General features: G+C 42.6%; 2 pseudogenes; one reads left to right on the top strand and one right to left on the bottom strand.

The window, feature by feature from the left end:
- Nucleotides 1-8,207: 8,207 nt before the first annotated feature.
- On the top strand, nt 8,208-9,263 carry LOC115169635 (uncharacterized; annotated as a pseudogene).
- Nucleotides 9,264-33,084: 23,821 nt separating this feature from the next.
- LOC115169181 (uncharacterized) lies at nt 33,085-69,806 on the bottom strand (annotated as a pseudogene).
- Between the last annotated feature and the right edge of the window lie 2,283 nt (nt 69,807-72,089).

Genomic DNA, 72,089 nt, shown 5'->3' with positions numbered 1-72,089 from the left:
CTCTGGGCTAAAATAAAAGGTTATTTATTTCACATTTGAACTAGACTTTCTTGTAGAATTACCCAGATATATGACCTTACATGAACCACAGCCATTTGACTCATGTAGACTCATATTGTTCTTGTAAAAGCCACAGTGTTTGGGTCTGACCCCCAGTCAGTGTGTGTGTGTGTGTGTGTGTGTGTGTGTGTGTGTGTGTGTGTGTGTGTGTGTGTGTGTGTGTGTGTGTGTGTGTGTGTGTGTTTGCGTGTGTGTGGGGGGCACCACTAGCACGACTCTAAGGGCTTGACATTTGAGGAGACAGGAGAACACGTGACTCCCCCACCTACACGCTCTGTAATAACCCGGTTACGTCAGTGACTCATACACACACGGACAAAAGGTCTGACTCCTCATACATACACACACTAATTAATTTACTGTAAACCGATTCCATTTGGAACATCCCCAAAAACATCCCCAAAAGCAGTATTACTGACTCAAAAAGAAAAAGTTAGACTCTCCAAAAATAACTGAATGTCTTCAAGAAGAAGAAAAAACTATCGATCTATGATGATGGAGCATGAGAGGATTTAACTGAAATTCGAACATACTTGACATAAAAACACCTTATCTAATATTTAGTTTTTATTTTCCACATTATCTAATGATATCCAAAGCTAGTCTACATTGCAGAGCATGAGTGAAGTCAAAATAGCATTTAGCAGATTATTAAACAAAGAGAAAGGGGCTTGAAATACAACAACAGCAATTCACAAGTTTTGCCATGGTACTCCCCTTCGCAGGAAGCAGAGTCTAAGGTTTCAGTATTTCCATCTATGAGCTGTTATTCAGCTCTCACCTCACCAAAGGCTTCTGAGCAGTGGAGAAAGACAGGGTACACAGTATTAGCATGAGAGACCAGAGAGCAGCTCCACCATCACCCATTAGTCCTTACACCGAAACGAAACTGTCATGAAGGCGTGGGCTCTAACCAATGACTGTTAATAATGCCAATTACTCAAGGAGAAACATATCATAATAACATAATAACGATTGCTTTAGAAAAAGTTTGCTAAGGCAATGACAAATGACCTGATACTATGAAATGATGTGATAAAATGCCTGGGTATTCTTTGGTACAACATGTTTTCTTGATTCATAAAATCCCAATGTAATAAAACGGTGAATTATGTAAGCTACTAAATTTAGTTAATATGTAATTGCCATTCTTCAATGTAATTTATTAGAAACTATCAGATAAATCGCTGACCTAAATAACATAACCAAAAATAGATGAGTTTTTTATTTACTGAAAATAGTGACCTTATGGTTTTACTGATAAAAACAAGGATTGCAAACAAAAGAAAATGAAGGTGGTACAGATAAATCAGATTGTGTTCAAATATGGATTTAGTTTGTATCTTACTGACCTCTGCTGGACATGACAAACGATCTCTGCTGGAGATCAAAGCGGTCAAAGCTGAGAAACTCATGTTTTTTTATTTTAAGAAATACTTCCGTAAGTGTTTATAAAAATGACTTGAACATCCAAAACTGTATTCTAGGGGAACAACTGTGTGTGTACATCATGTATGTGTAGGAAGAAAGGCATCTTACTGGGTGGCTTGCGTATAATTTTAATACCTCCATGGGTGGTCAAAACAGCAGTAAAACACTTGGCAAATTAAAGAGCTGCATGGGGACATGCTTTTTACCCTGTGGTATCCGCCATCTGGACTAGACTGGACTCTCAGTTTAACCACATGAATGATAGGTGAGAGAGAGAGAGAGAGAGAGAGAGAGAGAGAGAGAGAGAGAGAGAGAGATGGGGGGGGCTGTCATTAAGTGAGATTATCCTTCAGTTACAGGAACTGTAGGTAAAACAATAAACAAAACTTCCAGATCTGTTATAGCTGACAACCAAGTAGCCAAGTGCCTGAACTGTAGGCGTAGGCTACACCAGCCACACATACACACGCACAATGGACCTACAGCAAAAGAAGAGGGAGGTCTGGACCTCATCATGTTGGATAACTAGACACTCAAGCTCAAGGTACAGCTGGAAGTCCTCTCAGTGTCTATAATAGATTATCAGTGTTTCAGGAAAGTCAGGACAACCAAACCAAAACAACCCCTGGGACCATGAATCTGTCTCTGTCACATGTAGGATGTACCTTCTTCCAAGCACACTCCCTAACACACTCATGTACACAAATATAAAAGTACACATACACACAAATGTTCACCATAACTTTCGGGCTCAGTCTAGCCAACTGGATCTCCATTTAGGATGTTTGATCCTGGATTACCATTTAGCTGTGTTGATCCCAGATTATCATTATGGCTGGGATTTGAATTTCAAATCTTACACATGTTGATGATGTCACAAGGCAGACTATTGTTTGACTGGTTGATGGACATGTTGATCCAGGGATGACATAATACATACCTACATGTACCCCTTGGATGAATGAGAATGTGTGTGTCTGAACACTTGTGTCACTAACCTCTGTCTGTTTAGGATCGATGAAAAGCGAGACACTTCTCACTGTTTCGTGTCCAGGGTGTTGAGAAAATGGCCAATTCCCTCTAACCCCAGAACAGTCTGTTTGACCCCCATCTGACATTACATACCCCCCTGTCAACACCTACCAGCAAATCACAGATGTCCTGCTCCCAGGAGGCAGTGGCTGATGGGTAACGTCATTCTATTGTAATTATACTATATTGTAATTACTTCGCCACCATGGCCTATTTATTGCCTTACCTCCCTTATCTTACCTCATTTGTACACACTGTATATATACTTTTTCTAATGTATTATTGACTGTATGTTTGTTTATTCCATGTGTAACCCTGTGTTGTTGTATGTGTCGAACTGCTTTGTTTTATCTTGGCCAGGTCGCAGTTGTAAATGAGAACTTGTTCTCAACTAGCATACATGGTTAAATAAAGGTGAAATAAAAAATAATAATAATAAAATGTGAGCTGTTTGACATCACTGCAGTGGTTATCAAATTGATAGTTAACTTAAAGTTCCTGTAAAAGTACCTTTTTTGCCTGTAAGTCAAGCTCTGAGTGGCATGAGAATAGTCTCTGCCACTTTATTATGAAGTCACTAAAAATGGGTAAAAAACGTTATCGCCACAATTAATCAGTTGCATTGTTATGTAGACTCTGATTATTTATCTGACCCTCCTCAGATAACAATGAAAGCAACCACTACACTGCAATAGCAGGAAAGCAGTAACAGTTGTCGGATGATAATAAGAAACAGTAAAGTAATGGGAAACATGACCACAGGCCTGCATGTATACAGATGTAATGATAGTCAACCAGAACAATACTGTAGACCAGTCTACCTGGCAGTGAGAGGTGCAGACTGGGGCTGGCTCCTGCCTGTTTAGGGCTTGGAAGGGAATGTATGGGGGTTTTGGAGGAGGAGAAGGATGTTTCTCTAAACACTATGGGAGAAATATGTGGGTCGATTGAGGCCAGTGGAGAGCTTGGAGAGAGTTACTGGGTGATATCAGATATTAATTCATTTACATCAATTAACCAATAAATCAATGAATCAAATGTATTTATAAAGCCCTTTTTACATCAGCAGATGTCACAAAGTGCTATACAGAAACCCCCCTCTTTGGACAGTAGGAACATTGACGGAATATTGCTTCAAACTCCAGATGCAGTACTGTAGAATTCAGACAGACACAGAGAAAATGATTGTCGGAACAATGAATAATGAAATCAATACCTGGACCCTACATTGACTCTACCTTTTATTTGGTCAGAAAGTATTTCATCCTGCTTTTGTTTAACTCAGGAGTATTACAGAAGAAGAATGGTGCAGTACACATTATCGCCAGCAGGGAGTGATACAGTATGTCATTAGTCAGTTGTAGTAAAAGAGACAGCTGGAGAGAAAATAAACAAGCAGTGGTATAAAGTACTTAAGTAAAAAAATACTTTGAAGTACTACTTAAGTTTTTTGGGGGGGTATCTGTACTTTACTTTACTATTGATATTTTTGACTACTTTTACTTTTACTTTACTACATTCCTAAAGAAAATAATGTACTTTTAACTTTTAACAAATTTTCCCTGATACCCAAAAGTACTTGTTACATTTTGAATGCTTAGCAGGACAGGAAAATTGGCCAATTCACGCTCTTAAAGAGAACATCCCTGGTCATCCCTACTGCATCTGATCTGGCAGACTCACTAAACACAAATGCTTAATTTGTGAATGATGTCTGAGTGTTGAAGTGTGCCCCTGGCTATCCGTAAATACATTTAAAAAAAGAAAAATGTGTCGTCTGGTTTGCTTAATATAAGGAATGTGAAATGATTTATACTTTTACTTTTGATACTTAAGTATATTTTAGAAATTACATTTACTTTTGATACTTAAGTATATTTAAAACCAAATACTTTTAGACTTTTCCTCAAGTAGTATTTTACTGGGTGACTTTGACTTTTACTTGAGTCATTTTCTATTAATTAAGGTATCTTTACTTTTACTCAAGTATGACAATTGGGTACTTTTTCCACCACTGGAAACAAGGACCCCTGGAGCAGAATGACCACCATGAGTGCCTACGCTGCGACCGACAGAGCCCCATGATAAATGCATTTACACAGCCTCTGATCTCTGCTAATGACCCATAGCCCTGCCTCTACTAACACCCTGACCTCCAACACACACAAGTGCACAAGTACGTACACACAGTACTGTAGTTACGATAGTAATATAACTAACACCTCCAATAAAATCATATTGTAACATTTATATTCAAATGTCTAATTTCTAATCTAATTTCTTAAATTAATCATAAGCTGTCCACTTATGTATAAACACATCACAGACATCAGCATCTGACACTTTAAATACATTTTTGGCCAATGGTTGTTTATTTGTTCTTGGTCCACGAGTCAAGTAAAACCACTCACGTGACCATGAAGCATCGAGAGAAAGAAAGGACCAAGAAATCAATCAAGAGAAGAAGTTCTCCTGTCAACACTACAGCTCTGTTCAGGGCCATATTTGACATACTTGACATTTTGCGAGGAGAAAATCCCAACCCAACAACTTCACGGGACTGATTAATTAATTTTTTTAATGTGTAATAACCACAGATATACATATACGTACGACTTCTACCTTTCTGTTCCTCTGTGTTTAAGAGTGTGTTTTAGAGTATGTGTGTGTGTGTGGTAGGGGGGTCAGAGGGACAGCTTGCGGACTGTGTTGCGTGAGAGGGCCCTGGGCCGAGCTCAGACTCTGTGTGGTCTGGCTGTGTGGTCTCCAGCTGACGGGCAGGCTGGGGAGGAGGATGGGAGAGGGGAAGAACCCCAGTGTGTGTGTGTGTGTGTGTGTGTGTGTGTGTGTGTGTGTGTGTGTGTGTGTGTGTGTGTGTGTGTGTGTGTGTGTGTGTGTGTGTGTGTGTGTGTGTGTGTGTGTGTGTGTGTTTACTTTATCCAGAACCCGGCCCAGGCACTCGGCAGCCTCAGCCCCAGTGGAGAGCCCTGCTCTCAGCCACTCAGCAGCAGCAGCAGCCCCTGGTCCTGGCACTGCTCTAGTACAGAGGATAAATATACACAGAGTCCTACACACATACTACCGCCTCTCTCACATGGCTCTTCTCAACATAGCTTTTAGTCCTGGACCTATGGGGCCTATTGGCCGAGGCTTTGGAGGGAGCATGTACACTACAGTATAATACCGTGGACCTCTGGTTATAAAAGAGATATATGGGGTAGAATCTGAAGAAGTTAGTTTGCTGTGTTACAGTAATGCACTGTATACTAAACAAGGCCAGTCAATGACCCAATATAGAACCCCTCATTTCCTTCCTCTTTTAAAAAAAAATGGCCAGTCTGTGACCCAATATAGAACCCCTCATTTCCTTCCTCTTTTAAAAAAAAAATGTTCCTTCTAAATGTTGTTAGTGAAAAACACTCGTTCCTATTAGGGCTGTGGAGGTCATGAAATTTCATCAGCCGGTGATTGTCAAGCAAGTAACTGTCAGTCTCACAGTAACTGACCGTTAACTAACATAAAAACATTTAGCATCCCCTGGCTTCCACACATAGCCTACAAGCCACTGATGCAGACCTTTGGAACATCTACATTTTAAAAAGTCTAGTAAATCAATTTAATATAGCCTACACTATCACAATAAATCCATGATTTGTTTTACAGGTCTAAAGAAACATGATATCAAGAAAATGTAGTCTATTTCAGAAGAACAGAATAGCACACTCTGAGTTGTCCTTATGTTAGGCCCTGACCTTTATATGTCATATGTCTGTGGGCTACACTAGTTAATTTAGCAAGATTTGATTAGGATTCTGTGGCATTATTGAATAATATTTTATAGTATGAAGAATACAATACAAATAAAATAGAAAGGATATTTTCTCCAAACAATTTCTGAGTGATAGCATACAGTTGAACTCAGAAGTTTACATACACCATAGCCAAATACATTTAAACTCAGTTTTTCACAATTCCTGACATTCAATCCGAGTAAAAATTCCTTGTTTTAGGTCAGTTAGGATCACCACTTTATTTTAAGAAGTGAAATGTCAGAATAATAGCAGAGAAAATGATTTATTTCAGCTTTTATTTCTTCCATCACATTCCCAGTGGGTCAGAAGTTTACATACACTCAATTAGTATTTGGTAGCATTGCCTTTAAATTGTTTAACTTGGGACAAACGTTTTGGGTAGCCTTCCACAAGATTCCCACAATATGTTGGGTGAATTTTGGCCTGTTCCTCCTGACAGAGCTGGTGTAACTGAGTCAGGTTTGTAGGCCTCCATGCTCGCTCACACTTTTTCAATTCTGCCCTCAAATTTTCTATAGGATTGAGGTCAGGGCTTTGTGATGGCCACTCCAATACCTTGACTTTGTTGTCCTTAAACCATTTTGCCACAACTTTGGAAGTATGCTTGGGGTCATTGTCCATTTGGAAGACCCATTTGCGACCAAGCTTCAACTTCCTGACTGATGTTTTGAGATGTTGCTTCAATAGATCCACATAATTTTACTTCCTCACGATGCCATCTATTTTGGGAAGTGCACCAGTCCCTCCTGCAGCAAAACATCCCCACAACATGATGCTGCCCCCCCTTGCTTCACGGTTGGGATGGTGTTCTTCAGCTTGCAAGCCTCCCCCTTTTTCCTCCAAACATAATGACGGTCATCATGGCCAAACAGTTATATTTTTGTTTCATCAGACCAGAGGACATTTCTCCAAAAAGTACGATATTTGTCCCCATGTGCAGTTGCAAACCATAGTCTGTCTTTTTTATGGCGGTTTTGGAGCGGTGGCTTCTTCCTTGCTGAGCGGTCTTTCAGGTTATGTGGATATAGGACTCGTTTTACTGTGGATATAGATACTTTTGTACCTGTTTCCTCCAGCATCTTCACAAGGTCCTTTGCTGTTGTTCTGGAATTGATTTGCACTTTTCGCACCAAAGAGCGTTCATCTCTAGGAGACAGAACACGTCTCCTTCCTGAGCGGTATGACGGCTGCTTGGTCCCATGGTGTTTATACTTGCGTACTATTGTTTGTGCAGATGAATGTGGTACCTTCAGGCATTTGGAAATTGCTCCCAAGGATGTACCAGACTTGTGGAGGTCTTGGCTGATTTCTTTTGATTTTCCCATGATGTCAAGCAAAGAGGCACTGAGTTTGAAGGTAGGCCTTGAAATACATCCACAGGTAAACCTCCAATTGACTCAAATGTTATCAATTAGCCTATCAGAAGTTTCTAAAGCCATGACATCATTTTCTGGAATTTTCCAAGCTGTTTAAAGGCACAAAGAACTTAATGTACGTAAACTTCTGACCCACTGGAATTGTGATGCAGTGTATTATAAGTGAAATAATCTGTCTGTTAACATTTGTTGGCAAAATTACTTGTGTCATGCACAAAGTAGATGTCCTAGCCGACTTGCCAAAACTATAGTTTGTTAACAAGAAATTTGTGGAGTGGTTGAAAAACGAGTTTTAATGACTCCAACCTAAGTGTATGTAAACTTTCGACTTCAACTGTACATGCTGCTATTCTGTGTTGAGCCATTAACAAAGTAACAGGTCTTCCTATATACTTAATGTAGAGTTATTTATGCAACTTTAGTTGCTATACAAACGCTAACTCTCTCTGCTAAAGCTAACTCTCTCTCCTCTGCTCTCATCCTTCTAGACCTATCTGCTGCCTTTGATACTGTGAACCACCAGATCCTCCTCTCCACCCTCTCCGAGTTGAGCATCTCCGGCGCAGCCCACGCTTGGATTGCGTCCTACCTGACAGGTCGCTCCTACCAGGTGGCGTCCCAGGGCTCTGGTGTCCCCCAGGGCTCTGTTCTAGGCCCTCTCCTATCTGTCTCCTCGCTATACACTCTGTCATATCCTCACATGGTCTCTCCTATCATTGCTATGCAGACGACACACAATTAATCTTCTCTCTGATAACCAGGTGGCGAATCGCATCTCTGCATGTCTGGCAGACATATCAGTATGGATGACGGATCACCACCTCAAGCTGAACCTCGGCAAGACGGAGCTGCTTTTACTCCCGGGGAAGGACTGCCCGTTCCATGATCTCACCATCACGGTTGACAACTCCATTGTGTCCTCCTCCCAGAGTGCTAAGAACCTTGGCGTGACCCTGGACAACACCCTGTCGTTCTCCACTAACATCAAGGCGGTGACCCGATCCTGTAGGTTCATGCTCTACAACATTCGCAGAGTATGACCCTGCCTCACACAGGAAGCGGCGCAGGTCCTAGTCCAGGCACTTGTCATCTCCCGTCTGGATTACTGCAACTCGCTGTTGGCTGGGCTCCCTGCCTGTGCCATTAAACCCCTACAACTCATCCAGAACGCCGCAGCCCGTCTGGTGTTCAACCTTCCCAAGTTCTCTCACGTCGCCCGCTCCTCCGCTCTCTACACTGGCTTCCAGCTGAAGCTCGCATCCGCTACAAGACCATGGTGCTTGCCTACGGAGCCGTGAGGGGAACGGCACCTCCGTACCTTCAGGCTCTGATCAGTCCCTACACCCAAACGAGGGCACTGCGCTCATCCACCTCTGGCCTGCTGGCCCCCCTACCTCTGAGGAAGCACAGTTTCCGCTCAGCCCAGTCAAAACTGTTCGCTGCTCAGGCACCCCAATGGTGGAACAAGCTCCCTCACGACACCAGGACAGCGGAGTCAATCACCACCTTCCGGAGACACCTGAAACCCCACCTCTTTAAGGAATACCTATGATAGGATAAAGTAATCCTTCTAACCCCCCCCCCCTAAAAGATTTAGATGCACTATTGTAAAGTGGTTGTTCCACTGGATATCATAAGGTGAATGCACCAATTTGTAAGTCGCTCTGGATAAGAGCGTCTGCTAAATGACTTAAATGTATGTAAATGTAAATGTAAATGAGTAACGGAAGGGATAACAAAAAATGGTAACTGTAATCCGTTACTGTCACGATTGCTAGGAGTGGTGGTAGGAGTCAGGCGCAGAGAGCAGAGGTAAGAAAAATTAGTTTTATTTTTCTCTGGTTCGACAACGGTCGACGCCAACACAACTGGCATGAGAACTAAGTGCCCAACCCATACACAACGGGTCCACAGTTCGGAAAGAAAATAACTCAAGCAGATCGCCAGCACATCCAAAAAAAGCACACTGACGAAAATAATCCCGCACAAACCTGGGCGGGCTAAACAGGCTTAAATAACCACAAATCAAGATACACAAATAAGGAACAGGTGCAAACAATAAGACATACCAACCGAAAATGAAAAATGGATCTGCGGCGGCTAGTAGGCCGGCAACGACGACCGCTGAGCGCCGCCCGAGCAGACAGGGGAGCCACCTTCGGTGGGATTCGTGACAGTACCCCCCTCCTGACGCGCGGCTCCCGCAGCGCGCCGCCACCGGCCTCTAGGGCGACCCGGAGGACGAGGCGCAGGGCGATCCCCATGAAGGAGGTGGAAATCCCTCAGTAGTGAGGGGTCCAAAATGTCCTTCCTTGGTACCCAGCACCTCTCCTCTGCGCCGTACCCCTCCCAGTCGACGAGGTACTGTAGGCCCCCCACCCGACATCTGGAGTCCAGAATGGCGCGTATCGTATACGCCGGGGACCCCCCAATGTCCAGAGGGGGTGGAGGGACCTCCGGCACTTCACCTTCCTGCATGGGACCAGCCACCACCGGCCTGAGGAGAGACACATGAAACGAGGGGTTAATACGGTAGTAAGATGGAAATTGTTACCGGTAACACACCTCGTTTATCCTCCTCAGGACTTTAAACGGCCCTACACACTGCGGGCCCAGCTTCCGGCAGGGCAAGCGGAGTGATAGGTTTCGAGCCGAGAGCCAGACTCGATCCCCTGGTGCAAACACAGGGGTCTCACTGCGGTGCTTGTCAGCGCTCTTCTTCTGCCGTCCACTCGCCTTAGTGAGTGCGTCTTGGATGGCTCTCCAAGTGTCCTTCGAGCGCTGCACCCACTCCTCTACAGCAGGAGCCTCGGTCTGGCTCTGGTGCCATGGAGCCAGGACCTGCTGGTAGCCCAACACGCACTGAAACGGTGACATATTGGTTGATGAGTGACGGAGGGAGTTTTGGGCTACCTCTGCCCATGGGACGTATCTCGCCCACTCCCTGGGCCGGTCCCGGCAATACGTCCTTAGAAACCTACCCACCTCTTGGTTCACTCTCTCCACCTGCCCATTACTTTCGGGGTGGAAACCCGAGGTCAGGCTGACCGAGACCCCGAACCGTTCCTCCAAACTCTGGACGTGAACTGGGGACCCCGATCAGAAACGATGTCCTCGGGCACCCCGTAGTGCCGGAAGACATGGGTAAACAGGGCCTCCGCAGTCTGCAGAGCCGTAGGGAGACCGGGCAACGGGATGAGACGGCAGGACTTCGAGAACCGATCCACAACGACCAGGATTGTAGTGTTCCCCTGAGATAAGGGAAGGTCGGTGAGGAAGTCCACTGACAAGTGCAACCACGGCCGCTGTGGAACGGGGAGGGGCTGTAATTTCCCTCTAGGCAGGTGTCGAGGAGCCTTGCTCTGAGCGCACACCGAGCAGGAGGAAACATAAAATCGCACGTCCTTTTCCAAGGTGGGCCACCAGTACTTTCCCCTCAGGTTCCGCACTGTCCTCTCGATCCCAGGGTGACCCGAAGACGGGAGATTATGGGCCCATCGAATCAATCGATTACGGACACCAAGCGGCACGTACTGAACACCTGCTGGACACTGAGATGGTGCAGGTTCCAACCGTAACGCCCGCTCGATCTCCGCGTCCACCTCCCATACCACCGGTGCTACCAAGCACGACGCTGGGAGGATGGGAGTTGGATCGATGGCCCTCTCCTCGGTGTCATATAGGCGGGACAGTGCATTGGCCTTCGTGTTAAGTGAACCTGGCCGATAGGAGATTGTGAACCGGAAACGGGTAAAGAACATGGCCCACCTGGCCTGACGTGGATTCAGTCTCCTAGCTGCCCGGATGTACTCGAGATTACGGTGGTCAGTCCAGATGAGGAAAGGGTGCTTAGCCCCCTCAAGCCAATGTCTCCACGCCTTCAAATCCTTGATGACAGCCAACAACTCCCGGTCCCCCACATCATAGTTTCGCTCTGCCGGGCTGAGCTTCCTCGAGAAGAAGGCACAGGTGCGGAGCTTCGGTGGCGTACCCGAGTGCTGAGAAAGGACAGCTCCTTTCCCAGCCTCGGACGCGTCCACCTCCACTATGAACGCCAAAGAGGGATACGGATGGGCCAGCACGGGAGCCGAGGTAAACAGAGACCTCAGGTGACTAAAAGCCCTGTCCGCCTCAGCTGTCCACTGCAAGCGCACCGGGACCCCCTTCAGCAGTGAGGTAATGGGAGCCGCTACCTGACCAAAACTTTGGATAAACCTCCGGTAGTAGTTGGCAAATCCTAAGAACCTTTGCACCTCCTTTACCGTGGTGGGAGTCGGCCGATTACACACGGCTGCAATGCGGTCACTCTCCATCTCGACCCCTGAGGTGGAAATGTGGTACCCTAGGAAGGAGACGGACTGTTGAACGAACAGGCATTTCTCAGCCTTGCGTACAGGTCATGCTCCAACAGTCCACCAAGCACCTTGCGCACCAGGGACACATGCTCAGTGCGTGTGGCGGAGTATATCAGAATGTCATCAATATACACCACTACACCCTACCCATGCAGGTCCCTGAAAATCAAATCTACAAAGGCTTGGAAGACTGATGGAGCATTGATCAACCCGTACGGCATGACGACGTACTCATAGTGCCCAGAGGTGGTACTGAAAGCCATCTTCCACTCATCTCCCTCCCGGATACGCACCAGGTTATAAGCGCTCCTTAGATCTAGTTTGGTGAAGAAGCACGCCCCGTGCATTGACTCTATCGCTGTGGCTATGAGCGGTAGCAGGTAACTATACCTCACAGTGATCTGATTCAGACCCTGATAGTCAATACACGGGTGCAGACCTCCCTCCTTCTTCTTCACAAAAAAGAAACTCGAGGAAGCGGGTGAAGTGGAGGACCGAATGAACCCCTGATGCAGGGATACGGAGACATATGTTTCCATTGCCTCCGTCTCCGCCTGTGAGAGGGGATACACGTGACTCCTGGGAAGTGCAGCATCTACCAGGAGATCTATCGCACAATCGCCCCATCGATGAAGTGGTAATTGAGTTGCCTTCTTTTTAGAGAAGGCGAGAGCCAAATTGGCATATTCAGGGGGAATGCGCACGGTGGAGATCTGGTCTGGACTCTCCACCGTAGTAGCACCAACGGAAACCCCTAAACACCTACCTGAGCACTCTCGCGACCACCCTGTGAGAGCCCTCTGTGGCCAAGAAACAGTGGGGTTATGTCAAGCTAACCAGGATAGGCCCAGCACCACGGGAAACGCAGGAGAGTCAATAAGGAAGAGACAAATTCTCTCTGTATGTCCTCCCTGCGTCACCATGCCCAAAGGAGCGGTGACCTCCCTAATCAACCCTGACCCTAATGGTCGACTATCTAAGGTGTGAACGGGGAAGGGCACATCCACGGGAACGATGGGGATCCCTAAACTATGGGCAAATGATCTGTCAATAAAATTCCCAATCGCGCCTGAATCGACGAGCGCCATATGCTGGGAATGTGGGGAAAACTCAGGAAAAGTATCAAACAAAAACATGTGTGCAACAGAGGGCTCTGGGTGAGAATGGTGCCTTCTCACCTGGGGTGAAGCCAGAGTGCCCTGCCTGCTGCCTCGAACCCTAGATGAACCAACACGGCACCGACCAGCAGTGTGTTCTCTGCGACCACAGATTGTACACCTGAAAGCCCCTCCTCCGGTCTCCCTGTGCGCAGCACCTCCCAGCTCCATAGTCACCGGAGCGGTGGTGCTGGGAACGGGAATCGACAGAGCCCTCTCTGGACATTCGCAGGTGACCAGCAGGTTATCACACCGAATGGACATGTCCACCAGCTGGTCGAAGGTAAGAGTGGTATACCTGCAGGCCAATTCCCAACGGACATCCTTGCGCAGGCTGCAACGGTAGTGGTCGATGAGGGCCTTGTCGTTCCATCCCGCTCCGGCGGCCAAGGTCCGAAATTCCAGTGCGAACTCCTGGGTGCTCCTCGTCCCCTGACTCAGGTGGAACAGACGTTCACCCGCCGCTCTAAGTCCTCCAACACCGCATCTCCTTCTCATCACACGGCGTTGGCCAAATCCAGAGCTCTCCCTGAGAGGCACGAGACGAGGGCGGACACCCTCTCCCTTCCCGAAGGAGCTGTATAAACGGTGCCCAGGTAGAGGTCCAGCTATAGCAGGAAGAAGATCTGGCACCGTGCCCCCGACCCATCATACTCCCCGGGAAGGGCAAGACGCATCCCACTGGAACCGGGTACAGGAGGGACGGGTAGTGAGGACCCCTGTTGTGCTGGGGGAGGTACTAGAGGACCTCCCTGTCTCGCCCAGCGATCCATCGTCTGGACGACACGGTCCATGGCGGTGCCGAGATGGTGAATCAACGCCGTGTGCTCCTGGACGCGCTCCTTGACTCCGCTATCATAGGTGCCTGCTCTTGCTGACTACATAATGTTGTGGTATTCTGTCAAGGTATGCGTGAAGGGCTGTAGGAAGTCAGGCGCAGGAGAGCAGATATTTGGTAACAAAACGGAGCCTTTTATTTGGCGAGCCAAAAGCACACGGCACAAACGAACACGAAATATAAATACGGGTTGAACATAACCCAGCGCAACCAGCCTAACGTGCGCATATATGAAAACAGATTAACAATACCACACAAAGACATGGGGGAAACAGACGGTTAAATACACAACACATAATGAGGGAAATGAGAACCAGGTGTGTGGGAAAATGAGACAAAACATATGGAAGATGAAAAATGGATCAGCGATGGCTAGAATACCGGTGACGTCGACTGCCGAACACCGCCCGAACAAGGAGAGGCATCGACTTCGGCAGAAGTCGTGACAAGCTTAAAATGTCAATAAACTATTAGGCTATTATTTCTTCACATTATAAGCGCAGCAATGCGCACATGGCAGTAGGCTATAAGCGCGGGTAAACACCATTCTCAAAAGTGATCGTTAATGCGATTATGCATGTAGTGCTTTATTATCAAGCTGAATTTTTATGGTAACAATGATCTTTCCCAAACATGAAAGTCACGCACTACCTATTTATGCCAGTTAGGCTCTACACCGGATGTAAAGCGGATTAAAACTTCTTCGGGATCGGTCTCCCTTCCATGGAACGGTTGAGCTAACGTAGGCTAATACGATTAACATGAGGTTGTAAGTAACAAGAACATTTCCCAGGACATAGACATATCTGATATTGGCAGAAAGCTTAAATTCTTGTTAATGTAACTGCACTGTCCAATTTAGCTGTCCAGTAGCTATTACAGTGAAAGAATACCATGCTATTGTTTGAGGAGAGGATACAATTTTGAACATGAAAAGTTATTAATTAACATATTAGGCACATTTGGGCAGTCTTGATACAACATTTTTAACAGAAATGCAATGGTTCATTGGATCAGTATAAAACTTTTCACATACACTGCTGCCATCTAGTGGACAAAATCTAAATTGCACCTGGGCTGGAATAATACAATATGGCCTTTCTCTTGCATTTTCAAAGATGATGGTACAAAAAAATACAAAAGAATGGTTGTTTTTTTCTTTGTATTATCTTTTACCAGATCTATTCTGTTATATTCTCCTACATTCCTTTCACATTTCCATAAAGATCAAAGTGTTTCCATTCAAATGGTACCAAGAATATGCATATCCTTGCTTCAGGGCCTGAGCTACAGGCAGTTAGATTTGGGTATGTCATTTTAGGCGAAAATTGAAAAAAAGGTGCGTATCCTTAAGAGTATCCTTCGAAAAAGTTATTTGGCCACTTTAGTTGTGATACAAACCTTATCAGAACATATAGGCCTATGGGCTAGGCTACATGAGGTGTGCGACTGTGATAAGAAAAAGTATACAAAAAAAAGGCATGCATTGTTTCTTCCCTTAATAACTGCACACAAGCTAGGCATCATTCACAAGTGATAATATATCATTCACAAGTGACAGGCTGATATTGTCACCAATCAGACTATTCTTGATCTAATCTTGTCTTTACATATGCTAAATAATATATGCGTGAAATTAGTTTTGATTTAGAATGGAACATTATCATTCACCTCAGAGCAAGGGGAAAAGAATGTCATCTATGCACTTAAACAGCAATTGGAGGACGCTTTTCCCCATGGTTCATTTTCATGCCAGCCAGGTAGGCTATACTCCTGCTGTAAAGTAAACCAATGTGCTTAATATTAGGAAAGTTGAGAAATAAATATACTAGGCCTAGCCTATAGAAAGCTGATGGGATCCTCCTTTTTTAATAGAGGCCATCAACTCAGTTTTCTCAAGCAATTGCCTAGCCTATAGAAATGGGCTCATGGGCTCTCATGAAGTGTTTGATTTGATTTTCGATTTGCAGTGATATCAGAGTGAGGGACAATAGAGTGCTGAGTACCAGGCAGTTAGAAAGTTTGGTAGGCTACTAATGACCATCAGCAGCATCAGGAGCGTGGAGAAGCCTAGTTACCGTGACTGCGGTCATGACCGCCTGTGTGGCGGTAATTACGGTCATTATAACAGCCCTAGTTCCTATGCTCTCTGAAAATGCTTAGTCATGTAGAGTCATCTGGATTATTTTTGGAGGTGTCCCACGATATACCCTGTTCTGGTTGCGGTCTCACTTCTCACAAAACCAAATATTAGTATTCACCACAACCATTCCGGGAATCAGTCTGGCTATACAGGTGACAATGATCAGACATTATTACAACGTCATTACAATCATTATAACCCCCCCCCCCACACACACACACACATCCTCCTACTCTCTGACAGACACACATCGACCTAATCGAACCTAGTCCTCCCCCTCCCTCCGCTGTGACATCCCTGGGGAAGGCTCTGTAATGCTGCACTGCTGAGAACGCGCCATGAAAATATAAATACAACCTCGCCTTTCGCATTTATACCGAGTAAATAAACAGGGCCACCCGTATTTCTAATTAGAGCCAGTGGACGGCAGGAAATGGGGTAGGGAACAACGAACAACCCACACCCCCTTTTCTTCTCGATCCCGCCCCCCAAACAGTGTCCTGGGTTAGGGTCAGGGACATGGGACTGTAACAGGAAAGATGCTGAGCAGGAACGAGTAATCCCCGTCCCTAAACTCCCCACCCCCCGTCCCCCCCTGCAATCCTCCCCCCTCCCTATTACATGACCCCGTACCTGACCCTGGTGCTCCCCGTAGCTAGCTGCTCCTGGGTGATGATAGCTGGGCTCTCCAGACTTAGCAGGGCGCTCCAGAAAGTCAACACTAGCTTCCTGTGACATGGTCTACATTGTCACTCCACCACAGTCACCTCCCTGAGATATGCAGTGTTTAGGCCTTTCACATCCCTCTCTTGCATCCCTTTCTCCGCCAGTTCATTTCAAAGAACAAGCCCGACCCTTGCCTTATCAATCCCATCAGATTTATCAGGTTATCCCTCTCGGTTTTAAATGAGCCATATTCACTGCATTTCCACTTGTTCTGGGAACAACTCCCCTCCACCACCATTACAGAGGTTAAGCCTGGGACCACCCAAGCACTGAGACTTAGGTCCAGCTGAGCGATGCAGAGATAGAGTCAGTCGACAGAGTGCTTATTGCTTTGATAAGAAAGACAACCACTCTCCTGGGAGTATAGAGAGAGTTCTCTAATGCTGTTGACTGCGCTTGTCTGATAGGCTGACGGATCAAAGTCAGAATCAGATAGACTTGCATGGCATGGCATTCTCCCTGTGTTAATGTAATGTGTCCCTGACCCCAGGCCCCGACCATGGCTGGGTACGAATAGTATTTTAAATCTTTCAAATACTTTTAGCGTTTGCTTTAACATACCTGGAGTGCCAGATGGGCGGGGTTTTCACTTTTGTAGACTATTCTATTGGCTCAATTACACCAGGCAAACTCAATCAAGCACAGCTATAGTATTCGAAAGTAAACAAATATTATTTGAACCCAGGTCTGCTGTGGTTAGTGGAAAGGCATCATAGGGCCAGTTAGCGAACATAAACACACAACTTAGCATAATGACCCTAGAGAGTCATGGAGTTCCGTCATTAAAGGCACATTCACACCAAACACAGCCACAAAATACCAACAGGGATATTACCACCATATTGCTTAATGACCCAGACTCACACAGGAGGCAGTTAGGAATAATTTGTTAGTTTTGGTTCCCTTTCACCGATGCTAGGGAGGGATAACTGGGAAATTTGATTTTCACATGTATCTAGATTCTATAAGGAAACGCAAGATTCTAGAGTGATTCTAGGAGCTCTCTAGAGTTCTGACACGGAAATCACTCTGGTGATCACAAAAAGGTACAGTAAGGCCTTCAGTCCAGTTGCTGGATCCTAACAGAATTAGCTGAGGCATCATGGAGGCATGGCGTCCATCCAGCCGTCCTTGCATGGCACTGTCACAGATACACCCCAGTGGATGGGTCGGATCAGGGGTGGGGAGTGGGCAGTGTAGCCTAATCTCTTCATTCCTGAGCCCATTGTTCAGTGTTTATGTTTGATTGGTTTGTGTCTGCTGTGTCTTCCCCCCATAGGCTCCTGTTCCTGACTAGGCAGCTACACAGGAAACAGGCAGTATAAACAGTGGACCAGTAGGGAGCCCTCCTTACCCTTTACTCAGAGCTACAGGAACAGAATGTAAACAGAGAGCGAGAGACGTTTGCTGCGGTTCATTTGGAGCTTGCCCTGTAGAAGTACGGTTTGTCAGTCAAAGTAAGAGGTGCCATTTTCATTGCTTGGATAGGTTGTCATGGGTATAATCAATTTTTAAGTGCTGTTACTTTTCAGTACTATTAATAGGACTTTCAGTACTACTACAGTGCCTTCAGAAGGTATTTATACCGCTTGACTTATTCCACATTTTTATGTGTTACAGCCTGAAATCAAAATGGATTAAATCATTTTTTAGAGTAAATTACATATTTTTCTCACCCATCTACACACAATACCCCATAAAGACAGAGAGAAAATATGTTTTTGGACATTTTTGCAAATGTATTGAAAATGAAATTCAGAAATATCTAATTTACAAAAGTATTCAAACCCCTGAGTCAATACTTTGTAGAAGCACCTTTGGCAGCAATTACAGCTGTGAGTCTTTCTGGGTAAGTCTCTAAGAGCTTTCCACACCTGGATTGTGCAACATTTGTCCATTATTCTTTTCAACATTCTTCAAGCTCTGTGAAATTGGTTGTTGATCACTGGTAGACAGCAATTTTCAGTTTTTGCCATAGATTTTCAAGCAGATTTAAGTCAAAACTGTAACTCTGCCGCTCAGGAACATTCACTGTCTGCTTGGTAAACAACTCCAGTGTATATGTTGCAAAGTGAGTTAGGTTATTGTCCTGCTTAAAGGTGAATTCATCTCCCAGTGTCTGGTGGAAAGCAGACTGAAGCAGGTTTTCCTCTAGGATTTTGCCTGTGCTTAGCTCCACTCCATTGTTTTCATCCTGACAAAGTCCTGAACGATTACTAGCATACCCATAACATTAGGCAGCCACCACTACGCTTGAAAATATGGTGTCAGTCAGTATTGTGCTGTATTGGATTTGCCCCAAACATTATACTTTGTATTGGGGACAAAAAGTGAATTGCTTTGCCACATTTTTTGCAGTATTACTTTAGTACCTTGTTGCAAACAAGATGCATGTTTTTAAATATTTTTATTCTGTACAGGCTTCCTTCTTTTCACTCTGTCATTTTGTTTGGTATTGTGAAGTAACTACATTGTTTTTGATCCATCCTCAGTTTTCTCCTATCACAGCTGTTAAACTGTAACTCAATAGCGGTGCCTGGATAAAATCAGGGGGGAAGCCAAGCCTGGGAAAAAAATCCATATTACAACCTATATGTTATGATAATTGCGTTGTTTTCTTTATAACTTGTTAGTTTATATGCCTTGACACTGCAATATATAGGCATAAGGCCAAGTAAATAAGAAGACAGTAACAGAATAAATTCAACCACACTTTTGTTTCATCACAAAACCGGAGAGCAATATCTGTCCTGTGAAGTCGACAAAGCATATTGCATGTAACAAACAGTTACGTGACCTACAGCATGACCAAGCAAGTTAAGGTTTCTGCCATTTTCGGACTACTAAACAACTATTGATTTAGGATCACAGAGTTACCACAAGTCGCAAAGAAAACAGGAGCTTTCTTCACTCTTCCAGCACCATTTCAACATCAACAAATGACCTATTCTTAGTCTAACACAGTGACTACTAAAAGATATCAAAACAATTTAGTCCAATCATTGTAAGGTAAATATGATGTGGCTTTCCATGCTACTGATTTATGTGTGTGGGTACACGCGTGCGTGCAAGTAGAATAAAACATGTTGACTCATCCTACTTGTAGAGAAACGCCAATCCTCTCTTTCATATTGTTGAAATGCTATGACTATGTCATACAGTACACACTTTTAGTTTTTGTTGTCCTAGGCTACCTGGCTAAAATACTTGCTTGCTAGCCTAACTTCCTTTCATGGGAAAGGATGAGCTAGTGAGTTAACATTAGCCTACTAGCTACATATTGAACTTCCATCCTCTCAGGCCAGGGGCAGAATGTTTGAATTTATGGTTTGATCAGGATCGCCATTATAATCATTGGCCAATATGGATAAAGTAAAACCATGTGTGCAAATCTCTATCTCCGTCCATAGCTAATTTAGGAAAGGGACACTTTTAGCTAGCTAGCTAGCCACCGGAAGACAACGACACAACGAGATGCAACAATTTAACTTTTTTTCAATCAATGACGTTTGGCTTTTGATGTGATTGTTGTGAATCCAAATCCTAACCGTCTTCCCTTGACACTTTTTTTCACAGTTGAGCTAGCTCAGTTTTTCTCAATGCTGATTAGCTATTATTTTATTTAAAAAAAATACTCACTGGCTTCCCTTGCATTCAATGCTATGGGCGGCAACAATGTTATACTCTTTTTGACCAGACAGCATCAGATAGATGGGCTACACATACCAAGACAGAGAGGTGCTGTTTCGCTCGCTTGTTGAGTTACATTCAGCCTCTTGCGAATTGAAGTAAAATTATGAAACGCAGATAGACTAAAGATAAATTATTTTTCCTTTGGCATTCATGAATACACACCACTTCTGTAACAGTTTTAAAGTCACCATTGGACTCATGGGGAAATCCTTGAGTGGTTTCTTTCCTCTCCGGCAACTGAGTTAGGAAGGACGCCTGTATCTTTGTAGTGACTGCATGTATTGATTCACATCCAAAGTGTAATTAATAACTTCACCATGCTCAAAGGAATATTCAAAGTCTACTTAAAAAAATAAAAAAATAATGTTTAATCTCCCTGGTCTTTGTGGTTGAAAACCTCCCTGGTCTTTGTGGTTGAAATTCCGTTTGACTTAATAATATCCTGTTTGGGATAGGGGGCAGTATTTTCACGGCCGGATAAAAAACATACCCGATTTAATCTGGTAACTACTCCTGCCCAGAAACTAGAATATGCATATAATTAGTAGATTTGGATAGAAAACACTCAAAAGTTTCTAAAACTGTTTGAATGGTGTCTGTGAGTATAACAGAACTCATATGGCAGGCCAAAACCTGAGAAGATTCCATACAGGAAGTGCCCTGTCTGACAATTTGTTCTCCTTCTAGGGCATCTCTATCAAAAATACAGCATCTTTGCTGTAACGTGACATTTTCTAAGGCTTCTGTTGGCTCTCAGAAGGCGCCAGAAAGCGTAATGACGTCTCTGCAGTCTCTGGGCGAAAAAAAGCAAGAGTTTTTGTGAGTGGTCAGGCAGGGAACAATGACAATGGAGTGTGCGTGCACGAGACGACTCCATGTTTTTCTTTCAGTCTATGAATGAATATAACGTCGCCCGGTTGGAATATTATCGCTATTTTACGAGAAAAATAACATAAAAATTGATTTTAAACAGCTTTTGACATGCTTCGAAGTACGGTAATGGAATATTTTGAATGTTTTGTCACGAAATGCGCCCGCGCGTCACCCTTCGGATACTGACATGAACGCACGAACAAAACGGAGCTATTTGGATATAACTATGGATTATTTCGAACCAAAACAACATTTGTTGTTGAAGTAGAAGTCCTGGGAGTGCATTCTGACGAAGAACAGCAGAGGTAATCCAATTGTTCTTATAGTAAATCTGAGTTTGGTGAGCACCAAACTTGGTGGGTGTCAAATTAGCTAGCCTGTGATGGCCGAGCTATCTACTCAGAATATAGCAAAATGTGCTTTCGCCGAAAAGCTATTTTAAAATCTGACACCGCGATTGCATAAAGGAGTTCTGTATCTATAATTCTTAAAATAATTGTTTTGTTTTTTTGTCAACGTTTATCATGAGTAATTTAGTAAATTCACCGGAAGTTTTCGGTGGGTATGCTAGTTCTGAACATCACATGCTAATGTAAAAAGCTGTTTTTTTATATAAATATGAACTTAATTGAACAAAACATGCATGTATTGTATAACATAATGTCCTAGGAGTGTCATCTGATGAAGATCATCAAAGGTTAGTGCTGCATTTAGCTGTGGTTTTGGGTTTTGTGACATATATGTTTGCTTTGAAAATGGCTGTGTGATTTATTTTTGTCAGGGTACTCTTCTGACATAATCTAATGTTTTGCTTTCGCTGTAAAGCCTTTTTGGAATCAGACAATATGGTTAGATTAACGAGAGTCTTGTCTTTAAAATGGTGTAAAATAGTCATATGTTTGAGAAATTGAAGTTATAGCATTTTTAAGGTATTTGTATTTCGCGCCGTGCTCTACCATTGGATATTGGTGGTCCCTAACAGGTTGGACCTTACAGATAAGTCTATGTGTGGGGTACAGAGATGAGGAAGTCATTAAAAATCATTTTAAATGTTGTTATTGCACACAGAGGGAGTTCATGCAACTTATTATGTGACTTAGGCAATTTTTTACACCTAAAGTTATTTAGGCTTTCCATAATAAAGTGGTTGAATACATATTGACTAAAGACATTTCAGCTTTTCTAAAACAAATTCTAAACATAATTCCACTTTGACATTATGGGGTATTGTGTGTAAACCAGTGACATATACATCTCAATTTAATCAATTTAATCTCAGGCGATAACACAACGAAATGTGTAAAAAGTCAAGGGGTGTGAATACATGCTGAAGGCACTGTATAACCCATGGAATAAAATATATACTCTTAGTCTCTTGGGACATTCATTGGGACCTTTCTCTTCATCTGAAAACAGGCTTTCACAGCTTTCCATATCTGAGGACAGTAAACATCACAACAGGCTTCACTATACTCATATTAGACAGCACTCACTGAATATTATGTTGCTAGTATCTCTCTGTCCTCAAACCTTTCCCCTCTAAGGACTGGTACTGGTGAACATTTTCATAATGTCCTTGCACAAAGTGACCTGCCCTATCCAGTACAGTAGCCTACACTATCCCTTTACCGACAGTAGGAACTGCAATTTCATCATCTGCTATGTTCCAATCAAAGTCTATCTTTATGTGTTTTTTGGACAGATTACACTGAGCAATTAAGTTAAAGGAAGATGATTTCAGAGCTCTGCATCAAAATGTGGAATTCAGTCTGTCTGAAGCCTGGATCAAATCTGTACCCGAAGACTAGCCACATAGATAGATGAGAGGAACCGTGCCAACATGTTGTTGGAAGTCCTCAAAGATGGAAATGGAAAACCTATGTGGACAGCTCTGACTGAGAGAGCCCTTCACCACTGAGCCTGTTACATCACCTAGAGATGCTATAACAGACAGACCAATCAGAAAGAGCTATAGTCCATCTGGTCTTACACCTCATACCACATCAGACAGCTGTGTGTGTGTGTGTGTGTGTGTGTGTGTGTGTGTGTGTGTGTGTGTGTGTGTGTGTGTGTGTGTGTGTGTGTGTGTGTGTGTCTCAGACAGCTCTGCACACAGACTCTGAGTCCAATACGAACTTAGAACACAGCAAAAACATAATAAGGCAGTGTTAATACTTAACAGCACCGGGGGGAGATTCGCTCTCTTCGACGTGCAATAATGAAAAGGACACATTGCTGGCTCTTTCCACTAATATTGACCTTCCATTAAGCGAGACTTACAGCCTCTGTCCGGCTTAGCATTAAGACCACCTCTAGCCCTCTGGGAAACGTATTTTTCACAGAAACATGGAGGTTTAACAACCCTGGTTAGAACAATATATATGCTGGGGCCTGGGCCCCGGGTGTGGTACTGGAAAGACCTGGTCCTGTCCCGAAGGTTTATATGTCCCTGCTGAAACATTGTTGGGAACTAACCTTACACTCCCCACTGACATATGGTAATGGTTAGGTGGACATTGAGTGTGTTTGCTTACTTACAGTAGATTCATTTGCAGTGTGACAACCAGCTAGAGAGCCCGGCTCTTACTTGATGTGAATGGAGCAATTGTGTTGGAAGGAATTTGTATTATTTATATCAATTTGTTCTCAATCATAATTTTTGCTGGTAATATTTTGGCAATTTTCTATAAGTGGAAACTTGGTGAATAGCAATAATGTGATATGCGTTTAAATCAAATCAAATCAAATTGTATTAGTCACATGCGCTGAATACAACAGGTATTTCACCTTACAGTGAAATGCTTACTTACGAGCCCTTAACCAACAATGCAGTTAAAAAAAATATGGATAAGAATAAGAAATAAAAGTAACAAGTAATTAAAGAGCAGCAGTAAAATAACAATAGCGAGACTATATACAGGGGGGTACCAGTACAGAGTCAATGTGCGGGGGCACCGGTTAGTTGAGGTAACATGTACATGTAGGTAAAGTTATTAAAGTGACTATGCATAGATGATAACAGTCTGGGTAGCCATTTGATCAGGTGTTCAGGAGTCATCGCTTGGGGGTAGAAACTGTTTAGAAGCCTCTTGGACCTAGACTTGGCGCTCCGGTACCGCTTGCCGTGCGGTAGCAGAGAGAACAGTCTATGACTAGGGTGGCTGGAGTCTTTGACAATTTTTAGGGCCTTCCTCTGACACCACCTGGTATAGAGGTCCTGGCTGGCAGGAAGCTTGGCCCTAGTGATGTACTGGGCTGTTAACACTACCCCCTGTAGTGCCTTGCGGTCGGAGGCCGAACAGTTGCCATACCAGGTAGTGATGCAACCAGTCAGGATGTTCTCAAAGGTGCAGCTGTAGAACCTTTTGAGGATCTAAGGACGCATGACACATCTTTTCAGTCTCCTGAGGGGTAATAAGCATGCTCGGTCCTCTTTTTCCTGTGGTCCACAATCATCTCCTTTGGCTTGATCACGTTGAGGGAGAGGTTGTTGTCCTGGCACCACTCGGCCATGTCTCTGACCTCCTCCCTATAGGCTGTCTCGTCGTTTGTCGGTGATCAGGCTACCACTGTTGTGTCATCAGCAAAGTTAATGATGGTGTTGGAGTCGTGCCTGGCCGCACAGTCATGAGTGAACAGGGAGTACAGGAGGGGACTGAGCACGCACCCCTGAGTGGCCCCTGTGTTGAGGATTAGCGTTACCGACCCTTACCACCTGGGGGGTGGCCCGTCAGGAAGTCCAGGATCCAGGATCCAGTTGCACAGGGAGGTGTTTAGTCCCAGGGTCCTTAGCTTATTGATGAGCTTTGAGAGCACTATGGTGTTGAACGCTGAGCTGTAGTCAATGAATAGCATTCTGTTATATCACAATGATAAATTAAACAAATGTTGAATAAATAAAAGTTCACAATTCCGTATGAAACTTGACACTGTTGTATAGAACAAATATTTGTGAAAACATTTCTGCTACACCTAAAATAGTGCCTCGTGACACTTGGCTAGCGAAGCACTTATGCACAGTATTCATCTACTAATCTTGCTTGTAATGTCCAGTAGAGGGCGTGTATGAACACTGTTATAAGACCACAGTGAGAGAACGAATCACTACATACACAGATCACAGTATTGAGGCTCACACAGACGTTTTATGGTACAATAGTGTATACTGTGAAAAGTTTTATGGCTGTGCCACTCACTGACATTTGACATGACTAGATCAATGGCCTTAGGCTGGGAGAGATTGCTCATCCCCACCCACACTAGTATACACACTACAATCACACATGTCACCAGAGGACAATCTCTGTGGTTGATTTAGATCAGCTCTCTCTCCCACACACCCTGCAACTCACCCACTTTTGCCATATAACTCCTGACTCTGTGTGTGTGTGTGTGTGTGTGTGTGTGTGTGTGTGTGTGTGTGTGTGTGTGTGTGTGTGTGTGTGTGTGTGTGTGTGTGTGTGTGTGTGTGTGTGTGTGTGTGTGTGTGTGTGTGTGTGTGTGTGTGTGTTTTTATCATTATCAGTTAAATGGCCCCACAGTGACACTTTGATCCACCCACGGCCTGTCTCGCCCTGCTGCCAGCATCCTCCCTCTCTTCTTTAGCGGCACTACTGTACCTCTCTCCCTGGGAACAGCAAAGCCATATTCATTAATTTACATGGATTAGTCTAGACAATCAGAACATGACCTGGCAGCCTGTTTCCATCATAGCAGAGTGAAATCACACTAGGCTGGGTTGATCCATTGAAGTAGTGAAGGGGTGGATAAACTATAATGGATCTGTCATTATTATTAGAGGTGGATAATTATATTGTATCAGAACACCTGTGGGTGGATGCAAATGGTAGGCTACTTCTTTTATACTAAACACAATAAACAGAAATGTGACCTTGAGAGCTTCTATTGTAACACATCTTTTAACATATCATCAATTGTTCAACATTTATTGGCAAAGTTTTGGCGAGACAGTACTCATACCGTCTTTAACCCCTTCCAGGCAGAGTGGAATGTTCCATTTCATGACCTCTGTGTGCATTCGTGAGTGTTATTTTCTGGTGTAAAACCATATATGAAAACATGATACATATTTTGAAGGCTGAGACAAAGCCGTTTCAAGTAATATGACATACAATAGCACCCCATCAAACAAATTGTAATCAGTCAAGAAATAACACCTGTATCTTATCCAAAAACCAATCCTTTTTTCAAAACAACTGCCATTTATCCAACTTTCTAATGAAGATAGAGAAATACTTAGAGCATATTGAGTCTCCCTTGTTTTGTAAGGATTGAACATCTGAAATCAGAAGAGAAATACATTTTACTGTGAAGAAGTTAGAGATGTTTAAGTGACTGGTGGTATTTTTTTTAAATGTTATAGAATGTTCCTTGATCAGACACTTTCTTATCTGGATAGTATATTAAACACAAATCTGCTTCAAAACAAACTACACATTGCCTTTAGTCTTACATTTGATAAGGAAATACATAAACACGTAACATAATATTAATAAAACAAGAAACTTTATTGAAAAAAATAAGGTTAGGGGAATATTTTGTCTCATTCAAATCTGTAAAAAAGTGCAAGTTATAACTATCATAGCCATAATATGTTATACAACATTCATCTCAGGGATATTGTCATTAACATTTATCTGGAATTACATACAGTAATATAATAAGAATAAGGCATATAATAACAATAATTGGCTTTTACAACTTCAATTTCTTCCATATATCCATTACACTAGGGCTATAGCTTATCATGTGAAGAGTAAGAACGGGAACAATTTAAAAGCCCCACATTTGTTTTACAGTCTTTACAAGTCCTTTACATCTCCAAGACCATGAGAGTCATGAATCAAACATGCAAGCAGGCTGGTATGCAGGATGTATGGGATAAAGAATGGAAAACCTACAAGGGTGAGGAGCGTGCAGGAGAGGGTTACATTTTCCTAATGTTTCGGTTTTGTCCTTATCAGTGGTGTTTTCTGTTTTTCTCTATCATAATGTGTACTGACTCATCTAACCTTTGTTAACGGCCAACAGTCAAGCTCACCTGATGTTTCAACAACTTACAGCCCCCCCCCTCCCCTAGTTAAGCCATGCCTCTCTGCCTCCAGAGCACAGCTCAGTAAAGGCTCAGCTCTGCTCTTGTCCAGTGATATGGAGCCTCAAGCCATCGTTTATTTGCCCAGCGCTCAGAGCAGTAGTTAGACACTGTGTGGTCCCATGCTATTAGTTTGTTTACAAAAGTTAACACTGAACCCTATGCAGGGCCTGGGGCCCACATTCCATCTGCCTCTCTCTCCTCTACATCTGGAGAAGAGGAGAGACAGAAAAAGAGAAAGCGAGAATGAGAGCAAGAGAGAAAAACAGTGGAGGAGGGAGAGGGAGAAAAAGAAATAGAGAAAGAGAGAGAGAGAGAGAGAATATAGATATCATGGGAGAATAAAGCACTTTCCAGATAGACAGTGATGGGAGGAGCGGAGGTTTGCTGAGTACCCGCTTGTCTCTCTAGTTAAAGCGGCTAGTGCCTTCACACACAAGGGCGATAGCCACCAGTGACCATAGCAACGAAGTAAACAAACATTATTGATGTGCGAAAAGTCATCGCTATAACACCATGAGCATGCATAAAAAAGTATTTACATGCAACAGAAATTATTAACCCCAAAATAGATAAGAGAGCAATGACTGTGTTGTTAGACATGAATCTGTAAACCAATAATGCTAGCCAAGTTAGTTGGTCTGCTGAGTACCCGCTTGTCTCTCTAGTTAAAGCGGCTAGTGCCTTCACACACAAGGGCGATAGCCACCAGTGACCATAGCAACGAAGTAAACAAACATTATTGATGTGCGAAAAGTCATCGCTATAACACCATGAGCATGCATAAAAAAGTATTTACATGCAACAGAAATTATTAACCCCAAAATAGATAAGAGAGCAATGACTGTGTTGTTAGACATGAATCTGTAAACCAATAATGCTAGCCAAGTTAGTTGGTCCTGTAACTTGATCTGTAGTTGCACGTGCTGACTCATCACCACGCAGCCTACATTTTCTTCTACAATTGGTCAACAATGATGGTGGTGCTTCAGAAATGAATGGGTCACACCGCCTGCCGCTGTCTGTCTGGAAAGCCCTTAAAGGTCAGTCCACACACAACATTTGCAGTCACCTATCTCTTAATTGCTGATACCTGTTTTATGCAATGTCATATCCATTGTCACGTTTTAGAGATTATTCTAGAATGACTGCAGTTTTTGCTCCCGATACAGTCCTCATTTTCACTTTTCCCCATCCCAACTGCAGAGCATCAGACAGAGTGGTCTGTAATTGCCACTTTGGGTATTGTTGTTATGAGACAGCCAGGGCACAGCCAGGGCACTCTGGTAACCAGGCACAGTGAAATGTGGGTGAAGAACTGCCAGGTGTCAAGTGTGTCAGGTACATCAGAGGTGAGCGAGTAGCTGGTGGAACTGGACAGGAATGGGCAAGGATGTGGACATCCTGTGTGTGTGGGTGTGTCCATGTACGTGCATATGTGTGAAGAGCTGCCCTCCAAGTTTAGTTTTAGAAAACAAGCACACATAAAACTTGAAAAAGCCATACGTGCACATGAGTAAAATAATGGAGGATAACACACAATAAAGTCTGGGACTTATTTCCATTGTGGGACTTATTTCCATTGTGGTCCTCTTGAGACAAGATGGCAATGCAAGATTGAACACGGTTGAACACAGTATGGCAGCGAGATAATAAAACATAAAAACAAAGAAGAAGAACATCTATTGTCTGAAGGTGGCCACCAATGAAGAAGTCCAAACTTTTCCTTCCTATACTTTTGAAGGCATACACACATCTCAAACTGCTTTCTCTAATCCCAACCCACTCCTACAGTATCCCCTCTATTTGATCTGCGTTCGTTTCATGGCTGTCTGTCTCAGTGGCTTCCTGTACTGCTCTCTTGGCACGGTTATACAGATCTCAGTCAACACTTCCTCGCCTCGGAGTCGTTCAAATAGTGTTCCAGGAAGACCCTGCAGCTCTTATATCCATGTGGTTAAGTTCAATGGCACACCTTGCATCTTATCTAGTCCAGCCTCCTTTTGATAAGCAGGAGCAACCCTGTCACAACAAACTTATGTGGCTGGTAGAAGACACCCACCCGTTGAGGATTTTCGTGACAGAACATACATTCTAAAGAATGGTGTTGTTTTAGCTGATAATAAGCTGTAAGCCACAGCTAAGTTTGCAGTGAAACAAAGTTGAATGGGGTACAATGAAAATGTATGTGATGACCAGAAAAAAGTACCACTGTCTACAAAATTCTGATTTAACTCCTTGCTCTATGGCAACAACAAAAAATGTAGAATTTATTCCACATAGGGAGCTGACATAATCAGTTACAAACAAATTATTTTCCAGATACTACCTTGAAATGTGTCTTGACAAGTTGATAATTGATATACATGAGATAACACCTTTTTCTCTTTTCACTGACGGACATTGACAGTTGAACTTTACTATTAGCAGTAATCACTCAGTAATTTCAACCAATTAGTCATTCCACTGAAAGCCATCACTTGTGAAGGGCTATTGTTCCACCCATATAATATAAGACTGTTATTTAAATCTGGAATGCATCTATAAAACAGCACTTAGTCTCTATCAAGTGTACTGTGTGTCACTATCAACTGTATACTGTGCTTAGAGTGTGGGAACACCCAAACGAATTGCCCTGATAGACCTATCGCTCTTAGAAATCATTCAGTTCTATGCCCAAAAGGACACACAGGGGCATTTCTTTATTTTTCATTTTTGTGAGTACACTGTGACCTCCTCTAAATTAGGCTTGGGAACAAGTACCAAATAGATAAATAACTAAATACATAAAGACAGGGAGCAGAATACACAGGAAGACAAAGGAGGAGGATGAGGACAAACAGGTGGAGGAGACGATGATGATGATAATGAAGACAGAGGGCCAAAAAGTAGAAATGGAAGGGGAGGAATATAGATGTAGGTGGTGGAGGACAGTGCAGCAGGGGAACAGTGTTAGGGCCATCCTCCATAGCGTGACAGAGCAGAACACAGCTGTCAGGAGGTGTGGAAAGGCCTCGCTGGTGTTCTCAGCTGTGAAAACAGTTAACAAGCCCCTCACACACACACTCATGACATACTAGCTAACTCACAAACAGCAACACACACAAACATACAGTCATCACATACTAGCTCTCACTCTCTCAAAACACACACACACACACACACCATAATAGTTTTATTGTTGGTTTTATTGCACTTCATAGAATACCGGATGATAGATGAGAAAATTACTTCAGAAATTCTCGTTGGCACAAATTGTAAACAATGTAGTGTGACGTAAATGCAGTTGAGAAATTAAGTGTCGCCTGATATAGTTTTTTATCAATGTACAATGACCCTGTTTTATCTCAAGTTAAGGTTCCGATTATCTCTCGCTTTAAGTGACCTTGATATACATACAGTTGAAGTCGGAAGTTTACATATACCTTAGCCAAATACATTTAAAACCAGTTTTTCACAATTCCTGACATTTAATTCTAGTAGAAATTCCCTGTCTTAGGTCAGTTAGGATCACCACTTTATTTTAAGAATGTGAAATGTCAGAATAATACTAGAAAGTTATTTATTTCAGCTTTTATTTCTTTCATCACATTCCCAGTGGGTCAGAAGTTTACATACACTCAATTAGTATTTGGTCGCATTGCCTTTAAATTGTTTAACGTGGGTCAAACGTCTCGGGTAGCCTTTCATAAGCTCCCCCAATAAGTTGGGTGAATTTTGGCCCATTCCTCCTGACAAAGCTGGTGTAACTGAGTCAGGTTTGTAGGCCTCCTTGCTCGCACATGCTTTTTCAGTTCTGCCCACAAATTTTCTACAGGATTCAGGTCATACAGGATTCAGGATTCAGATCTACAGGATTCAGATCGTACTCCAAAAAGTACAATCTTAGTCCCCATGTGCAGTTGCAAAACCGTAGTCTGGCTTTTTTATGGCGGTTTTGGAGCAGTGGCTTCTTCCTTGCTGAGCCGCCTTTCAGGTTATGTTAATATAGGATTCATTTTACTGTGGATATAGATACTTTTGTACCTGTTTCCTCCAGCATCTTCACAAGGTTCTTTGCTGTTTTTCTGGGATTGATTTGCACTTTTCGCACCAAAGTACGTTAATCTCTAGGAGACAGAACGCATCTGTCATGTCCTGACCAGTGAAAAGGGTCATTTGCCATAATAGAATGGTCAGGGCGTGGCAGGAGGGTTGTTTTGTGTGTTTTGGGGTTTTTTGGTTCTAGGGGAATTTGTTCAAGTTTTCTATTTCTATGTTTCGTTTTCCTTGTTTGGCCGAGTATGGTTTCCAATCAGAGGCAGGTGTCTTTCGTTGTCTCTGATTGGAAGCCATACTTAGGCAGCCTGTTTTCCTTTGGGTTTTCTGGGTGGTTATTTTCCGTTTAGTTATTGTACCTAACGGAACTGTTGGTCGTGTTTGTTATTTTGTAAGTGTTACTCATTAAAGATTAAAGGTGAGCACTCAACACGCTGCGCCTTGGTCTGTTCAATACCACACCTGTGACAGCGTCTCCTTCCTGAGCGGTATGACGGCTGCGTGGTCCCACGGTATTTATACTTGTGTACTATAGTTTGTACAGATGAACGTGGTACCTTCAGGCGTTTGGAAATTGCTCCCAAGGATAAACCAGACTTGTGGAGGTCTACAATTTTTTTTCTGAGGTCTTGGCTGATTTCTTTTGATTTTCCCATGATGTCAAGCAAAGAGGCACTGAGTTTGAAGGTAGGCCTTGAAATATATCCACAGGTACACCTCCAATTGACTCAAAGATGTCAATTAGCCTATCAGAAGCTCCTAAAGCCATGACATAATTTCTGGAATTTTCCAAGCTGTTTAAAGGCACAGTCAACTTAGTGTATGTAAACTTCAGACCCACTGGAATTGTGATACAGTGAATTATAAGTTAAATAATCTGTCTGTAAACAATTGTTGGAAAAATGACTTGTGTCATGCACAAAGTAGATGTCCTAGCCGACTTGCCAAAACTATAGTTTGTTAACAAGAAATTTGTGGGGTGGTTGAAAAACGAGTATTAATGACTCCAACCTAAGTGTATGTAAACTGTAAATCATCATACAACATGTAAACTGTAAATCATCATACAGTATGATTCCATTAGAATCAGAATGTTCAGTCATTGTCCTGATTGAACATTCAAAACTCTATCCAGACATCATCTTTAATTGATTACATTTCAAAATGTTGTAATTTAGCAGATGCTCTTATCGAGACTTACAAATAGTGCATTCATCGCAAGATAGCTAGGTGAGACAACTACAGTCCTAGTAAGTACATTTTCCCTCAATAAAGTAGTTATCAGTGAAGTATGGGGAAGCTTGTTCCACCATTTGGGTTCCAGGACAGAGAAGAGTTTTGACTGGGCTGAGCGGGAGCTGACCCCCTGTAGAGGTGGGAGGGGCAAGAGACCAGAGGTGGTAGAACAGAGTCCTCAGGTTGGGGTGTAGGGTTTGAGCATAGCCTGAAGGTAGGGAGGGGCAGTTTCAGTTGCAGCTCCATAGTCAAGCACCAGGGTCTTGAAGCGGTACTGAGCTTCGACTGGAAGTCAGTGGAGTACTGTATGCGGGGGATTGGAGTGACATGGGAGAACTTGGGGAGGTTGAACACCAGGCAGGCTGTGGCGTTGTAGATAAGTTGCAGGGGTTTGATGGATGGCACATGCAGGGAGAACGGCTAACAGAGAGTTGCAGTAGTCCAGTCGGGAGATGACAAGTGCCTGGATTAGGACCTGTGCCGCTTCCTATGTGAGGAAAGGTCGTACTCTATGGACTTTGTAGAGTATGAACCTGCAGGAACGAGTCACTGCTTTGATGTAAGTACAGAACGACAGGGTGTCATCCATGGTCACACCAAGGTTCTTTCCTCTCTTGGAAGGGGACAGCGTGGAGTTGTCAACCATGATGGAGAAGCTTTAGCGCAGGCAGGCCTTACACGGGAGGAAGAGCAGCTCAGTTTTGTCGAGGTTGAGCTTAAGGTGGTAGACCGACATCCAAGCTGAGATGTCTTCCAGGCATGCAGAGATGCGTGATGCCACCTGGGTGTTAGAAGGGGGAAAAGACAAAAGTACTTGAGTGTCATCCGCATAGCAGTGATAGGAGAGATCATCAGGATATGATGGTGCCGAGTGACTTGGTGTATAGAGAGAAGAGAAGACGGCCTGGACCTGATCCCTGGGGACACCAGTAGTAAGAGCACGTGGTGCAGACACAGATCCTCTCGACACCACTTGGTAGGAGCAACCTGCCAGGTAGGATGCAATCCAGGATTGTGCAGATCCTGAGATGCACAGCCCTGAGAGGGTGGGGAGGAGGATCTGATAGTTTGCAATATCGAAGGCAGTGGATAATCTAGGAGGATGACAACAGAGGAGAGAGAGTCAGCTTTGGCAGAGCAGAACCGTCTCAGTTGTTTACTGCATAAGATCAGGTGAAGACATTTTTTACAACACATAGTAAAGTAATTACCTTTACGAGTATGCAGTAAACACTGAAAATGTATACGTCATTACTGCCACTGTAGCTAATCTTCTTTCCTTTAACATGCAATTGTTTGTACTTCTTTCCGGGAACGACTGGTAGATGACTGGTAGTGAGTCCTTGGAGATAAAAAGTACAGTATTTCAAAATACATTTGTTTCTCAATATGATAGTAGGAACACTACATGACCAAAAGTATGTTGACACCGGCTCGACGAACATCTCATTCCAAAAACATGGGCATTGAAAGGGAGTTGGTCTCCCCTTTGCTGCTGTAATAGCCTCCACTCTTCTGGGAAGGCTTTCCACTAGATGTTGGAAAATTGTTGCGGGGACTTGCTTTCAGCCACAAGAACATTAGTGAGGTCAGGTACTGATGTTGGGCGATTAGGCCTGACTTGCAGTCGGCGTTCCAATTCATCCCAAAAATGTGTTCCATGGCATTGAGATCAGGGCTCTGTCAAGTTCTTCCACACCAATCTTGACAAACCATTTCTGTATGGACCTCACTTTGTGCACGGGGGCATTGTCATGCTGAAACAGGAAAGGGCCTTCCCCAAACTGTTTCCACAAATTTGGAAGCATAAAGTCATCTAGAATGTTATTGTATGCTGCAGCGTTAAAATTTCCCTTCCCTAGAACTAATGGGCCTAGTCCGAACCATTAAACAGCCCCAGACCACAATTCATCCTCCACCAAACTTTACAGTTGGCACTATACATTGGGGCAGGTAGCGTTCTCCTGGCATCTGCCAAACCCAGATTCGTCCATCGGACTGCCAGATGGTGAAAAGTGATTCATCACTCCAGAGAATGCATTTCCACTGCTTCAGAGTCCAATGGCGGCGAGCTTTACACCACTCCAGCCGACACTTGGCAGTGTGCATGGTGATCTTAGGCTTCTGTGCAGCTGCTCAGCCATGGAAAGGGGGTTCTATGTGTTGATGATCTTGGTGAGTTGGTGACATTATTGGATAGAGATTGAAAAGTGATAGTTGAGCATTTTTTGATATTATTCAATTCAAATTAGTTAGAGAAGGAGGAGGCAGATTACACATTGTTTTCTTGGTTTGATTACTTTATTTTTGTGTCCAGTTAGTGCAATTTATTTCAATTTGCCTTGCTAACTTCAGGAACAAGTACTGTTAGCAATAGCTAACTAGCTAGCTACCAGCTCGAGTGTGCACCTTACGCAAATGTTGTTAACTTTTTGTTGAACCCCTTTCATTCTCTGGTGTACACGGAAATGGTGCGAATTAAAACCGAGGATCTACCTGAGATCAGTTTCATGAAGAAAGATGATACCAATACCAATTGGTATCAAAAGTATAGCTGGTTGACAGGGAGCCTTTCATCAATCCCCTTGTATTTTTGGAAAGTCTGAGCCTTGGGTGAAAGAGGGGTACAGTGACCTGAAGAACATCGCTCGTTCAGCTAAATGGCAAAACAAAAGCAGGGAGCATATTAGATTCAAGCTTCTGGGAAAAAGCCGCATCGATAATGACGAAGGTCTGCATATTCAAAACCCGCAACAAAACGAGAAATTAAGAAGAAACAGGGAATTTTGGGGCATGCAATAATTAGCTTTTAGAGGGCACAATGAGAGGGAATGTTCCGCTAACTAACAAGTGCAACCACAAGGAGCTTGTAGTGGTAGTTGCACGTTACGCTGCTTTACTTACTTGCTTGGGCCAAGAACACGAGCCATGGACATTAGACAAGTGAAAATCTGTCATTTGGTATGATGAGTCCAAATGTGAGATTTGTGTTCCAACCTCTGTGTCTTTGTGAGACGCAGAGTGGGTGAACGGATTATCTCTGCATGTGTGGTTCCCACCTTGAAGCATGGAGGACAGGATGTGATTGTGTGAGGGTGCTTTGCTGGTGACACTGTTTGTGATTTATTTTCAATTCAAGGCACACTTAACCAGCATGGCTACCACAGCATTCTGCAGCGATACGCCATCCCATCTGGTTTGCGCTTAGTGGTACTATAATTTGTTTTCAACAGGACAATGACCCAACACACCTCCAGGCTGTGTAAGGGCTATTTGACCAAGAAGGAAAATGATGGAGTGCTGCATCAGATGACCTCAACACAATTGAGATGATTTGGGATGAGCTGGACCGCAGAGTGAAGGAAAAGCAGCCAACAAGTGCTCAGCATTTGTGGGAACTTCTTCCAGACTGTTAGAAAAGCCTTCCAGGTGAAGCTGGTTGAGAGAATGCCAAGAGTGTGCAAAGCTGTCATCAAGGCAAAGGGTGGCTGCTTGGATTAATCTAAAATCTAAAATATATATTTTTTTGTTTAATACTTTTTTGGTTACTACATGATTCCATATGTGTTATTTCAAAGTTTGATGTCTTCCCAATTATTCTACAATGTAGAAAATAGTAAAAAGAAAGAATAACCCTCAAATGAGTAGGTGTGTCAACTTTTGACTGGTACTGTACATTCTGTCAGTGCTGGATCACACCTTTTACATAACATTTAGACATCAAACTAGGTCATATCCCGACTCAGGATGACATCATAAAAGAGCAGGGAATTGGATATATTCCATTGTTATATTCAATGGTTGTAAAACATGTAAACACAATACACACCTCACCTATTCAGGTTTTGTGACTTCAAACCCAAACCGTTATTACATCAGTTAGACTTGCCTTAAATAAAACAGTTAAAAGGATCTTAACAAAACAAGAATGAAAGAACAAAAAGTCTCCTGTCCTTGTCCCACTTTTGCAAGCCTGGACGAAGTTACAGAGCATTCGGAAAGTATTCAGACCCCTTGACTTTTTCCACAGTTTGTTGCATTACAGCCTTATTCTAAAATGTATTAAATTGTTTTTTTCCCATTCATCAATCTACACAAAATACCCCATAATGACATGGGGGAAAAAAAACATATTTATGCAAATGTATTAAAAAAGATTCTACGGAAATATCACGTTTACATAACTATTTAGAGCCTTTATTCAGTACTTTGTTGAAAAACCTTTGGCAGCGATTGCAGCCTTGAGTCTTATTGGGTATGATGATACAAGCTTGGCACACCTGTATTTGGGGAGTTTCTCCCATTCTTCTCTGCAGATGTTTTAGTTTATTTTTTATTTCACCTTTATTTAACCAGGTAGGCCAGTTGGGAACAAATTCTCATTTACAACTGCGACCTGGCCAAGATGATGCAAAGCAGTGCGACACAAACAACAACACAGAGTTAAACATGGAATAAACAAACATACAGTCAATAACACAATAGAGTGTGTGCAAATGAGGTAAGATTAGGGAGGTAAGGCAATAAATAGGCCAGAGTGGCGGATATTTACAATTTAGCAATTAAACACTGGAGTGATAGATGTGCAGAAGATGAATGTGCAAGTAGATATACTGGGGTGCAAAAAAAAGAATAACAATAAGGGGATGAGGTAGTTGGATGGGCTATTTACAGATGGGCTATGTACAGGTGCAATGATCTGTAAGCTGCTCTGACAGCTGATGCTTAAAGTTAGTGAGGGAGATATGAGTCTCCAGCTTGAGTGATTTTTGCAATTTGTTCCAATCATTGGCAGCAGAGAACTGGAAGGAAAGGCGGCCAAAGAGGAATTGGATTTGGGAGTGACCAGTGAAATTTTCCTGCTGGAGTGCGTGCTACGGGTGGGTGCTGCTATGGTGACCAGTGAGCTGAGATAAGGCGGGGCTTTACCTAGCAAAGACTTATAGATGACCTGGAGCCAGTGGGTTTGACGACGAATATGAAGCAAGGGCCAGCCAACTAGAGCACACAGGCCGCAGGTGGTGGGTAGAATATGGAGCTTTGGTGACAAAACGGATGGCACTGTGATGGAATGCAATTTGCTGAGTTGAGTGTTGGAGGCTATTTTGTAAATGACATTGCCGAAGTAAATTTTATAGATGACATCACCGAATTCGAGGATCGGTACGATGGTCAGTTTTACGAGGGTATGTTTGGCAGCATGAGTGAAAGATGCTTTGTTGCAAAATAGGAAGCCGATTCTAGATCTAATTTTGGATTGGAGATGCTTAATGTGAGCCTGGAAGGAGAGTTTACAGTCTAACCAGACACCTAGGTTTTTGTAGTTGTCCACATGTTCTAAGTCAGAACCGTCCAGAGTAGTGATGCTAGACGGGCGGGCAGGTGCGGGCAGTGATCGGTTGAAGATCGTGCATTTAGTTTTACTTGCATTTAAGAGCAGTTGGAGGCCTCGGAAGGAGAGTTGTATGGCATTGAAGCTCGTCTGGAGGAAAGTTAACACAGTGTCCAAAGAAGGGTCAGAAGTATACATAATGGTGTTGTCTGCGTAGAGGTGGATCAGAGAATCACCAGAAAAAAGAGCGACATCATTGATGTATACAGACAAAAGAGTCAGCCCGAGAATTGAACCCTGTGGCACCCCCATAGAGACTGCCAGAGGTCTGGACAACAGGCCCTCCGATTTGACACACTGAACTCTGTCTGAGAAGTAGTTGGTGAACCAGGCGAGGCAGTCATTTGAGAAACCAAGGCTCTTGAGTCTGCCGATAAGAATGCGGTGATTGACAGAGTCAAAAGCCTTGGCCAGGTCGATGAATACGGCTGCACAGTATTGTCTTTTTTTTCGATGGCGGTTATGATATTGTTTAGGACCTTGAGCGTGGCTGAGGTGCACCCATGACCAGCTCGGAAACCAGATTGGATAGCGGAGAAGGTACTGCAGGATTCTAAATGGTCGGTGATCTGTTTGTTAACTTGGCAGGGTAGGATAGATTTAGGTCTGCAACAGTTTGGGTCTAGAGTGTCTCCCCCTTTGAAGAGGGGGATGACCACGGCAGCTTTCCAATCTTTGGGGATCTCAGACGATACGAAAGAGAGGTTGAACAGGCTAGTATTAGGGGTCGCAACAATTGCGGTGGATAATTTTAGAAAGAGAGGGTCCAAATTGTCTTGCCCCGCTGATTTGTAAGGGTCCAAATTTTGCAGCTCTTTCAGACATCAGCTATCTGGATTTGGGTGAAGGAGAAATGGGGGAGGCTTGGGCAAGTTGCTGTGGAGGGTACAGAGCTGTTGACCGGGATAGGGGTAGCCAGGTGGAAAGCATGGCCAGCCGCAGAAAAATGCTTATTGAAATTCTCAATATTTGGGGATTTATCGGTGGTGACAGTGTTTCCTAGCCTCAGTGCAGTGGGCAGCTGGGAGGAGGTGCTCTTATTCTCCATGGACTTTACAGTGTCCCAGAACTTTTTGGAGTTTGTGCTACAGGATGCAAATTTCTTTTTGTAAAAGCTAGCCTTAGCTTTCCTAACTGCCTGTGTATATTGGTTCCTAACTTCCCTGAAAAGTTGCATATCGCGGGGGCTATTCGATGCTAATGCAATACGCCACAGGATATTTTTGTGCTGGTCAAGGACAGTCAGGTCTGGAGTGAACCAAGGGCTATGCCAAGGGCCGATCCTCTCAAGCTCTTACAGGTTGGATGGTGAGCATTGCTGCACAGCTATTTTCAGGTCTTTTCAGAGATGTTTGATCGGGTTCAAGTCCGGGTTCTGGCTGGGCAACTCTAGGACAATCAGAGACTTGTCCTGAAGCCTCTCCTGCATGGTCTAGGCTGTGTGCTTAGGGTCATTGTCCTATTGGAAGGTGAACCTTCGCCCCAGTCTGTGGTCCTGAGCTCTCTGGAGCAGGTTTTCATCAAGGATCTCTCTGTACTTTGCTCTGTTCATCTTTCCCTCGATCGTGACTAGTCTCCCAGTCCTTGCCCCTGAAAAACATCCTCGCAGCATGATGCTGCCACCACCATGCTTCACCATAGGGATGGTGCCAGGCTTCCTCCAGATGCAACGCTTGGCATTCAGGCCAAATAGAATTTTGTTTCTCATGTACTGAGAGTCTTTAGGTGTATTTTGCGAAACTCCAAGCGGGTTGTCAAGTGGCTTTTACTGAGGGGTGGCTTCTGTCTGGCCTGATTAATGGAGTGCTGCAGAGATGGTTGTCCTTCTGGAAAGTTCTCCCATCTCCACAGAGGAACTCTGGAGCCAAGTCAGAGTGACCATCGGGGTTTGTGTCACCTCCCTGACCAAGGCCCTTCTCCCCAGATTGCTCAGTTTGGCCAGGCGGCCAGCTCTAGGAAGGGTTTTGGTGTTTCCAAACTTCTTCCATTTAAGAAGGATGGAGGCCACCGTGTTCTTGGGGACCTTTAATGCTACAGAATGTCTTTTTTTACGCTTCCCCAGATCTGTGCCTCGACACAGTCTCGGAGCTCTACGGATAATTCCTTCGACCTCATGGCTTGGTTTTTGCTCTGACATGCACTGTCAACTGTGGGACTTTATATAAACAGGTGTGTGCCTTTCCAAATCATGTCCAACAAATTAAATTTACCCCAGGTGGACTCCAATCAAGTTGTAGAAACATCTCAAGGATGATCAATGTAAACAGGATGCGCCCGAGCTAAATTTCGAGTCTCATAGCAAAGGGTCTGAATTCTTATGTAAATAAGGTATTTCTGTTCTTTAGTTGTAATAAATATGCTGAAATAAAAATTAAAAGTCTAGTAAAATGTGGAAAACTTCAAGTGGTCTGAATTCTTACCGAATGCACTGTACATCATAATTGTCCCCTAAAAGCTAGAACACAGGTCCTGCTTTTAATCTGTAAATGCCACCTGTCCTGAATCAGCATACAGGGAAAATAGACAAACAAGGCACCCGCTCCGCCGACCCTCCCACTATTACATAAAACAGTAACAGAAAGACAGTATCCTCCATTATTGCTCTGTCACTCCACTAATGATCACCTATAGAGAGAAACATGCTTGTCATCTCAGGTGTCTTGTAAGAACACGCATCCCCGTGAAGACTGGTGACCAAGTTGTAATGCCATGGGGCCAGACACCAGTTCCGCTAGAATCCCATTCTACCCGGTTTCTGTAGGCACTAATCATGGGTCTCGACCTTATTGAGACACGATGGGCATTATCCCAGTCTTCATTATGTAATGGTTTAAATTCTTAGGTAACAAATTACTTTGACAGCTAAGACAACGGGACACACAATCAACAGAGGATGAGCATCTTGATCATACTATAATAACTCCCAATACAATACAAGGCATCTATTTTTGACCATATTGCATTCATTTATTTAAAAGGTGATATGGGACTATTGGCTTCCATTCCTGTCCAGAATTGTATATAAACCAGGCCAGTAAAAAGAACAAGTAAGGATTATTATACTTTGGTCATTTTTCTCTGTATTGTCCGACAGACCTGGTGTTACCAAATCTCTCTGGGGAGCTGAGGGTGGTATATCTCTGTTTGCATCTACCCAGAGTAACTGTAATAACATCAGTCAGATGGGTGTGGCTCAGGACTCAGTCAGACAGCTCAGGTCTGTTTATTTCCTTTTAGCCCACATCGCGTGCCAGACTGGAGTCACTCAGGTAAACAGCAACTCCTCAGCATGGCAACAATACCGTATTCACATGCTTGCACATTTCTCCAGTTGCTCATCAGTTGCCCCATTAGGTAGGCAGTACATTTCCCTAAGAACAATAGAGAGGAATGTTTGGATCTGTGACTGGTAGAATTGGCATGGGATAATGAGACATGGGCTCTTGTGCATGTCCATGTGTTGAACTTACCCCTATGCACCCACATACACACACTGGCACGCAAAACCAAACTAGGAAAAGGTAAATGTATAAACGAAATATAACTTTTATATCTGTCTGTGTACTACATGATGAGGGCATGTTGTTTGTTTTCAACATCTGCCAGGAAGTTCATAATGAGAGGGTTTTCATAATTAGAGTCAAAATAATATTCCCCAACATAAACTCTTACGAGCTGTTTGAATTTGCCTTGTTTGTTTAGTGAAGTTTGAACTGACTCTGTCATAAAGTACAAAACTCCTTCCTCTCCCACAGCTATACTCAATGAAGACACTGACATAGATTAGAGTGCAGAACAACGTTAGTAGCAAGGTCTCTATCAATTTGTTGAGACTTTCATGCAAATATTGTAATATTCGCACGAAAAAAAGGTGCATTTTACCAGTAGCGGTGAGTTTCCATCAAAGTGGCATCTTGTGAACGTCAAGCTGTGTGTAATGATGTAGTGCATATGAAAAGTACTTTGTTGGAAAACTTTTCATTTACAGAATAAAAAATGCAAGTTCCATCCCATTTTTATCTCTGTCGGTGGTTTTGGCAATAGATTCTGCGATAAACAGCAAATGTGCCCACTCTGGTCTTGGCAAGTGTGCTCTATCCAACAGCTCGCAGACACAGTGTAGAGGGTATAATGAGATTATGGATAATTACATTTTTATTTGTCAATTGGCAGCCGAGCTCCGATCATCATGTCACCAGCATACAAATTAAGCCCCTTGATATTGATTGAAAAGGAGCATCAAGCTGTGAAGAGAGTTACGACGGTCCTCAGATCCTCAAAAAGTTCTACAGCTGCACCATTGAGAGCATCTTGACTGGCTGTATCACCTCTTGGCAAGGCAACTGAAAGGCACCCTACCGCAAGGCACTACAGAGGATGGTGAGTACGGCCCATATGCCCACACACACACATAACACGTGCAAACATGCATACTGACGCCACACACACACACACACACACACGCACACACATACGCTGCTGCTACTGTCTATTATCTATCCTGTTGACTAGTCACTTTACTCCTGTTAAATGTACAGTGCATTCAGAAACTATTCACATCTCTTGACTTTTTCCACATTTTGTTGTTACAGCCTGAATTTAAAATGGATTAAATTACGATTTGTGTCACTGGCCAACACTGGCCTACCACATAATGTCAAAGTGGAATTATGTTTTTAGATTTCTTTAAACAAGTATTCACCACTTTGTTATGGCAAGCATAAATAAGTTCAGGAGTAAAGATTTGCTTAACAAGTCACATAATAAGTTGCATGGACTCACTCTGTGTGCGGTAATAGTGTTTAGCATGATTTTTGAATGACTACCTCATCTCTGTACCCCACACATACAATTATCTGTAAGGTCCCTCAGTCGAGCAGTGAACTGCAAACACAGATTCAACCACAAAGACCAGGGAGGTTTTCCAATGCCTCGCAAAAAAGGGCAACTATTGGTAAATGGGTAAAAATAAAAGCAGATGTGATTTAAGTATGGTGAAGTTATTAATTACACTTTAAATGGTGTATCAATACATCTAGTCACTACAAAGATACAGGTGTCCTTCCTAACTCAGATGCCGGAGAGGAAGGAAACAGCTCAGGGGGCCAAATGGTGACTTTAAAACAGTTACAGAGTTTAATGCCTGTGATAGAAGAAAACTGAGGATGGGTCAACAACATTGTAGTTACTCCACAATACTAACCTAAATGACAGAGTGAAAAGAAAGAAGCCTGTAAAGAATACAATTATTCCAAAACATGCATCCTTTTTGCAATAAGGCACTAAAGTAAAACTGCAACAAGTGTGGTAAAGAAATGTACTTTATGTCCTGAATATCAAGTGTTATGGTCAGGAAAAATCCAACAGAATACATAACTGAGTACCACTCTTAATATTTTCAAGTGTGGCGTTGGCTGCATCATGTTATGGGTATGCTTGTCATCGGCAATGACTAGGGAGTTTTTTAGGATAAAAAATAAATGGAATAGAGCTACGCACAAACAAAATTTTAAAGAAAAACCTGGTTCAGTCTGCTTTCCAACAGACACTGGGAGAAAAATTAACCTTTCAGAAGAACATTAACCTAAAACACAAGGCCAAATATACCCTGGAGTTACTTACCAAGACCACATTGAATGTTCCTGTGTGAACTAGGTAGAGTTTTGACTTAAATCAGCTTGAAATTCTGAGACAGATCAGCTTGAAAATGACCAACAACCAACTTGACAGAGCTTGAAGAATTTTACAAAGAATAATGTGCAAATATTGTACAGTACAGGTGTGCAAAGCTCTTAGAGACTTACCCAGAAAGGCTTACAGCTGTAATTGCTGCCAAAGATGTTTCAACATGTATTGAATACTTATTTAATCAATGTATATTAGTGTTTTATAAAAAATTTATTTAAAAAAACGAATTGTTATTGCATTGACTCATGGATGTAAATTATATTCCATTTTAATACATTTTGAAAAACATGTTTTCACTTTTTCATTATGGGGTATAATGTGTAGATGGGTGAGAAAAAAATTATTTAATCCATTTTGAATTCAGACTGTAACACAGCAAAATGTGGACTAATTCAATGGGTATGAATACTTTATGAAGGCACTGTACATAGCTACCTCAATTACCTTGTACCCCTACACATCGACTCTGTACTGGTACTCCCTGTATAAAGCCATGATATTTTTACTCATTATTGTTATTCGGTATTCACAGTGTATTTATTCTTTGTAACGATTTCATTTTTTTTTTTTATCTTTAACTCAGCATTGTTGGAAAAGGATCCGTAAATAAGCATTTCACTGTTAGTCTTGCCTGTTGTTTATGAAGCATGTGACAACTACAATTTCATTTGTGTCTGGCTAGCTGACAATCAGCATGACGCTGTTAGCTGATGGGTAGCCTCGTCCTGAACCAGGCTGCCCTAAAACGAGAAGCCTGGGGATGTTCCATGGCAGAGTCAGCTAAAGAGGAGTCGGAACCCAGTGTAAATCTGTGATGCCTTGCAACACTTCAAACCAATCAAATGCCTTGCTTGGGCGAAGCTCCAAAGGTGCTGAACAGATTAATTCCAAAGGAGCAACAGTGTGTGAGAACAAAAAATGTCAACAAAACAACTACTGTGACAAAACATTTCAGAAATGTTGCAGCATGCTGGTTTTCACATAATTTCTCTGTTATTTTGAGATGAGCTAAAGCTGCAGCAAGAGGGGATATTTGGCTGTAAAGGCTAGCACGAGGGACAAGAAGTAGCTAGCCCCAATGAGGTTTGTTTTGAGAAAAGTCAGCTAACCTTGTAAGCTACCTAGGTATAACTAACTAGCTAGCTACTAGCTAGTTACATTTATCTCACTATTATAAAGCCAACAAAATGTTAATAAAAACAGCATATTGTTTACCTAAAAGGTTAGCTGTGTTAGCGCAGTCGCTAGCTTATCCAGGGTCAGCGATACATACAGCAACAATGTACTATCTATCTATGGCAGGGTTGTCAAACGCATTCAATGGAAGGCTGAGTGTCTGCGGGTTTTAGTTTTTTCCTTTCAATTAAGCCCTAGACAACCAGGTGAGGGGAGATACTTACTAATTAGTGAATTAGTCACCTTAATTCATTAATTATCAAGGAGGAGCAAAAACCTCGGTGGATTGAGTTTTACACGTGATCTATGGGAACAACTGCAATAATTTTGCAAGCAACATTACTAAAATTAAGTAAAATAAAATGTAACCTCTAATGTTCATGTCCTGTAGCCTTATTTCCTTATTTTGATACTGTACCTGAATTACAAGGGTTGTATTTGCACTAAATAATTTTAAATGTCAGCACTTAAAAGGTATGTACAAAATCTGTTATATGGTTTGCCTCGTATACATTGTCTACTGGTATCATTTTAAATTGAAAACATATAGCTCAACATGTAAACAATGAGTTTAGCTATTCTCTGCTTCAGATGACATAATGGCCATAAGGCCAGTACTGCAATCATACTGTAAGCCAGGGTTCCTCAATTGGCGGCCCTCAGGCCAAAGTGGTTTCCTTTGGCCCCCCATGTTTACGTAAAAGACAGTAAAAAATCTGTTCCCAAGTATTCCCATGCATAACAGAGTGATACATGATCGTATACAAATGTAGGTTTTGAAATGATTATGTTTTAGTCAAACATTATATCTGTTTGAGCTTCTTGCGGTCAATTTGCAGTCTTCAAATTATTTGTAATTATGTTCCAGCCCCCCGACTATCCGCTCCAGAAAAAAAACAGCCCACGGCTGAATCTAGTTGATGATCCCTGCTGTAGGCCTATGGCTGCATTGGCAAGGAATGCCAAGCTGCAAAATTGATTCAAATAGCTGATATACTGAGAGAGATTGAAAATCCAATAAAAGAGCTGGGAGACCTTACTAGACAGAAAGGAAATGTTAATTTGAGAATACAACACAAACACAGACACATTACAAACAGAAGCCCTTCCCCTCTTTACTGCAGGATTGTGATGAATCAAAATTGACACAAGTCAATTTTGAATAGCAGTTGAACAATTAAAACAAGTTTAAACACTTCACTTCAAAGAATCAACACTTCACCACAACATGAACAAATAACCTAACTTATATGTAAAGATTAGACATCTTAGTATAAACAACAATCGATAATTGAGTAGTAACAAGTAAGCTATTATTACTAAAGCATCAGCTGAACAACAAAAAAAACTCCATGCCAGCGGTGGCCAACCTTGCTCTATTGATCTACTGGGAGAGCAGACTTCTATTCCAGCACAGCAATAGCACACTTGATTATCAACTCATTAGGTTTAATCAGGTGTATTATTGATAGGCTGAAACAAAACTGTGCATGCCCAGCAGACCTCCAACGGGATTGGCCTGCTCCAATTGTAATAGATTTATACATGTGTATTTTTGTACACAACATTTGCTAACATAAGTAGGCCTACACATATTGTGCTTTCAGAAAGTACAGTGGCTTGCGAAAGTATTCACCCCCCTTGGCATTTTTCCTATTTTGTTGCCTTACAACCTGGAATTAAAATGGATTTTGGGGGGGTTTGTATCATTTGATTTATGCAACATGCCTACCACTTTGAAGATGCAAAATATTTTTTTAATTGTGAAACAAACAAGAAATAAGACAGAAAACCAGAAAACTTGAGTGTGCATAAATATTCACCCCCATAAAGTCAATACTTTGTAGAGCCATCTTTTGCAGCAATTACAGCTGCAAGTCTCTTGGTGTATGTCTCTATAAGCTTGGCACATCTAGCCCCTGGGATTTTTCCCCATTCTTCAAGGCAAAACTGCTCCAGCTCTTTCAAGTTGGATGGGTTCCGCTAGTGTACAGCAATCTTTAAGTCATACCACAGATTCTCAATTGGCTTGAGGTCTGGGCTTTGACTTGGCCATTCCAAGACATTTAAATGTTTCCCCTTAAACCACTCGAGTGTTGCTTTAGCAGTATGCTTAGGGTCATTGTCCTGCTGGAAGGTGAACCTCCGTCCCAGTCTCAAATCTCTGGAAGACTGAAACAGGTTTCCCTCAAGAATTTCCCTGTACTTAGCGCCATCCATCATTCCTTCAATTCAGACCAGTTTCCCAGTCCCTGCTGATAAAAAACATCCCCACAGCATAATGCTGCCACCACCATGCTTCACTGTGGAGATGGTGTTCTGGGGGTGATGAGAGGTGTTGGGTTTGACATAACGTTTTCCTTGATGGCCAAAAAGCTACATTTTAGTCTCATCTGACCAGAGTACATTCTTCCATATGTTTGGGGAGTCTCCCACATGCCTTTAGGCGAACACCAAACGTGTTTGCTTATTTTTCTCTGGTCACTTCTGTAAAGCCTAGCTCTGTGGAGTGTACGACTTAAAGTGGTCCTATGGACAGATACTCCAATGTTCGCTGTGGAGCTTTGCAGCTCCTTCAGGGTTATCTTTGGTCTCTTTGTTGCCTCTCTGCCCTCCTTGCCTGGTCCGTGAGTGTTGGTGGGCGGCCCTCTCTTGGCAGGTTTGTTGTGGTGCCATATTCTTTCCATTTCTTTAGAATGGATTTAATGGTGCTCTGTGGGGTGTTCAAAGTTTCAGATATTTTTTTATAACCCAACCCTGAACTGTACTTCTCCACAACTTTGTCCCTGACCTGTTTGGAGAGCTCCTTGGTCTTCATAGTGGCGCTTGCTTGGTGTTGCCCCTTGTTTAGTGGTGCTGCAGACTCTGGGGCCGTTCAGAGCAGGTGTGTATATATACTGAGATCATGTGACAGATCATGTGACACTTAGATTGCACACAGGTGGACCTTATTTAACTAATTATGTCACTTCTGAAGGTAATTGGTTGCACCAGATCTTATTTAGGGGCTTCATAGCAAAGGGGGTGAATACATATGCATGCACCAATTTTCCGTTTTTCATTTAAGTAATTTTTTTCATTTCACTTCACCAATTTGGACTATTTTGTGTATGTCCATTACATGAAATCCAAATAAAAATCCATTTAAATTACAGGTTGTAATGCAACAAAATAGGAAAAACGCCAAGGGGGGTGAATAGTTTTGCAAGGCACTGTATTTCTACCCTTTGACTTATTCCACATTTTGTGTTACATCCTGAATTCCAAATCAATTAAATATATATTTTTCTTCACACAATACCCCATAATGATAAAGCGAAAACATGTTTTTAGAATTTTTTGCACATTTATTCCAAATGAAATACAGAAATATCTAATTTGCATAAGTATTCACAATCCTAGGTCAATACTTTGTAGAAGCACCTTTGGCAACAATTACAGCGGTAAGTCTCTAAGAGCTTTCTACACCTGGATTGTGAAACATTTTCCAATTTATTATTTTAAAAATGCTTCATGCTCTGTCAAGTTGGTTGTTGATCATTGCTAGACAGTGATTTTCAGGTCTTGCCATAGATTTTCAAGCAGATTTCAGTCAAAAGTGTAACTCTGCCACTCAGGAACATTCACTGTCTTCTTGGAAAGAAACTCCAGTGTAGATTTGGCCATGTGTTTCAGGTTATTGTCCTGCTTAAGGGTGAATCCATTTCCCATTGTCTGGTATCAAGAAGACTGAACCAGGTTTTCCTCTAGGATTTTGCCTGTTCTTAGCTCCATTCTGTTAATTTTTTATCCTAAAAAACTCCCCAGTCCTTAACAATGACCAGCATACCCATAACATGATGCAGTCAACACTATGCTTGAAGATATGGAGAGTGGTACTCAGTAATGTGTTGTATTGGATTTACCCCAAACATAACACTTGGCATTCAGGACAAAAAAGGGAATTGCTTTACCACACTGGTTGCAGTTCTACTTTAGTGCCTTATTGTAAACTGGATGCATGTTTTGGAATATTTTTATTCTGTACAGGCTTCCTTTTCACTCTGTCAATTAGGTTAGTATTGTGGAGTAACTTCAATGTTGTTGATCTATCCATCCTCAGGTTTCTCATTTCACAACCATTGAACTCTGTAACTGTTTTAAAGTCGCCATTGGCCTCATGGTGAAATCCCTGAGCTGTTTCCTCCCTCTCCAGCAACTGAGTTAGGAAGGACACCTGCGTCTTTGTAGTCACTTGTTGTATTGATACAGCATCCAATGTGTAATTAATAACTTCACCATCCTCAAAGGGATATTCAATGTCTGCTTTTTTAAATCGTACCCATCTACAAATAGGTGCACCTCTTTGAGAGGCATTGCAAAACCTCCCTGGTCTTTGTGTTAAATCTGTTTTTAAATTTCACTGCTCGACTTACAGATAATTGTATGTGTGTGCTACAGAGATGAGGTACTCATTCAGAGTTAAACACTATTATTGCACACAAAGTGACTCCATGCAACTAATTATGTGGCTTGTTAAAAGTACATTTTTACTCCTGAAGTTATTTAGGCTTGCCATAACAAAGAGATTGAATACTTATGGACTCAAGACATTTCAGATTTTCATTTGTTATTAATTTGTGAACATTTAGAAAAACACAATTCCACTAAGACATTATGGGGTATTGTGTGTAGGCGAGTGACAAATAAATCTCACTTTAATCCATTTTAAATTCAGGCTGTAACAAAACAAAATGTGGAAGAAGTTGAAGGGTGTGAATACTCTCTGAAGGCACTGTATAACCCATGGAATAAAAGATATACCCTTAATCTCTTGCGACATTCATTGGGACCTCTCTCTTCATCTGAAAACAGGCTTTCACAGCTTTCCATATCTGAGGACAGAAAACATCAAAGAAACAGGCTTCACTATACTCAAATTAGAAAGCAAAATATTATGTTGCTATTATCTCTCTGTCCTCAAACTTTTCCCCTCTAAGGACTGGATAACATTTTGTATAATGTCAGTGTTTTTAGGGGGTACAGTAACTAGCCCTTTGGGGTAACTGCCCACCCCCCCTTAATTCATATTAAAACCAATTATTTTTCCAAAACTTTCCCTAGCTTCCACTGGCCCTTGGGGGCTAGTTACCCATATATGGTTATGAATGTGTTTCTACCTGTCATTTAGACATTTAGTTAGTGCTAGTTTATGCTAACCTGCTAGCTAGCAACCTCACTGGAAGTACATGCTAATTACCATAAGCTGCTAGCAGTGCTGACTAGCGACCTTATGACAAGATCGTTTGAGGTAAAAAAAACATTAAGACAGTAAATCTTAATTGCAGTTGTAAATGTTTCTGATAGTATCAAGTCCATATGATTAAAATACTTGATCTTTGCATCATAGAACTCAACTGAAGCACAAACATGTCTATTAATCATATTATATGATCACAACTGTCAATCAATGACATCTCAATCAATCCATGAAAGTGTCATACTCAGCAGTGTAAGCTATGTATCAGCGGCATATAATCTGATCAACTCTCACTAACAAGTATTAGGTTGCGGTCATAAAATAGCTTACAGAGAGTGATTACACTCGCAGAATTTGGCCTATTTGGATACGGCCAAATTGAAATGTTTCAAACTTTAAAAAGCATATGCATGACCATGGTAGCAATTGAAAGAGAACACTGGAGATTGTGAAGAAATTATCCGAAAGGGGAGGACACATTTCACCTGACACAAGACTGAATCCAAACATTACACAGATTTTATATGTATTTACTGTACTTTTCACAGCATTTGTCAATAACGGAATCTGAAAATACTCTGGACACATTCAGCAACAAGAATATTCATTGTAATGTTAGTGTAGGTGCAAGATAAAATATGATTACAAGAGTTTGAGTGAGAGGTCTAAGTGGCCACCAACCTCTCCAAACTGCACAGTTCATAAGTAATTTCAATGCACTTATGACTCAACGGTAGAGCCTTCCACTATAAGGTGCTTTTTTGAGCTCTGCTAACTTTGCTATTGAGGAACTGAAGAAAGCACACCTGTAGTCTTGTTTGGAACACAGCCCTGCGTCCCCACCTTCACACAACTGCTTTTGTTGTTTACACAATCCGGGTCTGGTGGGCATAACTTGAAAACGTATTCCATTGCTAGCTAAATTATAAAATCTGATTTTACAGTGTTAGGCTTTTGAAAGGCACTTTAAACACAGATTATAATCGTGGTGCACGTAGAATAGACCATTACATTTACATTTTTGTAATTTAGCAGACACTCTTATCCAGAGCGACTTACAGTAGTGAGTGAATACATTTTCATATTTGTTCGTACTGGTCCCCTGTGGGAATCGAACCCACAACCCTGGCATTGCAAGTGCCATGCTCTGACAACTGCATTCAAGTGCTAGTTCTGGAGCTAATTTTATTCACAAAAGGACACTGTTCAGGACAACATCCTTGTAACTGTGGATGAAACATAGCGATCATGAATGCCGATACTGTAAACATGACTTTTCAAATATGGACATGTGAAGTACACATTTGGAATCACGAATGTGGTTTGCTTGTAACACATCAAAGCAGTGTTTATTATAATCCTTAACGTTTCATCTTTCAGAACACATCGACTCCTCTTGATTTACAGAATTTCTCTCACTCAGACAACAAATGAGCAAAATAACTCAATTAGCGGGAGGGATGGGCGCATCTTTTTGTCGAGCACGGTGCTCAAGTTTATAACAGCTGTCAGTCAAACCCATACAGCACTTTGAAGAGAACCTGCGTTCTGACATCAGGTATAGGTCATTATCAATAAAACATCACAATAAGGTGCAGAGCAATGTTCCCTCTAAACTGCGTGTGGGTACCCAGCTCCCTGGGACTGCCACAGAGAAGAAATATCAGCCTGCTCAGAGAAGCACAAGATTGAACTTCACTGAATTTTCTAGTTTTCCCCTTTAGTTAACACTATTGTTACGCACGCCTCTCGGAAGAGGGAACGCAACACCCTGCTTTAACTCAACTCTCCGTGGTGTGAAAGAGGTATGGACTGTAGGTGTGAGTAAGGATGACAAAAGGCAGAGAATACCGTTTACAGGGAATTTATTCCGTGGCACTGTAAGTTTGGGGAAAAGGGGCTGACGGAACCAAAGAAAGTAAATATCAAAGCCCCCTCTCCTACCTTACCTGCCTACCCACTACTTACCTAACTAGCACCACCTGGTGCACTAACCAAAATACAGGGGATAGTCCACCCAGGTCTTTCCTATTGTGCATAGACAGTAAACTACTACGGGTTATGTATGCCCGCGGGCCTCTTGCCTAAGCACTCCCAAGGTGCCTTCCCCCCTGGGAACAAATTAAACAGAATAACAATTGTAAGTAAACAATGTCAATCATCAAAACACTGCGTCCTACTTACACACACAGGACTTACTAGTTAGCTCTCACAACAACCACCATGCTATAACCCTCAGCCATCAGCCTCCTCTCTCAGCAATCATCTGGTTCTTTCTGAGGAACAGAACACTGGCTTATAAAGCTTCAGAAGGAGTTGTTAATGGGAGACAGCTGCGTCCTGACAAGGGGGCGGGGTCAGCTCTCCAATCAGCAATGGGGCCGACCAATCAGCTGCTTGGAGAATTTCAGGAAGCCATTTCCTGAAATAGATACATGAAAATATACAAACGATAACACAGAAACTGGGGAACGTAACACGCCCACCACAAAATGCAAACATACAGTTTGCAATAACAAAAACCAACGCATCCCCAGTTACTAAACCCGTGATAGAGCGGCGGCAACCACATTTGTCGAGCCCTTCACATAGGCTATCTGTACATTATATCCTTGTACAATCAGAGCCCACCGCATAAGGCGGTGGTTCTGATTGTACATTCACTTTAAGAACACCAAAGCATTATGGTCCGTGAAGACCATTACAGGCAAGGCACTGGAGCCCACTTATACCTCAAAGAACTGTAAGGCTAGCAATAAAGCCAGCGTCTCTTGTTCAATGGTGAAGTACCTTGACTGACACGAGTTGAACTTACGGGAGAAGAAACTGACGGGCCAATCCATTCCATCTTCATCTTCCTGCAAGAGAACCGCACCCACCCCCACTATACTAGCATCTACCTCCAACTTAAAAGGTTTGTCAAAGTTGGGGGCGGCAAGCACTGGGGCACTACAAAGTAGCGCTTTAGCAGACTCAAAAGCATTAGTTACAGTCCTTGGACCACTTAAATGGTACCTTGGGACTAAGCAGAGATGTAAGTGGAGCTACTACCATCGAGAAATTCTTACAGAATGTACGATAGTAACCTACCATCCCCAGGAATCTGCGCAACTGGCGGCGAGTCGTGGGAGCAGGAAAAGCAACAATTGCTTCCACTTTGCCAGTTACTGGGCGCACTTGACCTCATCCCACTTGTTTCCCTAAGTAAGTGACAGTAGCCTTCCCAAACTCACACTTGGCCAAATTGAGGGTTAACTTCTCTAGGGTAGGGGTCAGTATTTTGACATCCGGATGAAAGGCGTGCCCAAAGTAAACTGCCTGCTACTCAGGTTCAGAAGGTAGGATATGCATATTATTAGTAGATTTGGATATAAAACTCTGAAGAAGTTTCTAAAACTGTTTGAATGATGTCTGTGAGTATAACAGAACTCATATGGCAGGCAAAAACCTGAGAAAAATCCAACCAGTTGTATTGTAGATTTGGATGGAAAACACTCTACAACTTCTATAACTGTTTGAATGGTGTCTGTGAGTATAACAGAACTCATATGGCAGGCAAAAATCTGAGAAGATTCTATACAGGAAGTGCCCTGTCTGACAATTTGTTCTCCTTCTAGGGCATCTCTATCAAAAATACATAATCTCTGCTGTAACGTGACATTTTCTAAGGCTTTCATTGGCTCTCAGAAGGCGCCAGAAAGTGGAATGAGAGCTCTCCAGTCTCTGGGCAAAAAACAGCAGGAGTTTTTGTGAGTGGTCCTTCTGAGAATAATGACACTGGAGCGCGCGTGCACGAGACAACAAAATGTTTTTCTTTCAGTGTTTGAACGAATACAACGTCGCCCGGTTGGAATATTAGCGCTATTTTAAAAATATAAAAATAGCATAAAAATCTATTTTAAACAGCGTTTGACATGCTTCGAAGTACAGTAATGGAATATTTTGAATTTTTTTGTCACGAAATGCGCCGGCGCGTCACCCTTCGGATAGTGACTTGAACGCACGAACAAAACGGAGCTATTTGGATATAACTTTGGATTATTTCGTACCAAAACAACATTTGTTGTTGAAGTAGAAGTCCTGGGAGTGCATTCTGACGAAGAACAGCAAAGGTAATCCAATTTTTCTTATAGTAAATCTGAGTTTGGTGAGGGCTAAACTTGAGTCGTCTCGTGCATGCGCCTCCAGTCTCATTGTTCTCAGATCGACCACTATCCAAATGCGCTACTGTTTTTCAGCAATGGGCTGCAGAGTCATCATTCACCATTCTGCCGCCTTCTGAGAGCCTATGGGAGCCATAGGAAGTGTCACATTACAGCAGAGATCCTCAGTTTTCAATAAAGAGAGTGTCGAAGGCCAAGAAATGGTCAGAGAGGGCACTTCCTGTAAGGAATCTTCTCAGGTTTTGGCCTGCCAAATGAGTTCTGTTATACTCACAGACACCATTCAAACAGTTTTAGAAACTTTGGAGTGTTTTCTATCCAAAGCTAATAATTATATGCATATTCTAGTTTCTGGGCAGGAGTAATAATCAGATTAAATCGGGTACGTTTTTTATCCGGTCGTGAAAATACTGCCCCTATCCATAACAGGTTAAAGAAGTATACTCCAACCGCTGAAACACATTTTTCTAAGTGGAGAGATGATCAGACCAAGTAGACAAATGAATCACCACATCGTCAAGACAAGCAGTACAGTTTCGTACATCCGCAAACACAATGTTAACTAAGCGCTGAAAAGTAGCAGGTGCATTACACATTCCAAAGGGCATCACAGTGTATTGTACGAAGTTATCTGGCATAACGAAAGCCGAGATGTCAGAAGCTCAAGAGGTCAGAGGCACCTGCAAATAACCTTTTAGCAAATCTAACTTATTAACGTAAGTAGCTGAGCCAATTCTATCTATGCAGTCATCTAAACAAGGTAGAGGAAAAGAATCAGACTTCGTAACGGCATTTACTTGACGATAGTCCATACATAAGCGAGACGTACCATCAGGCTTAGGAACAAGAATACACGGGGAACTCCAGGAGCTGTTACTGGGTTTTGCCATGTCATTCTGTAATGAATAAGCTACCTCACTTTTCATTACCTCCCTTTTCTTTGCATTAACCCGGTACGGATGCTGACTTATAGGAACAGCGTTCCCCACATCCACATCATGTTCCAAGATGGACGTGCGACTTGGAACGTCCTGAAACACATTGAGAAAACTGTTTGTCAATAGGATAAGATCCTTAGTTTGATCGTTATCCAAATGTTCCATTTGAGAGGGTAACTTTTTCAGCATCTCTGAATTACATAAGCGTTCACACTGCTGTAACGTATGGTGTAACTCCAACCTTTCCTCCTCTAAGTCCCAGCCAGGCTTCAGCACCACCGCAGCCACACTGGAGACGGTGGGCTGGACCGGCTTACTTGAGGAGCTGTTGGGAGAATCATGCACACAATATGCTATCAGCATGTTAACATGACACTCGGGAAGAACGCCTCCGATCTGGGGTCTTTATCACATAATTGGTGTCACTGAGTTTCTTTTCCACTAGATATGGTCCAGAAAAACGTGCTGACAGGGATGAGCCAGGGATTGGCAACAAAACTAAAAATTGATCCCCTGGTGCAAAAGAACGGCCAACAGCCTTTTTGTCATTAAGCAACTTCATGCGTTTTTGAGTAGAGGAGAGAGACTTTTGGGCTAACTCACATGCGGCGTGCGGTCTCTCCCGCATCTTACTGACATAATCCAACACATTTTTAGGGGCGCTACTGGGTGTAGGAGATAAGATATGCTCCTTCAACTTTCAGCGGACCCCGCGGGATGTGTCCAAACACAAGGTCAGCAGGGCTGAACCCTAAGGACTATTGTATTGTTTCTCCATTAGCAAATAGGACAAAGGGAACCCCCTCATCCCAATCGGTACTGGTATTCATGCAATACTTGCGTAGCGTTGCCTTCAGCGTCTGATGCCAGCGTTCGAGAGCCCCTTGACTCTCCGGCTGATACGGACTGGAGACCTGATGGGAAATACACAGCGTCTTTAACACATTAGAGAACAGCTTTGACATAAAGTTGGATCCCTGATCAGTTTGGATTAATTTAGGGAGTCCAAATGTAGAGAAGAACTTCACTAGTGCCTTCACCACTGTCTTAGCCGTTATTGTATGGAGAGGAATAGCCTCTGGGTATCGAGTAGCACTGCACATTATTGTTAGTAAGAACTGGTTACCTGACCTGGTTTTCGACAACGGACCTACACTTTTTCAAATGGTTCCCCCACCACAGGAATCGGGCAGACCGGCGCACGAGGAACTATTTGATTCGCGTTCCCAGTGAGTTGACATACGTGGCATGTTTTACAAAATTGGACAACGTCAGACTTCAAACCTGGCCAAAAAAAATGTTGAAGGACTCGGTTATAAGTCTTCATGATCCCCAAGTGTCCGGACCACGCCTGGTCATGGGCGAGTGACAACACCTGCTGTCGGAACGGTGTAGGAACAACCACTTGACACACTTCACTCCAGTCACTAACGGTGTCATGAGCTGCCCATTTACGCATCAAAACTCCTGCTTCCATAAAGTAGGCAGTCTCCTTAGTTTTAGCTTCCTCAATGGAAATTACCAAAGCAAAACACTTGCGAAGACTGGCGTCTCTTTTGACACTCAATCACCTTCTCAGGGGTGACAGAGAAAAGAATGTCATGTAATTGGGGCGCGATTTCGCTTTCCCCTGCCTTAGTTTTTACGAGGGTAAAAACTGTCGGCATTGCTGAAGGAATACTCGGTGCATTGTCTTCTACCTCAACCTTCTCAAAAATGGAACTAGCCAAATCCACCACATCTCCTAGCTTGTGAGATTATGCCCTCGTTAACACACAAGCTGGAAAAACATGTGGAATTGCTTGAACTAATTTATCATCTGCAATTCTGATTTCTGGGTTGTCTACTACCTCTAACACAGGAGTGACGTTACCACCAGCGATATCATTCCCTAGTAACAATGTGACTCCTTTTACTGGCAGTGTAGACACTACACCAACACGGAAACGTCCTGATACCAAGTCTGACACTAAGTGGACCCAGTGTAATGGTACAGGTACTGTTTGTCTCTATCCCCTGTAATATGACATGCGAGACAGAATACGTTTCAGGAGACCAGGGTAAGGCATCAGTAACAATTACTGACTGCGCCATCCCTGTGTTTCTCGTAAGATTCTTATAGGCTTTTGATCAGCTTGGTTTCCAGGATCATGTTAGTCTACTTCGTTAGGTAGGTCTACGTTGATTGAAAAAGAAAAGTACTGACCACTATTATTAGCCAACTCTACAAAGTTCCTACCAGTAGCTTGCAAAGTGAACATTATCAGCTAGCTAACAGTACAGCAAATCCGCACTTCTGCTGCTTGAGAGGCAGAGCCGACAAAGTATGGGAAGTTAATCTAAACCATTCCTACTTGTGTCCTGACTCTACTTTCATTAATCTGATGACTGTTATTTATTTAATCAACTAACTATGTTTAATTGTTACCCGATTTAAATGAATCATGTCACAATTAACTCATTAGGACTTGGGGCACCACGAGAGCAGTTGTTTAAAGAGTTACCATCTCCTGAATTAATCTCTAAAGGTCTTTACCTATTACATCGATAAAACAGTCAACATATTAATCATAACCTCTTGCCATATCATTCTGATCAGTTGTAACCTTCTTGGATCTCTAAAAACCCCAGCCTTACTTATAATTCCGTACTACACAAATTGGTTTAATTATTTATTTACTAGCTAACTGAATAATAACACAGAATAAACATACACACTTAATACATGAGAAAAAGGACACAACATATGGCGGCTGTTTCACAGAAAATGACAAGGGGGGAGAGAGAAAGAGAGAGAGAGCGAGAGAGAGAGGAAAATAGACACTTGTCATTGATACATTTTAGATACTATTCTAACAGCAATTATATACTTCGCGCACGAACCGCCGTCCATTTGGAGTAAGAAATCATGAATGTATTTAATTGTGAATGCCATTCGCCATTTATCTCTGTCGAATCCAACCCTCCTTAGGAAGAGTGATGGGTTGCCTTTCAGCGGCATGCTTGTAAGGCTCTGATTGTCCAAAAGGGGTCCCCCCTTTCCCATCTTCTTACTGTTGTTACCTCTGGAAGATGTTCCTTGGAAGTGGTTAGCCAGCCATGTCGACGGTTTCCATTGGTGATGAGAGTAGGAGAATACAGTGATTTGAAAAGACTAGTAGGATGGTTTAAAGAGTTCGCTTTTGTAGATATTTGACTTCAGACAGCTAATCAGCCATGCCAGTGATTGTAGGAGAGGGGAGTTTTCTCCTCTCTCCACCTCGTGTTGATAGTCAGAGTTTGAACCACTTTACGCAAAGCTGTAGCCTGGTGATGTTCTGGTCTAGTCTGGGAGGTGAGTTTATTTTCTTCACCTCGTGAAGCATTCCACACATTTCAAACGTGTAGCTAATGGCTCCACGTATTTCTGGTCTAATGTTAATCTCTCTGCCAATCCTTTTATGCACTCTGGCCAAAGGGGGTGGTTCTGTCAGTCTGACATGCTCTCTGACCTCACTTGGGGCATGGCTACTTACTATGCACAGTTTATAGGAAATATATTTTCTTATGGCTCCTAAAAGCACATTCCTATCTTAACAAAAACACTTTCATAATTGTTAATATCTCATAAACAACGTTAAGGATGGAAACTTGACAGATAAAGGGGATATACTTTCCAAGTTACAGTATTTCCTTTATAACCATATGTTAACAATGTGGTCTGTTAACAAAGAACATTCCTTGGTGGATTTTGGAGAGGGAAATATCTCTGGATCTCCTCTTCTTTAATTTTCGACAGGGTGTGAGCTGTCAAACCGTCCCTGTTCCCTCCTCCCCTCTTCTGTTGGTGAGCGAAGGTCTGGTTACTGTCAACCATTGCCAAGCTGATCTGGCCCATTCGAATCCTCACAGGACAGTCATGACACTTGTCAAGTATAGTTCACTTTTATTTTATATCACTCAAATATCCAATTAATGGTTGGCAATATTGAGAGATATCATGAGGCTAGCCTCACGTATCTGGAATTACATGATCAATTGATGTTTACTGGTACAAAAAAAACAGGGGGAAAAAGTAACCAAAACCTCAACATTTATAGGCTTATTTATTTTCTGCAAAAACAGCACACTCACTCATCACACATTGTAGGCAAGCTAGTGCCAGTGACTCCTGGGCACAGAGCTGAGAGATTATTGACACCAGGCAAAGAGTGGCTATCAGCTGATCATAGCGAATTATGATGTAAATCTGCTATCTAGCTAGCTAGCTAGCTGTCGAAACAAACTAAGCTTTACTTGATCTGCTTCTTACTAATATGCAGTCTAATTGCCCCATTCTTTGTCCCTAACAGTGAGCGACACACATGAAAGAAACAACTCAAAAGTTGTTAGAGTTTTTCAATTGAAATTATTATATACAATTCTTGCCACCAACAGAATGCTATATACATGGAGCATACAACAATCTCAGCTCTGTAGGTTTTGCTGTGAAGAGACAGAATCAATAGGTTATTTATTCTGGTATTGCCCCTATGTAGCTTGTTTCTGGTCACAGGTTCAGGAATGGTTAAAAAATCACAACATGCACAAAAAATGTACCTTACAAATAGCAGTGTTGGGCGATTTGGAAAGCCATAGTCAGTCAATAAATAATATAATAATACTCGTAGTAAAGGTTTCATCTTTAGCTCACAATCTGTGGATAATATATGATTAAGAAAGGTCAAAAAATTAATTAAAACATCACAGCACAATTGAATATATATGGCACATGGAAACCAAATGAGGGTGGTCTATGGTGATAGGTGGGATGGGCTGAGAGTGGCTGAGGGTTGTGATTAAAGAGCTTATGTTTGCTAATGTATTATTGTTATGTGAATGCTTGATATAAAAGTACCATGTATGTAAAATATATATGTAAAATGTATGTAATGTAGCAAAAAAGCTGTAATTTTTTTATAAAGATATTTGTCCTCTGAAGAGGGGGGGTGAATAAAAACAAAATCAATTACTAAAAAAACAACAACTCTAAAGTAGCCTCCTACCAGTATTTAAGTCTCCCCACTGCACACAAGTCAGACAAGTGCGCTTTTGGGGCGGGAGGGCGTGGCAGAGATTCAAGAGCTAATTTTAATTGCATTTCGTAACGTTCAATTTAAAATGTAAATGAACAATGAAAAGAGACTCCAAATAGAATGTAAAGGTACTTCATACAAATGTTTTAAACCACAAGCTGTGAGGGCACTGGTTAATCCCTATCTGTGCATGTGCCTGGGGATCAGCTACTGCAGGTGTATGTTGAGATATGAGTTGAGACATTCAATTGTTACAGTAGGCACTGTTGCATCAGTTACAGTTGAAGTCGGAAGTTTACATACACTTAGCTTGGAGTCATTAAAACTCATTTTTCAACCACTCCACAAATTTCTTGTTAACAAACTACAGTTTTTGCAGGTCGGTTAGGACATCTACTTTGTGCATGACACAAGTAATTTTTCCAACATTTGTTTACAGACAGATTATTTCACTTATAATTCACTGTATCACTGTATCAATCCCAGTGGGTCAGAAGTTTACATACACTAAGTTAACTGTGCCTTTAAAAAGCTTGGAATATTCCAGAAAATTATGCAATGGCTTTAGAAGCTTCTGATAGGCTAATTGACATCATTTGAGTCAATTGGAGGTGTACCTGTGGATGTATTTCAAGGTCTACCTTCAAACTCAGTGCCTCTTTGCTTGACATCATGGGGAAATCAAAAAAAATCAGCCAAGACCTCAGAAAGAAAATTGTAGACCTCCACAGGTCTGGTTCATCCTTGGGAGCAATTTCCAAACGCCTGAAGGTGCCACGTTCATCTGTACAAACAATAGTATGCAAGTATAAACACCATGGGACCACGCAGCCGTGGACAAAGATCATACTTTTTGGAGAAATGTCCTCTGGTCTGATGAAACAAAAATAGAACTGTTTGGCCATAATGAACATTGTTATGTTTGGAGGAAAAAGCGGGATGCTTGCAAGACAAAGAACACCATCCCAACCGTGAAGCACGTGGGTGCAGCATCATGTTGTGGGGGTGCTTTGCTGCAGGAGGGACTGGTGCACTTCACAAAATAGATGGCATCATGAGGAAGTAAAATTATGTGGATCTATTGAAGCAACATCTCAAGACACCAGTTAGGAAGTGGAAGCTTGGTCCCAAATGGGTCTTCCAGATGGACAATGACCCCAATCATACTTCCAAAGTTGTGGCAAAATGGCCTAAGGACAACATAGTCAAGGTATTGGAGTGGCCATCACAATGCGCTGACCTCAATCCTATAGAAAATTTGGGGGCAGAACTGAAAAAGCGAGCAATGAGGCCTACAAACCTGACTCAGTTACACCAGCTCTGTCAGGAGGAATGGGCCAAAATTCACCCAACTTGTTGTGGGAAGCTTGTGGAAGGCTACCCAAAACGTTTGACCCAAGATAAACAATTTAAAGGCAATGCTACCAAATACTAATTGAGTGTATGTAAACTTCTGACCCACTGGGAATGTGATGAAAGAAATCAAAGCTGAAATAAATAATTCTCTCTACTATTATTCTCATTTCACTTTCTGAAAATAAAGTGGAGATCCTAACTGACCTAAGACAGGGAATTTTTACTAGGATTAAATATCAGGAATTGTGAAAAACTGAGTTTAAATGTATTTGGCTAAGGTGTATGTAAACTTCTGACTTCAACTGTATGTCATCGACACACCCTCCACAGTTGCCGTGATTCACCTGTTGCCATGAATGGAAAATGGAGTTCTACAGCATGTACAATACAACTACAGAAGTTAACAATACACAGGACAATATCACCTGTTGCTGATGAGATGATAAATCTGATACTGGGGCTTTGATCCTTTAGTTAAACCTCTGAAAGCATCCATTTTCCTTTTCAAACACTTCCCTCTCCCATTGTTGTGGGACGATCATAGTGTTCTATTTTTATAAAGGTCAGTTTGTCAAAAGAAGGTATTGGCTATCTTCTCATGAAACAGAGCAGCTATAGCATGGTTCATACTGACTGCGAATATGAATTAATCTCTATTTGGGGTTTTCTGAATAAATATTGAGCTCCTGTTGTCCTCTCCCATTGTGATTCACTGTGTGTTTTGCCAGTAAAGCATGCAGTTTCCTTTATAATGGGATGACATGCTATGTGTTTGTTTTTCAAAGTTTGTGCTACTTTTGATTAATGTAAAATGGTTTTAAAATAGACTAACATATTTGCAGTAATTGTAAACATGTTGAGTTAAAAACAACATGATGTTCACAATCCATAGACATACCACATATTATAGAATAGCCCATACCTACACTGAGTGTACAAAACATTAGTAACACCTTCATAATATTGAGTTCTACCCCCTTTTGCCCCAGAACAGCCTTAATTGGTCGGTGCATGGACTCTACAAGGTGTTGAAAGCATTCCACAGGGATGCTGGCCAATGTTGACTCCAGTGCTTCCCACAGTTGTGTCAAGTTGGCTGGATGTCCTTTGGGTGGTGGACCATACTTGATACACACGGGAAACTGTTGAGCGTGATGAACCCAGCAGCGTTGCAGTTCTTGACACACTCAAACCGGTGCGCCTGGCACCTACTACCATATCCCGTTCATAGGCACTTAATATTTTGTATTGCCCATTGACCCTCTGAATGGCACACATACACAATCCATGTCTAAATAGTCTCAAGGCTTAAAAATCATTCTTTAACCTGTCTCCTCTGCTTCATCTACACTGATTGGAGTGGATTTAACAAGTAACATGAATAAGGGATCATAGCTTTCACCTGGATTCACCTGGTCACACTATGTCATGGAAAGAGCAGGTGTTCCTAATGTATTTTACACTCAGTGTATATGGTAGGGAACATTCCCGAGCCTGTGGTACTTTGTGTCAAGTGGAGCTCAACACTTTGCATCTGTGTTGCTTGAAAAAAACAGTTGGTATGTCTGTGAGGAATTCCAGCTATTCCAAAAGGAATATTTCTTGTCTTTCTTGAAACATGATAGACTGTGTAAATATTTTCCTTCTCTGACTGGTGTTTGCCACTGCAGAGTAAAACCTTGGCTAGGAATGCCATGAGCGCATGGGAGTTTGAGGAACTCCCATAGCTCAATCGCTCTCTCATTTTGTCTCAATATGTACAGAGATTACAAATACTCTGCAATATTACATTATACAATCTAACAACCTACATCGACTGGTTTCCTGTTAACATTTTAAATCATGTTTAAAAAAACGCATGGCCTTGGATTTGGAGAGGTGTTCCCAACAGAAAAGAAGCACAATGGCAACCTCATATGTCTCTCTTTTAGGTCACAAAGCATTTTGTCAATGGCCTTTAATGGACTTTCCTCTGGTGTTTTTCTGCCCTTTTGCCTCGTGGTTTGTTGTTTTGTTGGCTGTTGTTGTCAAAGGGTTTCTACTCGGCACCAAATGGAGATCAGTTTACAATGGGTTTGTTTTGATCCCACTGCTGTAACGTGACGGTCCTGGAATGACATGAGGTCAGTGCACGGGAAGTTCATTCATCGTGCCTGCCTCTTTGACTTTGACCCTCCATTGTGTACAATGGAACCACTTCACGCATCTTGATTGGGTTCCCAAATCATCTAAAGCATCATACAGTATGCTGTACGCTGCTATTCTGAGGAACACTGCTATTGATGTTGTTGTTGTACTTCAAAGTAAACCGTGTGTGAGGTATGTTGGAGAATATGTAGGTGCCAATTACCTTGAATAAACAAGGACAAAGACACGTCACCAATCTACAATGGAAGTGAGTTTGTAGAGAAGTCCCCCCCTAACAGCTTCTGTCAATCAACCAACCAAAACTATGGCAAAAAGCTTTCCCTGCGAGTATGGGGTTTGACAGTCTTGATTAAAAACGTGTCAAATTTCAAGAAACACAGAGCTAAGGAGGGTGTTAAAACCTCTTAAAGATCTCTGAAGATCAGTGTCCCACGCTCGGGACAGTTGAGCTAATGTGCGCTACTGTGATTAGCATGACTTTGTAAGTAACAAAACATTTTCCCAGGACATAGACATATCTTATATGGGCAGAAAGCTTAAATTCTTGTTAATCTAACTGCACTGTCCAATTTACAGTAGCTATTACAGTGAAAACATACCATGCTATTATTTGAGGAGAGTGCACAGTTATGTACTTGAAAATGTATATAGTTACCAATTAGGCACATTTGGGCAGACTTGATACAACATTTTGAACAGAAATGCAATGGTTCATTGGATCAGTCTAAAACTTTGCACATATACCGCTGCCATCTAGTGGCCAAAAGCTAAATTGCGCCTAGAGTCCTAAGTCAGATAATGGCCTTTCTCTTGCATTTAAAAAATAATGGAGAATTTTTTTATTATCTTTTACCAGATCTAATGTGTTATATTCTCCTACATTAATTTCACATTTCCACAAACTTCCTTTCAAATGGTATCAAGAATATGCCTATCCTTGCTTCAGGTCCTGAGCTACAGGCAGTTAGGTTTGGGTATGTCAGTTTAGGCGAAATGTGAAAAAAAAGGATCCAACCCTTATTGAGAAGGTTGAGAGGGGACAGAGTCAGGGATGACGTTGTCACATCCCAAGGACAAGACTTCCTCTCTATTCTCTTGGCCTGCTCTGGTGCCCTTCCTTCTTCTCTGATGTCATGGGTTTGGTCAAAGGTAAGAGACGGACCAAAACCCTCCTAGAGATGGACCCTCCTTCCCTCCGTCACAGAGCCTAAAATAGAAACCCCAATTCATCCAGGCCCCCTCCGACCCCCATGTATCCCCCCCATCCAGTCCAGACCTGACAAATAGTGGATGTAGAAAAGAAAACTTCCTCTCTCTGTCCCACTGCCAGCCCAGGCCAGCTTCCTAGAAAGGAAGAGTTGCATGGTCCCTAGCTGAGTGGCTGGACATTAACTTCCTTGTTTAGAAACAGCAGGCCAGGGCCATGAACAGGTGACCAGATTTCAGTTTGTCTTTTACCACAACTGGACTGGACATAACAGACTGAGATCACAGGGAAGCATGAAGAGCATGGGGTCAGCTGCTTTGGTTTTAATGAAAGAATAGGTAATGGCATATATGCTGCCAGAAGCCTACCACCCTGCATCCCACTGCTGGTCTGCTTCTAAAGCTAAGCAGGGTTGTTCCTGGTTGGTCCCTAGAATGGAGACCAGATGCTGCTGGAAGTGGTGTGGGAGGGCCAGTAGGAGGTGCTCTTTCCTCAGGTCAAAGAAAATATCCCAATACCCCAGGGCAGTGATTGGGGACACTGCCCTGTGTAGGGTGCTGTCTTTTGGATGGAATGTTAAACAGCTATCCTGACTCTCTGTGCTCACTAAAGAGCCCATGGCACTTCTTGTAGGGGTGTTAACCCCTGTGTCCTGGCTAAATTCCCAAGCTGTCCTTCATGGTCACCAGCTTATAATTGGCTCATTCATCCCTGTAACTGTTCCCCAGGTTGTTGCTGTAAATGAGAATGTGTTCTCAGTCAACTTACCTGGTAAAATAAATGAGTTTCCAGATAGCTTTGTAACACTAAGATCATCTTAGTGCTACAAAGCATTCAGGAAATATAAGCTTTATTGTTATCATCCCAGGTTATTGAAGCTATTTGTGGTTTATGGTCAGTCAATGTTTTTACATTTATTTAACTAGGCAAGTCAGTTAAGAACAACTTATTATTTACAATGACGGCCTAGAAACAGTGGGTTACCTGCCATGTTCAGGGGTAGAATGACAGAGTTTCACCTTGACAGCTCAGGGATTCAATCTAGCAACCTTTCAGTTACTGGCCCAATGCTCTAACCACTAGGCTAACTGCCGCCCTGGGATCATAATAATTGTTTACAGTACTTCCTGGCATTCCTTTTCTGAAAACAAGTTGCCTGTTTATTGTCTGTATGTGTACGGTATTTCAGCATGGATGCAGAGCGAGGCAAGGCACAGAGTGAGCTGTGCCTTGCCTGTACATACTACATGAAAAGAAAGGCTGCGTCGGCTATGCGTGAGATCACAGTTTGTGTCTCAGCTTGTTCATGCTTCTGAGATCTGCAGCATTCCCTCCCTCCCGTTCTCCCTCTCCTAAATATGGGTACTGATAGGGAGGCAGGCAGGCATTTGGCAGGTGTTTCAAACACAACAGTCTCTAAATCTTGCAGTTTAAAAGTGATCATAATAATCCTCACTTGAGGACCACCTGATACCTCAGTTATAGGCCTGCAATCACTTTTTGATGATCACAGAATATTCCACAATTTAAGGGATTATCCCCTTGACACAAGCATTGGTGAGGGAGATGAGGGTGTGGGCTGAAGACACATTCCAAAAAAGCCTTTTCTGAACTAACACTCACACTTGACTCTTTTTATTTGTTTTGATATCTTCTTTATTGAGGAAAAATGGACTCACTATGACTGTGATATGTGGTTTTCCCACCTAGGTATCTTATTAAGAGGAATGCACTAACTGTAAATCGCTCTAAAATAAGAGCGTATGTTAAATGACTAAAATGTAAATGCGAAATTCCACAGAACCAGCTTCTACTACTCTAGCCTTGTTTTGGCCTGATCTAGAGTGGCTTATCAGAGCCCTGCTGTGTTCGTTATGTAGCTCTCATGTTCAAATCAAATCAAATCTAATTTTATTGGTCACATACACATGTTTAGCAGATGTTATTGCAGGTGTAGCGAAATGCTTGTGTTTCTATCTCCAACAATGCAGTAATATCTAACAAGTAATATCTAACAATTTCACAACAATACGCACAAATATAAAGTCAAGGAATGGAATTAAGAATATATAGATATTTGGACGAGCAATGTTGGAGCGGCATAGACTAAAATACAGTAGAATAGAATACAATACAATATATACATACAGTATAAGATGAGTTGTGCAAAATATGTACACATTATTAAAGTGACTAGTGTTCCATTATTAAAGTGGCCAGTAATTACAAGTTTATGTATATAGGGCAGCAACCTCGAAGGTGCTAGTGATGGCTATTTAACAGTCTGATGGCCTTGAGATAGAAGCTGTTTTTCAGTCTCTCGGTCCCAGCTTTGATGCAAATGTACTGACCTCGCCTTCTGGATGATAGCGGAGTGAACAGGCAGTGTCTCGGGTAGTTGTTGTCCTTGGTGATCTTTTTGGCCTTCCAGTGACATCGGGTATTGTAGGTGTCTTGGAGGGCAGGTAGTTTGCCCGGTGATGCGTTGGGCAGACCTCACTACCCTCTGGAGTGAGGTCTCGTGCCGATGAGTTAAGCTTGGTACAGAAATACAATTCTATCACATTAACATCAGTACATAGCATCTCAATGTATTACAAATAGCTTTATCCTTATTAATACATTTTATACCACCATTTGCATGCAAGTCCCATAACTGAGGCTATTATATAAACAGTTTTATGGTAATATGGCTATATTGTCTCTTCTGAGTATCACAAAATTGTACCAAGCGGACCAGTTCGTAGCTGGATTCTTCACCAATCTTCCATACCTTCTCCAGAACACCAATGTCGCTTGGCTCCCCAATTCTGTGAGTTGGAAGAATTTCCTGTGTCTCTCTATGGGCCATGTGGCAAGAGATTCTCCTCTGGAATTTTACCACCCCTTCACACAGGGACTGGGTGGGGGGAGGTAGGTTGGGGGATGGTGCAAGGGGGAGGGGGTCAACTGTCCTCCCTGTACTCAAAGAGGCCAACGTCATGACACAACTTAGAGTCCACATTGAGAGATGAATTGTCAGAATTAAACTGAACAAGCTGTTTCAGTCAGAGATCCCCATGTCACAAATGGGAAGCATCAACTGCATCTGGGCTGTGGCTTGCCTTCTCACAAACTACCAGAGGGAGCCTCTTGTGAAGGCATGGGCCAAGGAGCAATGAGCTACTACTGCAATTAATCTTTCCTTTTTTTGCTGTGACCATCCACATTGTCTAACACTCTGTAGTCCATTTATTGATAATAAACACCACTGTTTATACTCCAAATACAAAATGATGTAAAGTGTTTTTATTTACAGTGACAATAGAAGATCATTTTTTTTACCGAATTATTTAAAAATATTTATTTATTAATTAATTGCAGATTTGTTGGTTTCATTAATTGAAAGATAAAGGAGCCTGTCCTTAATTATTTAGTCTTTCCTGCCTAAGAACTTTTGCACGTACACATATAAGTAGTACCAGTCACCCTTCTCTCTAATTAGTGAGAACACCACTGGGTCTCTTTGTATTCTCCAGACCAGAATGTCCTCATGCGCACAGACAACAAAGTCACACCACAGTGATGTAGAGCTGACCTTGAACTAGCCAGTAGTAGGCATGCTGCCTCTTCAGGGAAGGTTCACCGTTATGCATGTGAACGTACTTGCAATCCACAAAACCTTTTTACCTTACGGTTCTTAATCTCAATTAGGTCAAAAGGTGGATGCTCGAGAGAGACCAGACTGTCAGGAGAAGAGGCAAGCCAAGGGATGTCAGGATGTATGATGAGGCCACAGGGTGAGAAGTTGACATTCTGCATCTTGCAGGAGTCACTGGCTGCTTCCATCTCCAACTCCAGTCCCCTCTTCATGTCAGCTGTTGGTGTTGTGCCTTTGAGGATCCGTTCAGATAGATTGCCTGTGGATGTCAGCCCTCTCACATGGCAAGCCTCCAGGAACCGTGACGAGGTCAGTCTTGGTTTCCGGCGCACCTGTCAGTCGGACACAGCACTCTGTTCTCTAGTAGCTTCTACTATTTTATTGGCTGTTGCGAATCTCACCTGAAGAGACTCTATGTGAAGCTGGTGTTCTTCACTGAGCACAAATGTGCAGGCTTGAAAGTTGCTCTCCAATCCATCCAGGGGCAGTGAAGGGAGTGGTGGTGTCTCCTTATGGTGAACTATGTGTCGCATTGTGATTGGAGGCTGCTGATAAGAGAGGAGGCTCCCCACCTGTACCTTTCCAAGGTGGAAGTTGACTTAAAGCTTTTCAGGAGACATCACCATGCTGCAGATCAATGGCTTGGATAGAGGTGAAAAGTTATTGTATGTCTCTTCTATCTGGAGTACTGAGAGGTCAGGGAGCGTTCCAAGAAGGGCGCTGTAGAGAGTACTTCTGCAAAGCAGCCGCTGTGGTTAGCCAATCTAAACAATGTACTTGAAACCACCTGAAATTAAATCATTTTATATAGTCAACGTGTAATAGGATATGACCAGCTACCACCTACTATGCTGGCTATTAGGGAATACTCACCTAATCCCTCCTTCTGCCATGCGCTTTTTGGTGGGCTTGGTGATGGTCATTTTGCCGATGGGCCCTGGTTTCAGACCCTGTAAAAAGACAGTACAAGGGACTATTCTAAATCTAATCATGAGACGAATTAAGTTTTAATTTAATAATTTATTAGCATTATGATGTGATTATAGCCATATGATGTTGATATGTGGTATAGCTATTAAAACACACCATAGTCATTGGCTTATACCACTGCTGCTCGGCCTCTGTGCAGCTGTGCACAGGTGGGACGACTGGTGTTCCCATCTGGGAATAGTGTGCAGACTGGAATAGTAATGCAACTGTGTGGTTGCATAATGCAGTGCCAGCAACACATGAACAGTGATGTTGTGTCATTGTTACTGGCTCAGAGGGCTTCAGTACAACCTACGTGGGGATATAAAAATAAAATATTAGACTATAAAATCCCTCAAGCTGTGTCACGACCAGCAAACAGAAGTGAATTGCGCAACAGCTGTTAAATTCATTACAGCAATACGTGTTTAAACTTTTCTATTAAGGGTATATGCCCTTGTTTAAATGTAATCTAATGTGTCCAACATAACAGAGCTTACAGAAACAGCAAGGAAGACGACTGAACAATTACTACACTAAGAACGGTTTCATAGACATGGGATAAGCCTAATCCGAGACTAAGCAATGCCTCTTAATGCAGATCTCCATTGACAGGAACTTCTTAGTCTAAGACTAGGCTTCATCTCTGACTGTGTAACCAGCATTTAGTCTGTCACAAATAGCTGACTTTTCACCCTACACTCAAACTGTGTGGTTTCTCATTTTTCCTCACGGACCTGTAGCAGCAAGCCCTTATGCTGACCTCTCAAATCAAATCAAATCAAATCAAATTGTATTTGTCGCATACACATGGTTAGCAGATGTTAATGCGAGTGTAGCGAAATGCTTGTGCTTCTAGTTCCGACCATGCAGTAATATCTAACCTAACAATTCCACAACAACTACCTTATACACACAAGTGTAAAGGAATGAATAAGAATATGTACATAAAAATATATGAATGAGTGATGGCCGAACGGCATAGGCAAGATGCAGTAGATGGTATAGAGTACAGTATATACATATGAGATGAGTAATGTAGGGTATGTAAACATCATATAAAGTGGCATTGTTTAAAGTGGCTAGTGATACATTTATTACATCAAGATGGCAAGATGCAGTAGATGGTTTAGAGTACAGTATATACATATGAGATGAGTAATGTAGGGTATGTAAACATTATATAAATTGGCATTGTTTAAAGTGGCTAGTGATACATTTATTACATACATTTTTCAATTATTAAAGTGGCTAGAGTTGGCAGCAGCCGCTCAATGTTAGTGATGGCTGTGTAACAGTCTGATGGCCTTGAGATAGAAGCTGTTTTTCAGTCTCTCGGTCCCCGCTATGATGCACCTGTACTGACCTCGCCTTGGTGGTTGTTGTCCTTGATGATCTTTTTGGCCTTCCTGTGACATCGGGTGGTGTAGGTGTCCAGGAGGGCAGGTAGTTTGCCCCCGGTGATGCGTTGTGCAGACCTCACTACCCTCTGGAGAGCCTTACGGTTATGGGCGGAGCAGTTGCCGTACCAGGCGGTGATACAGCCCGACAGGATGCTCTCGATTGTGCATCTTTAAAGGTTTGTGAGTGTTTTTGATGACAAGCTGACTCTCTTCAGCCTCCTGAGGTTGAAGAGGCACTGCTGCGCCTTCTTCACCACGCTGTCTGTGTGGGTGGACCATTTCAGTTTGTCCGTGATGTGTACGCCGAGGAACATAAAACTTTCCACCCTCTCCACTACTGTCCCATCGATGTGGATAGGGGGTGCTCCCTCTGCTGTTTCCTGAAGTCCCCGATCATCTCCTTTGTTTTGTTGACATTGAGTGTGAGGTTATTTTCCTGACACCACACGCCGAGGGCCCTCACCTCCTCCCTGTAGGCCGTCTCGTTGTTGTTGGTAATCAAACCTACCACTGTAGTGTTGTCTGCAAACTTGATGATTGAGTTGGAGGCGTGCATGGCCATGCAGTCGTGGGTGAACAGGGAGCACAGGAGAGGGCTGAGAACGCACCCTTATGGGGCCCCAGTGTTGAGGATCAGCGGGGTGGAGATGTTGTTACCTACCCTCACCACCTGGGGGCGGCCTGTCAGGAAGTCCAGGACCCAGTTGCAGAGGGCGGGGTCGAGACCCAGGGTCTCGAGCTTAATGATTAGTTTGGAGGGTACTATGGTGTTAAATGCTGAGCTGTAGTAGATGAACAGCATTCTTACATAGGTATTCCTCTTGTCCAGATGGG

Source organism: Salmo trutta, chromosome 31, assembly GCF_901001165.1.
Source record: "Salmo trutta chromosome 31, fSalTru1.1, whole genome shotgun sequence".
Taxonomy (NCBI): Eukaryota; Metazoa; Chordata; class Actinopteri; order Salmoniformes; family Salmonidae; genus Salmo; species Salmo trutta.
The sequence above is the reverse complement of the archived record's forward strand: the minus strand, read 5'-3'. Positions and strand labels throughout refer to the sequence as shown.